We start from the raw sequence: 71,728 nt of genomic DNA on the forward strand, positions 1-71,728 counted from the left end.
GCCTTCTGCGTCGCAAGATAACAGGTACTGAGCGCTCCTGGCGGCGTCGGGCCTTTGCCCGCCGCACTCCCCTCCCCCGCAAGCCAGCCCCAGGCCCAGCCCGGGTTGAGCCAGGCGCTCAGGCTCTAGGAATTCCCAGGCACCGCGGAAATTTCAGCGGGGTTCCCAGCCTAGAAATATGCTCGGGAAGCGTCCTCATTTGCCCTGCGTCGCTCGAGGACGCCGGCGCCCAGGATGAGCCAGTGGCGTGATAATTAATGGAATACAATATTTATGGTCCGATGTATTGACTCTGAGGCAAGCGCGCCGTGTAGACAGTCCGTGGGGGTCTGACAAACAGGAGGTGAGTGAACAAACGTAATGACCAGAGTATTTATGTCTATCCGGTTTACTCACTTAAACCTGAGGTATGGAACATCATGATAAATATTAATATCCACCTAGACAGCTCCACCGTCCTCCTAAGCTCTCCCTTCCTGAATGCTGCCCTTTACAAAAAGGCCAGAGAAGAGGTTTTTAACATAAAATGCTGCAAATATGAAAAATAGGTCACCAATAAAATTGGTCTCAGCATGGAGCGTAATTGCAACAAAGTGCCACCGAGTAAAATCGAGGAGTGAGCTGGCTGGGGCGGCACAGTCGCGAACCATCTGGTGTGTATTAAAAGTGGTGCTGTAAATATTGCTGAGAGCTAATGCATTATCGGCTTCTATAAGTGCACAGGGCCTGCAAGCTTTCCATATGTTAGAATATGTAGATCGGGCGAGCGTAGAGAAAGGTGTCCTATCAATTATAGGCTTCTAAAGCATGGTTTTGCCCCCTCTTTGTGGGATTTTGGTCCAAAAGTGTAGAATATTCATTCTCAATTTCTCCTTCCCACCCCCTCCCTTTCCCTCTTCTCTCAGCTCGCTCTTTCTCTTTTTCTCCAGCTCTTTCTCCCAGCTCCCTCCTTCCATCCCCTCCTCCTCCTCCCTCCCTTCTCTCCAAGGGGATAGGACAGGCTTTGCTGACGTCACTTCACATCAGTAAAAGAGAGTAACTGTTTCAGAGAGAGGGAGGAAAAAAATTCATCTGTTTTTCATCAGTGCTAAAGTTTTGCCTTTTTAATAGAAATGAGCTGCCCAGCCTGAGTACTCCTTCTGTTTTGAAGCTTTTGGGGTGGGAGGGGGGTGGTCAAAGAGATTGGGAGGTGCTCTTCATCCTGTGAGCTGAATCATCCTATAAGTGGCTCTAATGCCAGAATCAGTTCAAATAGATGAAACTAATTAAAATAAGATGTAACGATGATGTCTTCAAGAAGCTGCACATCCACACCTACTAGGCACCTTTTGCCAAGGAGGGTGGAGGGCTTCTGGTTCCAAGGCTCTTCTGCTCTGAGTCCTGGAACTTCTTCCCTACTCTCCCGTTCCTCTCTTCATAATTCCACCCCCCACATACCGAAACCGCCACACGCAGCACAGCTAATAATTTTCCTGCTGTCACATTACTTTTCTAGGGAAATCAGAGTGCTCCTTTTCCTGACCACACCCCACATTTAAGAGTTTACTCTAACTACCCCCTCCTCTCCTCTGAGGTCCCTCCTCCCATGTCCCTCAGCTCCAGGTCTGTACGCAAATCCAGCACTCGGAAAGTGCTTCACATTGTCCCACAGAGATCATTTTCTGTCTCCCCAAACTGTCCTCACCTCTTTCATTCTCCCTGTTCCGTGTCATCCTCCCCTTCCCCTTCTTTCCTGCCCACCTCGCCCTCTGGTGCACACATAGGACAGACCGCCAGCACTTCCAGTGTGGATAAACCTGCTGCGAGTGACAACCCAAGTTCAATCAGCAAATAAATAAAACTCTTACTTTTTTTTTTTGGCTGCCGGCTGCATTCCCCCTCTGGCCGTTGCCTCCTTTAATTATAGGAGCTATATTTCTTCCCTGGGAGACATTCGAGGGGATTTTTAGTTGGAAACTCGTTTCTGCTGAGTTATTTTGGAGCCAGGACCAGTGAGTGAGTGGCCCGTACCCACAGGCTTTGAGTGAAGTGCAGATTGAGACATATCGAGTTCCCTCTAAAAGGATCATTTCATGTGGGAGGTTGGACACAAAGTTTGCACTCGTGACTGGCATTCCAGTGAGAGACATGCATATTTTAAAACAACAAAGCAAGCAAGAAAGAAGGCTTAGGGGAGGGGGGGGGACTTGGAAAGAAGTTACTAAGTGACAAACATCTGTCAACATGGGATAATTTGTACACGCCGATGTAAAACTATCTGCCTCATTTGATGGAGTTCAAGGCGCAGGATCTAGGAGAGCAGTAGATAAGTATTTATCCCTATGAGAGGTACTTAACTAAGACACTTTTCCCAAAATAGGTGTAAGGTGATTAAAACTGTACGAATGAGTATAATCTTAAAATGTTTCTTAGAATAGCGGAGGCCTCTCAAATTGCTCATTTCTGACAGTTCACACAAAATTAGACCCCATTTCATTTTGAAAGGTGTACTTTACTTCAACAGTGGACTGATGAAGTAATAAACAGAACACTTATTATAGAAAATCAAATGAATTTTGTCATAACAAAAACAAAACCGAGCAGAAAAAAGAAGAGAAACAAAAATCTCAAACCACCCCTGGTTGCTGTGTTCTAGAAATCTTTAAAAGTACCAGCTTTACATGTGTATGTGAGCCAAACACATAAACATCCACCTCTCTGCATGTCAACAAGGAGAAATGGCAAAATATTTTCAGAGAATTTTCTCTCTCATTTAAGCTTGGAGTTTCAACAAACATACTACACTTTAAGAGAAGAAAGCAAAAAAAAAAACAAAAAACAAAAAACAAAAAACCAACTTCCTTCTTTAGGAGGGAAGTTTTTAAAAGCAGAGTGAAAAGATCAGGCAAGATCCTGAAACGTCTCTTTATACCCTGAATCTCCATCAACCACATGGAAGTTCAGGCTCCAGCTTCCACCGAGAAATCTTTTTCTCCTCCAGATCTGAAGACAAAAGGAGAGGAGGCCTGGTGGTGAGCGGGATATCTCTGTTAGTTGTCAGCGCAGGTCCATGGGTTAGGAATGCTAATGAGCCTCTTGGCCAGCTGAAGACTTGGTTCTCTCTCGCACACCCTGACGCTCACACACACTCGGGCTCCTGCGTGCCGACTGACAAGCACACAGACAGAGCCTCGTGCTCGATCCTGTCTCTCTCCTTTTTCCTCTGAGCCCAGAGATCGATCGCTGACCCCACTGTTGGGCCCACGCTTTATTTATCTGGCTGCGCAATGATATTATCAGCCTTAAACGTTATATACAGCAAATGTCCTCCTAAATCAACACAATAGGATAGCTTGCAGAGCCCAGCCTGGTCTGTCTTAAAGAAATCCCTGGCTATCTCTCTTCTCGTTCTCCCTCTCCCCTTCCTCACAGACACCCCTTCTCCCTTCCACCTCCACGACTACTGATTTTTATACAATGGACTTGGGATTTGATCCCTCGCTTTCAGCTTGGTTGGAGGAGGCCTTAGCAGACTAGGAGATGGATAGACACCATTATCCACCCATCACTGTGATCTCCATCAGGGGTTCCCTTGTCAGCCGGATCCAACTGCCTAGACCCACTCTATTCACATGACCCGGATTTCTCAAAATTGGGGTAGAAGAGAAGGCGAGGGGTGGAGAATCGAGTGTGCAACCTTGCACCGTGTTAATTGTTTTCTTTCCTCTCAATTACATTCATAAACCTATTTTCTGCATTGCATGTTATTTCTTTGTGCTTCAAAATTGAAACCACGTGCAGCCTTCTTCCCTCCGCACACACAATAAATGCGCTGCCCCCTCCCCCAACCCCATCACACAACTATTTACATCTTGGTTACTCACTCCGCGCTCCGGCCCAGCCTGGGAGAAGAAATTGGCCCCATGGGATTAGGTGAGGCTTTGTAAAAGCATCTCTCAAATCCGTATCTCGGGGCCCCCATCTGGGAGAGAGGCTCCTGGACTCCCCTCCCGGGCCTCCTCCCACCCCTTCCTCGCACAGGTGGTTGCGGCTTACTCTGGGAGAGCTAGCAGGGAGGACATCCAGAGAGACAGGCAGCTTCGCAGTGTCCCGCCCGGCCCACCCGCTGAGCACCCCTCGCCCTGGCCCTTTCCGCCCGCCCGCGAGGGGTCAGCGGTGGCCGCCAGCGCGCTTCTGCTCCCCCTGGTCCGTGCGCCCCGCGCACCGCAGAAACCCCTGCAGTGACCGGCTGCTCCCTGGGGAGCATTCTAGACCCAGGTCCTCCCAGGCAAAGAAGTCCCACCAAAAATAAATAAATAAACCCCAAAGGGGGGAAGGGGGAGCTGGAAAATGGATTCGCTGACAAGGAGAGATAATAAATGAGAGGCGCTTTCAGATAGATATCTCAGACGTGAAATTGCGCCCAGCTGGTTGTGTAAGCAAACAAATAGTTTCATGTTAGGAACTCTCAACTTGTGGCCTGATGAATAGAACACGACAGAGGTAAATGGGTCTTTAACTCATTTAGGAATACAACTCTTTGGCTTTCCAAGTCAAAGGCCCGGTGACGCCGCGGATCCCGAGCAGGCCCTCTAACAAGAGTTTTATTAGTTTTCACTTGTGTCTCCCTGCCTACCCTCCCCACTCTCCTTCATGGTTTTCCATTTGAAGAGACATTCAGGTGATTTGTTCTGGAGAACCCAGCAGTTTATGGGAGGTGATTCCCACACTACAGGAGATAGAAGGTCTGCCTATAAGCTGGGGAGGAGGATTTTTTAAAAATAAACTTTTTGCACTCTCTAAGCAGAGGAGTTCAGGTGGGCTTGGAGGGAAGGAGGCTCCGTATTCCTAGTGTCCCTGACCTCCAGGCTGGGCGATGGGGCCTCCGGAAGCTCACCCAGGCCCTTGGCGGCTGCGGGAGAGACCGTGAGCCTGAACCAGCGTCAGGGGCAGAGTCCCGCCCGGAAGCCCAAGGCTATTCTGGGGGCCAGGAGGCACGCCCATCCCCAGCCCCCAGGGCTTCCCCCAGGCCTGGTCGCAGTTTGGGGTGTGCGTGTGGGGGCAGAGGCCACATTTTAACTCCCTCAGGCCACTCTTTGTCCCCAGGCTGCGGATGAGGCGCAGTCGTGCCCTAGAAATTCCCAGAGGAGAGCACGTCCTAAGATGGCTTTTTTTGATGTTTTCAGAAAAGCTTGTGGCTAAAGTAGTTTAAACTGACTTCAAAGCCCTTAAAGTTCTCAGTCGCCCAGCAAGTGTTTGGGTTAGAAAGGGGAGCGTTGACTTTCATATGTCACAGGTAATTTTGAGAGGGAAGTCACCTTGTGTGGGCCGCTCTCCAACAGTTATGGTGTATTTCCTCCGGCCTTGGGGACCTGTCAGTTCTATCCCACCCAGTTATCCCAGTCCTGTTTTCCCAACTCCTTAGGGCTGCTATGCCTCTGCAGGCCAAGGCAGGGCTGCACGCCCTAAGGTGAGCGTGGAGCCCACATCTGCCTGCAGCCTCACACCCGAGTTCCACGGCTCCCCCTGGTGCTTGGCTCTAAAGCGGGCTCATTGCTCAGGGCCCCCTGGGTGGCCACCCAGGCAGAGGAAACTTCCATCCATTCCATGTTGCCTTCTGTCCAGTGGCTTCCAGGGTCCGAGGGGAGGCAGGGCACTGAGCGGGGGGCAGCCTGGCCACTACTGGGGCTGCCCTTCTGCACAGCAAGGAGGCCATGGGACAGCTCCAGCCCTTAGCTCCTGGGCCTCGGACACGGGTCGGGCCAGCCAGGGAGCCTTGAGAATGCTCAGGGAGCAGAGGGGGCCCTTCCGGGCTGATGGAAGGCTTAACCCGTGGCTTATGTACTGCAGTCTCGGCTCGGAAAGCTGCTAATAGTGTGAGCAGATTTGTGGGTCCGACCTCACGCTCTGAGGGGGAAGAGCCACGGAACTCAGGCAACCTGTCTCGCCCTGCGGGAGCACCCACAGAACCACTGAGTCTCTGGGGAGCCTCTGTCCCTCTGCTTGAGACCCACAGAGACCTCCGAAGACGAGTGAATGTAATGCTACCAAGGACACGGCACAGGAAAAACCCAGTGCCTGCAGCCCCCAGCCAGGTCCGCTGAGCATGGGAGCGAACCCCCTTTTCCCTCTCTGTTCCGCTCAGCTCCAGGGCCTCCTGGTTCTCTCATGGAGCCTGCAAGGGAGTCCGTGAAGCCATACAGAAGGAAGGCCTGCTCTTCTCCCTACGTTGTGGGGGTCGGCTCCGGGCTTAGGCTCAGGCTTTGAAAGGTCGCAGGGTTCCTCAGGCCATGGGCAATGCCCCCGGCCCAGTCCCGCAAAAAACAAGTAACCACTGTCACCTCCCGACCCAGGAGCAAGTGCCTCGTACATCCCAGGCCTTGGCTTCTGGAAGGGTCCCCACATTGGGCACCTTGTGCTTGGGCCTCCATATTGAAATTAATTGAAAAATACGTTTCCGACCTACAAAAATGTTTATCTATTTTCATCAGAGGGATCACACTGTAATGAATATATTTACATCTCATTTCAAGAAAGACAGCAAAGATCGGTGAGCACTTGGAGGCAGCTCTTCTCCCCTCCCCCTCAGTGCCTGGCTGTAGCCTACCCCACCCCAAACCACACATTCCCTGATCCAGCAAACCTAGAGGGCTCTCCAGGACTTTCTGGGAGGTGGTCGGGAGTTAAATATGAACTCTTCCCTTGCCCTTCGGGCCTTGGGCGCTCACTCTTCAGGGAAGTCAGCCTAGGCCCAAAGACATTGCCCCTGGGTGTAGTGGAAAGGGTGAGGCCCAGGGTGGGATGGGACCCAGGTGAAGGCAGGAAGTCCCCTCAGTGCCCCACGCACCACGCCCTGTACCAGCCTGCCTCCCTAAGGCTCAGGCCGGTGGCAGGTGGATCTGCCGGGGTTTCTCCACAGAGAGTGTGGCATTGCCCCCCCCGCCGCAGTGCGCTGCACCTAGAATATTAAAACCTGAGGTGGCTTGGAGCTTGTTAATACATTTTTAAAGGAGTGGGGGAACCTGGAGATTTCTGGACAGCAAATGAAAGCAAAACTTTGTCAATGACTTCTGAAAGTGAAGCTCTTGCCTTATCCAAGGCCTGTTTGGGGATGAGGGGTGGGGGAAGTGGTAAGAGGTGTTATTTCAAAAGATCTGGCTTTATTAATACATTAGGAAAAAGCTCCCTTGGTAGTATGTGTTCTCATAGTGCTGACTAGAATCCTATAAAACATTCATGCTCCAAAAGCTGTAACAGAGAGCAGCCCCCTATGCACACCCAAAGTGAGGCCTCAGCGGCAGGTTTCTGCCCTGGAAGGGCCATGAGAACCCAAACACTGCTCCTGGAAAGAACCTGCTCTAGCCTTGCTCACCTACTCCCAAGTTCCGGGTCCACACACATAAGTGCCATGGGGGTGGGGTGGGGTTGGGGGGTGAGTTCCCTTCACCCAGCTGAGCTCCAGAGCCCTCCAGGGAACCCCTGTCACAGGGTCAGGAGGGAAGAGTAAACCCTAGCCAACTCTGCAGTGGGCCATAAGGGGGAGTAAAAGTAGGTTTGACAGCGTTGAGGTCCTAACTCTTTCGCAGGGGGTGGGGGTGGGGGTGGAGGTCTAAAGTCCACTTACAGGTACAAGAGATTTCTGAGCAGCCCTCCCCTGCCTTTGACCCCCACATCAGCTGTCCACACCTCTCTGCAGCCTTGCCAGTCAGGCAAGTTCCCACCTGCAGTCAATGAAGCAGGTGGTCCCCAGACCCAGCCCCACTTGCAACCAAGCCTACCCCAGTCCCCGCTTATGTCCGTGCAGGGCACCAACCATCCACAAGGTCATAAGAGCTGCTGGGAACGCCCAAGATGCCCTGTCCTCTCCCTGCCCACCCCACCCCACACAGAGCCTGACCCTCCACATTTACAGGACCAAGGCAGTGGCTTGGTTTTAGGAAATAAACCTAGACCGCTTAATAATGGACCTTAAAAGTTTCCACCTTCGCCTCCCCATTCTAATAATAATTGGAGTGGAAATTAATTGGCGGGTTCTCTTGCACTTATGACATCTGTCAAGTAACCAGACACGTGGGTTTTGCTAAATTCTTTTATTTTTTGTTTAAATTTTCACTTCAATTTTAATTCTTGAAGAACAGCCTCGACAACATATATCGCACTCATTATAAGAAGCAAAGGGTTATATCAAAAATTATTAGTATAGAATCACAGGAAATCTGGTTTGGAACCAGAAAAAAATACAAAACAGATATAGATACATAGACACAGGACAATTTTTTATAATTATTTGGAAAATGTTATTTTCCCCTAATTCTTGTTTCCTTTTTTATGTGCATACGATGTTTAAATTTTACAAAAAAATGAAAATAAAGACTAGTATTTTACAAAATGAATAACAATGTTTGGGGCGTGTGTGTGTGTGTTTCTACATAGAATTCAGTCCACTTCCATGTGTTGTTTTCTGTACAGAATATATCCACATCCGTCCACAATAAATCCTGGAAGGTCCATTAGTCTCCTTCTGTTTTATTAAAATTTTCATGGTCCTCTCTTCCAATTTTTTTTTTTTCCTTTTCTCACCAGACACAAGGTCCTTTTTCTTTCCTTTCCAACATGTTCACAGATCTGATCCTAAAGAGAGTCTCTTTTTCTCCTCGTTTGCAGCTCGGGTTGCATTTCTGCAGGGTGGGCTGCTCATGTCGGCCCGGCCCACCTCCCCCCTGCCTGGCTGCACCCTGCAACAGCCGCCTGATGTCCCCGCAGCTTTGGAGTCCATGGCCCCCGCCGTCCAGTGAGTCTCTAGGGGGGCGGGGGCAGGTGGGGAGCGCCCAAGGTCTAGGAGCACTGGATGGACATGTAAGGCCAGTTGAAGCTGCTCCCAGACAGTAACATATCCCGGATGAGAGTTTCGATGGGGGTTTTACCTACCAAACGGACGAAGAAGAGCTGCTCGATGACCGAGGAGGACACGGTGCGCAGGGAGGGCAGTCGCAGTAGGAGTTTGCCGAAGCGGCTGGGCTGGTTAGGGTACTGGCTCCGCACGTACTCCTCCAGTGCGCACTGAGACTTCTCCTGCAGGCTCTCGATGTGGGCGGCGTCCGACAGGCCACAGGCATCTGCCCGTGCGGCCACAAGAAGGGCAGAAGAGGGGAGGGGACACACAGGTTAGTGAACACCAAAGGCACAAACAAACCCTCAGAAATGTTTTTAAGTTGATAAGAGGGAGGAAAGGAAATCGAAGGGAAAAGGGAAAAAAAATCCTCTTCTCCATACCTCCCCATTCCTTCTTCACCATTCCCTCCTCTCTGCCCCCAACACCAATAAAAATAAATCACACCCCCACCAAGCCTAGGGGAGCAGGAGACGGAAGCACACACGGGCAGAGGCAGCAACCTCTCCAGTCCCTTTGTTTTTTCCTCTTTCACCTTTGGATTAAATAATGTACGATGTTGGAGCCATGTTTGCCGTGCGGAGCAACCTGTCCTCCGCCTGGAGGGGAGCATCATTCTGCTGTGCTCATTAAAGGGAGGACTTTTGCCCCCTTTGCCCCTGATTTTGGGGTGTTCAGAAGCCCTGAAGAAATACGTAGCTTGGGGGCAGTTTTTACAGGCTTCTTGGAGTCCTCCCTCTCAAACCCAAATGACCCCAACCAAAATCTTCAAGGAGAACTTAGACTGTCTAGTGAATAAACACCTGGGAGGGGTAAGGAATCATGGGCGGGCAGTGTGTGGACTCAGATGGAGCCCATGATTTAGCAATACAGGATTTGAGATCCGCTATCTATGCGACCAAGAACTCTGTAGCAAGCCTCGGTGAGGGTGTACACTTCTATCTGTGCTTTAGATCAAGTAATTGAAAATTGGTCACATCTCTGTAAAGCTGTATAATAATCAGAAGGAATATGGCTCAGTTACTCCAGGCTGTGGAAAGGAGACATCTTCAACGATCATACACAAAGCTGGGTGGAGGCAGCTGCTGTTGCTGCTTCCAAACTGGGAGGTGGGGAGTTGAGGGGGGAATTGGGGAGAGAGGCTTCCTGTCAGAGGACCAAGGGGGAAAAAGGCACTTACACACAATGACAGCATCTTAAAACCTGTGTGTTTATCTCATATCAACCAAGGCTCTTCATGGTCTCCTAAAAATATTTCAAGACAGTAGTTTATACTATATAAACTAACTAAAGGCAAAGAAATGGAAGAGAAGGTGGAATCAGAAGAATGAAGTGAAAGCTTCCTCTCTTAGTTCAAACACCCATGTTATTTCTTATATTAATAATAAATATTTAAAAAACAGAAAGATCACAGAGGAGCCCTTAGCCAGTCAGGAGGTTGACTAGAGATCAAAGGCAGAATTTGCTAATATATAGATCTGGGGAGAAATTCATGCATGGTGATGCCCCCGAAAGGACATTATATAATCGTGAGTGGGCAAGTGTGACCCCAAGAAGTCCTACCAAGTGATTCAAAGTGAAACCCGTGTCTGCTGAGTTTCTGAGCTTTATGTCTTTGTATTTCAAGAACTGGGATTTACAAAGCACTCTAATACCTTCATCTACAAGGCAATGGCCTTGAGCAAAAATACAAATAAAACTAGTGCTAATTCAAGGACTTCTAAGGGGGGGGGGTCTCCTTTGACCCTGGATCCAGAATGCGTTCCTCTCAGATGTCTAATTACTCCTGGCCAGCCACCCGGGTGCATCCACACTGGCCTGACCTGGGAAGCCAGTGAGATTTTATGGCTAGCAGGGCGAGGCAGGGGCACTTTAGGGCTCCACTACTCAGAGGGGGTGGGGTGCTGAGGTCTGCCCTTGGCCTTACTTGCTAACCTGGCCCTGCTGAATGGCCACCACGCACACTCATATTTACATATATCTTCCTTTACATGCATTATCTGCCCATTATGACACAGGATCCCTTTCAGCCTCAGACAATGTAGTATGAAAAGGACCCACTGATACCCCAGCAGATTTTTTTAAAGACCCATATGGCATCCCCTCAGGTCTGTAAAATATTTATCTGATGTGCACAATTAGGGCCCCCGGAGTGCAACGACACTACCCTTCTCCCAGCTAGGCCAGTCCAAGGGAGAGAAGCCCGGGAAGGGCTTGCCTGGGCCCTGGGCTGGCTGCTTGGATTTCTTTCCTCCTTTGAAGGCAGAATGCCTGTAGCGGGGGCCAGGCTGCCAGGTGCCAGCCGGACAGCTCTGTGGCCTCCCTCCAGCAGGAGTCCCACTTCAGGTCTGGATTCCCACTCTAGATATTCATCCCCACTCTGGATATTCCTGCAACAGGAGTCCCCCAACTATGGACAGAGAGTCTGAGCTCTCAGATCGACTGGGTGGCTGTGGCAGCAAAGCGAGGTGAGCAGGGGGGGCGTAGTGAAGTACATATTTACATTCCATGAGATATACCCGAGATCAGAAAAGGAGGGACAATATACAGAATCCATGCCTCACTTTTTATGTGGTGGTGTCAATGCGGGAAACTTCTATATTTCTTCTACAGTATATGGAAAAGAAATTATGTAAATAAATAACCATTACTGCTCAGGCCCTCCCGGCTTAGCCTTTGTAGTGCAGAGAATGTATTTCATGGTGTGCATTCAAAAGAGTTTAGTGTTCAGGAAATATAGATGTAATCAGGTGCCATAACTAGAAATCAAAGTTATTATTGTGCTGAAAATGGATTTATTGTATTTATGTTAACTAGATGGCTCCTTTCAGAGGAGGTCCCATTTATTTGAGGGAATATTTAGGTGTATGAATTAATGAATTTTTTAAGAAAGTAAGTTCAGGTCATGACCTAGTCCTTGGATGCTTTCCAGAATATTAAGGATTAAGCATACCATCCGGAGGCCAAATGTGAAAACCACCGCAGGGAACCCCCCGTGCCAGCTTCAAATACTTAGCCGGAGCAAACCTCGTTGGACAATATGTCTAAAACTGTCTTTTCCATCATTCAAAGTTTGCTTAAAAGTTGGATGACTTTGAGAAGGCTTCCCATGAATTCCCTTCTGGCTAGCAATCAAAACAAGTTTAGTCAAAAGTGGAAATGTGTTGTATGGAGAAGGGGGGTGAATTACTACTGACAGCTCCATTTCCATTTTCAAATATTCTGTTTGCAATTTTCTAACAAAATAATGTTATTGTTCACTTCTCAGCCTCCCCTGCACCTTGAAGACGTAGTTGGGAAACTTCTCCGGGAAAACTTTTTAAAAAGGAACACTTTTCACGGGGATGTTTTAGGATGGAAAGTTGAAAGAAAAGCATGAATAATTCCACCATCTTCCCTGCGGCCAGCACAGCCCACGCCTCTCTCTGGGAAAGGGCAGGAGATCAGAAAAGTCAAGGGAGTTCAAAGAACCTAAGTAGGGGACACGGAAAAGGGAGGAAAGACCTTTCCTGAGAAGACCTCTGTCCAGCTCCAAGTCACATTTCTGCTTCAAGACACCTCACTGGATGAGATTTTAAAACCCCAGCTTCCCCGACACTGGCTTGCTTCCTGATTAATTTGGCTAAAGAGCTGGGTAGTCGAGAGCCAGACAGGCCCCAGGCCTGCCAGAGCGAAAGCAGCCCGGTCGCTGCTTCCCAGGCTCTTTGTCACTTTTGAAAAACACGTTTCCATCAAGAAGACTTATTAAGATAAAATGCATTCAAACACTGAGGAGGCTATTCAATAAATCTTCCATTTGTTTTAAGGTTTGCACTTTATCCTCTTGCAAAGAATAACTCCCTCTCCCACTAGCAGACCTGCATTTGCACTGAAAGTAAAAGGGGGGCAGTCCAAGTCCACGGCTCTGGCCACCCTGCATACAAATGAGATGCTCTTGTCTAAATAAATTATCTGCTGTTCAGATCGATATTAATACTACATTTGCTACATTACAATATTGTGCAAATTTAAGAGTCATTTTAATACAATGTAAATACGATTCTTCACGCATGAAAGCCAGGAAATATTGATAGATTATACCATTGCTTACTGTTCAACAAGGCCTTGGGAAAAGGGTTTTGCCATCTCTGCTCGGGAATGGTTTTAATTTGGCCTTTGGAGGTCCTGGCTCTAGGATAGATTTATTAGGATGGTTTATTTGTTCTCTGAATGGAGGAATTAAAAACAATAGTGCCAATAATGGGAGTAAAACTGCAGCTAACCCTACTCACAGTGGGCAAGGCCCCGGGACCCAGTCTGAGCAGCTCGGTTCCCCCACCAGCCTCCTTTCTGGCTTTGTTTATATTTCCCCCCATTACCTGCTGTCCCGGGTGTTTATATGTTTCCCTCTTGCAGGTTACAATAATAAAAAGCGGGCACTGTTCTCAGAGGCTCTGACTAGAGCCTTCAAAGGCAACGTTAATGCACTTTCCTGGAAGTTAATTTGAACCATCTATCATAAGAGAAATTGTTAGCATGCATGTTACCACCACCTACATTTAATTTGATATTTTTAAGGCACTCTGTTAAATTTCCAATCTTCGTGTGTTTTGCGTGGATAGGAGATTTATCTCTGGGGCGGGAATCCTCCCATACTTGCGGGTTCTACCGTATCCCTTTTGTTTTTTATCTTTCTTGTTTAGATTGAATCCGTTTTTTACGACCCTCAATAACCTCAGCAACTGCAAACATGAATGGTTTCCGATAAGGGAAAATCAGGCAGCAATAAAGCGGGATTATTTATGATTTATTTGCGCGTATTCTTCTCTTTCCACCTCTGTGTGTGTCTCTCTGTGTCGGGAAACACATCCAGGGAGCGTGCCACACAGAGGAGAAAGCCACATTCCCACGTTCTCTTCCTTCCCTCTCCTCCCCCAGAAACTCTAAACGCTGGCGCACACCACACGCACACACATGCACACCGCACACACGCGCAGCCAGACCGTCCCCACGCCCCCCCGCAACCCCTGCCACACACACAAGACGCGCACCCGCCGCCGCCGCAGCCCCGCATGGGGGTCCGGGCCCCCAGGCCGGGCCGCCCGCCGCCCGCCTCCCAGCCGCCTCGGCTCCCGCACCGCCGCGCTCCCAAGATGGCAGCGGCGCCGCGGGCCGCGTCCGGGCGCTGGGGCCGCAAGTCCCGGCCAGGCCGAAGGTCGGGCTCAGGCCGGCGGGGCCCGCGCGGCGACACGGCGTAGGATGCCGGGCCGGGCGGAGCGCGGCCTGCTGTCGTCCCCGGAGCGGCCTGCCCTCCCGGCGACCACAGCCTCACCTGACGTGAACAGCACGATGGCTTTGAGGCAGCTGTACTCGGCCGAGTCGACGTGCAGCGCCTTGAGCTTCTCCACCTGCTCCTGGAAGATGCGGATGTGGTCCATGAAGGCCACGACGCGGTCGGCGGACATGGGCGAGGCGTGCAGGCCGGCGGCGGCCAGCAGCGGCGCCACGTGCAGCGGCATGGAGCACTGGGCCGCGTTGAGCACGAACAGCTCGCTCCAGGTGAGGCGCAGCAGCGACACTTGGTCGGTGATCTGCAGATCCGGGAAGAAGGGGATGTTTCGGGCCCACTCGACGGCGCTGAAGAGCAGGCGCGCGGCCAGCTCGCAGATGTTCTCGATGCCCATGATGTTGTTGGGCTGCATGCATTGGCTGCCGTAGCGCGACGTGGGGTAGGGTTCCGCGCGCAGCAGCAGCGAGATGTAGCCGGACAGGTAGCAGTGGCCGTTGAGGGGGTCCCCGTTGGTGAGTGCGTACTGGCCTGGATTGGGTTGGGTTGGAGGCATTCTTCCTCGCTGAACCGCTGACAAAAAGAAAGAGAGAAAAGAGGCAATGTGCATCCAGGGGGCTTGCGAACATCGGCGCGCCGCAGCGCACCCGACACAATGCGGAGGCTCTTCCTACAGCCACACGCGCCCGGCGCATCTTCTCTCGCGCTCGCTCTCACTCACAGCCCACACCGGGAGGAAATCAGGGGTGAGGGCCTCCAGCTCCGCGGCTCAATATGTCCAGCCATCGCCTGCGCCCCTGGCCACCCTAGCCCTGCCAGAACTAGGCCTGATCTCAGGGCCCCCAGCCCGGCATGGCCAAGAAAGTGCCACCCAACCCCTCCACCACCAAGGTGTAACACACCGGTTAATGAAATCCCACTCACCCCTCCAGAAGGAAACAAATCAGAGTAAAACAAAAACAAACAAAAAAGAACAGGCGAAACCAGAGGAAGGTTGTGGTTCTAGGCAAATGCCTAGCGCCTCTTCATTTGCAAGCAAGCAGTGTTTTGCTCAAAATGTTTCCATATTCTCTCAAAATGCTATAGAATTATCCTTAAAATAGATACAAGTTACATAACCATTTACAACTTTTGAATAGAAAACAAGTATCCTGCACCCCTCCCCTGCCCCCTCCTCCCCTTCGCCCCACACAAAGTTCACTGTTAAAAGCAACAGAAAATTGAAAAATTCCAAGAAAAAGTAGAACTTACAGTAGCCAAACATTATTGAAAAAAGTGGGAAATATAATTAATGTCTGTCCTGTGAGGTGCCACTGCAACCTGCAGCCAGCTTTTACCCAGTGAATGCACGAGCTTGCAACTGCAAAAACACTGGATTCATTAACCATCTGAATGCAAAACGTAAGCATGCTTTGAGTTCTTAAAGCTGACCAAAGTTTTTTTTTTTTTTTAATGTGTATGTTTTACTTCAACAGTGCCAGCGTTTTAAATTGCCATGTAAACAAAGACAACTTTAGGAAAAGTTAGGGCTACTGAACTCTCCCCCCAACAAATTAATATAGATATGTCCATGTACACATAGCTGTCTTATTTCAGGTTGTGCACTATTTTTTTAAATTTGCTTTGATTCTAATTTTAATGCAAGTCCCAATGCAATTTAAGCTCTTGAAACATAACAGCTAGAATACTTTTTTTTCTAATTATAGTTTTGAACTTGGCAGTTATTTTTCAATTAAATGAGAGCACAATTCAGTTTTTTTTTTTTCAGATGCCTACAAAAATCTCCCTGGAGCTAGAAATGAAGTCGTCATATTTGCCTGCTCCTTGAGATCTGAAGGAATTCAATTTCTTTTCTTGTGGCATATAAAATATAATTTTAAAGTCAATTACAAGAAGGAGTAATCTGCATTCTGCAAAATTGACTGGTTAGCTAATTTGACTATAAGACATCTTTAATGATTGTCAGGAGATAAACTTTAACTATAAACGGCTAAATATATTTATAAGAAAAGTGCTGCATCTCTTGCCACATGAACATGAAGCATATCTAAATACAACATCAAAAGTTGTGTTAAAAGAAACCAAACCCATACAACACAGGGATTAAATGAAGTGGAAGCTCATGCCAGCTGCAGTCTATGCATTATAGCCAAATCAGAAGGATCGGTAAATGCCGTTGTAAATTGTAATTTGTATGCAGTATTTAAGCAGAGGGTGGAGTTTGATGAAGAAATAAAACGAGTATCATGCTTTTAAAAAAATGACACAACTATGAAAGGACGGTTCAGTCACAAACTTTCCTTTCAAAGTAGAGGGGTGAAAACAAGGCCACAGCTCTGGAGGAGGCGGCCCCAGCTCGGTGAAGAGGAGAGGAAACCAGTGAACAGGCCAGAAGCCCCCCTTCCCCCCTAATTAGACCTACAAGTGCAATAAATCTCACTCCTCTTTTTCCAAGCTAAGCTTCCAAAAGGATGATGCAGCAATGAATCTATGGTTCAGGGTACTCCAGTCCCCAGCCCTCCCCAATTTTAAATAAAGGGTATGAAGAGGTGGAGGGGAAAGTGGAATGAAAAACACAGAAGAGTTTTCTGGGGGAAATCAGCACCCCTCCCCAAGTTCATGCCAGCACAGCCCCCAAGCATCCTCACGCACACGCGGGAAAGAGACACACACCGAGCACATCCAAGACAGAGGAAGTAAGGGATTTTAAGCCACAGCTCACGATCCCAGGGACACAATCCTGAGCAGGCAGCAGGAGGGGTGGAGGAGCCAGGGAGAGGAGCGCAGGCCGGGAGGGGGAGGCAGCGGCAGCGAGCTTGGTTGGGGGGGGGGGGACGCCGGGGGAGGAAGGCAGCGGGGACAGGGGAAGCTGGGACGGGGCCGGGACCGCAGGAGCTCCAGCCCCATACAGCAGCCACCCCCTCGAGAGAAAGAAAGAGGGTCGGGGAGGCGGGCGAAGCTCAGGGAAAGAAGCAGAGAAGAAATATTCACCTTCCCGCCTCATGCCCACTTTGAGGCACTTCTTGAGGCGGCAGTATTGGCACTGGTTGCGGTGGTGCTGGTCGATGGGACAGTTCCTGTTGGCACGGCATGTGTAAGTTAAGTTCCTGCGGACGCTCCTCTTGAAGAAACTTTTGCAGCCCTCGCAGGTGAATTGGCCGTAGTGCTTGCCGCTCGACTTGTCCCCGCACACCACGCACTCGATGTGCTGCTGGCTCTGGCCCGAGCCGGGCGGGCCCTGGCCCTTGTCCCCTGCCGTGCCGGGGGTGGCGGGCGCTCCGGGCTGGCCCGGGGTCTGCGGCGTGTGCGGCGCACCCGAGCCCGCCTGCTGCTGCTGCTCGCCGCCGCCGCCGCCGCCGCCGCGGGCCGCTTGCGCTGCGGGGTTGGGGCCGCCGGGGTTGCCCCCGGCCACGTCGTCCTGCGGATCTCGCCAGCTGCTAACTACCATTGCCATATCTTTGGGCCCGGGGAGCGCTGGGGGGAGCCGAGCTGCTCGCCGAGGGCCGCGGGGCGCGCGAGCGCGCTGGGAGGGGAAGGGGAAGGGGAAGGGGGGAGGGGGAGGGGGCGGGGGGCCCGCCGGGCGCCCCGGGGTCGCGGGAGCCGAGCCCGAGCCGGGCACCGGCCGCTGCCTCCGCCGCCGCCGCCGCTGCCGCCGCTACTGCCTCGGCCGCCCCGCTGCTGCTGCGCGCCCGCCCGCCCTGCTGGCGTTTTGTTGTGGTTCCTGCTGTTTTCTTTCTCTCTTTTTGCAGCCCCCCCAGGCTCTCTGGCTCCCCCCCCAACACCCCTGCTCCCCTCGCCCGCTCCCCCCGCTCTCCGATCCTGGGGGGGCCACGCTCTCCTTCCCCCCCCTCCCCACCCCCCCCCCACCGAGCAAGCTCCCTTCTCTCGCTTTTTTCTTCTTCCCCAAGTTGCAAAATCAGAAATGGCACAGGCGGCAGCCGGGAGCGGCGCGGGGCGCAGCGCCGGGGGCGGCGGGCATGGGCCACGGCGCGCGCACACACTCGCCCTCCGCCTCGCCCGCACCCCCGCGCACACACACACTCTCACACACACTCGCTCACCCGCGCCGGGCGCCCGCCCGCCCGCCGGCCGCTCCGGCTACACGCTGCGCGCCGGCTGAGCCGACATAGAGGAAGCCGGCGAGGGCGGCGGCGGCGGCGGCGGAGGCGGAGGAGGCGGAGGAGGAGGAGGAGGAGGAGGTCGCGGCTGCAGGCGCCGCTGGAGTCGCCGCCTCAGCTGCAGCGGCGAGCGCCGCTGGAGGAGCCGGGGCCCGGGCGGGAGTCCGAGCTGGAGTCGGGGCCGCAGCCGGAGCGCGAGCCCGAGTCGGGGCCGCCCGCGCCGCCGCTGCTGTCCCGGCGGGAGCCCTCGCTGGGCTCGGGATTGAGGGGAGCGCGGTGAGCCGAGCAGGGCGCGGGGCGAGGCTGCCGGCGGTGATCAGGGAGCGTTGGTGTCGGGGGGCCAGGTCCAGGGCTGGACGCAGCCAGCCATTCAGGAAGGCAGCGCTGGAGAGAGGGAGGCAGCCGGCGAGGAGGATCACACACTTTGCTCTTTTTGTTGTGCCGGTGGCGCCGGGCTCTCGCTGCCTTCTTCTTTCGGGAGGTGACGGAGAGGGAGAAAAATACGAGATAATTCACGCCGGCGACGAAATCACAGCGAAATCGAAAAAATAAAAATCAGAAGAAAAAGAATTGCAATAAAAAAAAAAGCGAGAGACATCCAAAGTAGGTCGAATAAATAATCCTCTTCTTTTCCTCTTTCTTGCTCCTTCTTCTGCTTCTTCTGCTATAACACACAGAGCTAGTTAAAAAAACCCTGGAGATCGCCCAAAAATGTTCTTTTTTTAGTATTTTAAATAAGTGCTCTTCAGCCGGGAACCAACACCCTCCCTCCAAAAAAAATCATATATGTATAAAATAACGATAAGAAGAATACGAAGGGGGTGCCTCCTCCTCCTCCTCCTTTTTTTTTTTTTTTAAGTTTAGCCCTCTCTCTTCTGCAGGAATGGAGTAAAAGACAAGGAGGAGGGAGAAAAAGAGAAAGAAGAGGAATACAAGGGAAACAACTAATAGAATATGTAAGAAAAGAAAAGGGAGAGAGGAGAGAAGGGAAGAGAAGAGAGAGAAAGAGATTGAGAGAGACTGAGAGAGAGAGGCGGAGGAGGAGAAGAGAGAGACAGAGAAGAGAGAGAGAGGAGAGAGAGAGAGAGAGAGAGACCCCAAAATTGAATGCGTTTAAACGGGAGGACTCGCAGAGCAATGTTTCCGAAAGGGGGATCTGCGCGAATGTCTGTATATAGTGAACTTTGACACTACTATTGAAACTGACACGTTTCTATGGAGATCGCTGCCTTATATGGAGCTCGTGTCAAGGAGCCAAGAGAAGGGCTGCTGGCAACTGATAATCAAAGGCGACTGACTGGTCAGAGCCCTGAATCGGGGGGGAGAGAAAATGGGAGTCTAAGGTTAGCCAAGCCTCCAGCACGCCATTGGTTGGAGAGCCCCTCCCCCCTCCTCTTTTCCTTTCTTTCTTTTTTTTCCCCCTCCCTCTTAGCTACCTACTGACGGGGATGGTGAGGGGAGGAGGAGGGAAAGTGAGGGAGGGGGGTGTGCTTCTGACAAGCGCAATTTACATTGAGATCGCCCTGCGCTGCTATTTACTCTGAGACCTGATTAGTATGGGTCGTCTATGGTCACACACACACACACACACACACACACGCACACGAACACTAGAGGGGGAAGGGATGGCGAGGGGGAGAATGCCTAGTAATGGGTGAAAGAATTAGAAGGAAATTATTTTGATTTCTTCTGAAAAGTTTTTAAAATTAGGTTTTATGAGCGTGAAGAGAGTGTCGTTGAAAATGTTAGGAAAAATTTTAATGAGAAATAAACTCTTATGATTTTAATGATTCACGAAATATGCTGGGTTTGAATTGTTTTCTTCGTTCACATATAAGCATAATCCAAGTGTGGATTCTGCTCTTTTTATATCCTTTAAGAAACAAGGTAAGGACTCCCCGTTTTGGCCCAAAGTATACATTGCTTTTAAAGGTTTAATTATGACAAAACACACTCCTGAAATATGCAGCTATTGCCACAAAATCAATCTGAATCAACGGCTCCTATTCATCCCATGATGATTTTAAAAATAAACTTTACAATCAATCCGATTTTTCCTTCTTTCTTTTTTCCTCTTTGGTATTCGCAGGCTGTTCCAAACTTCAACCAACGCTTAAATAATTACTGATAAAACAGTAGTAAGTCCTCATATGGGGGGGCAGTTAGTGCGGTCAAGTCGGAGTCCCAGGAAAAGAGGAAAGGGGCGAGCGACTGACAAGGGAAAATGGGAGATGGGGAGAGGTGGAGAGGGGGGAGTGGGGAGAGGAGGGTGGGGGGAGCGGCAGGGGAGAGGGAGGAGAGCTGGAGAGAGGGAGGGAGGGAGGCAGAGGGAAAGAGACGGAGAGACAGAAAGAAGAAGAAGGAGAGATTGAGAGAGGGAGAGACGGGGAGAAAGAGGGAGATGGGGAGGGAGGGAGAAAGGAAGGGAGGTTGGGAGAGAGAGAGAGAGAGAGAGAGAGAGAATGAGAGCGAGCGAGAGACCCCGATTCCCGAAGGCGATTGGTCGTGGGAGGAGGGGCGGGCAGGAGGAGCGGTCCTGCCGCGGGGCCTGCAGGAATCGCTGGCTCCGGCTGCCACCTAGCGGACGGGAGCCGCGCCCGGGAGGCGCACAGCCGGGTCTCTCCTCCCCTCCCCGCAGGCAGCCTGCGCCTTTTCTCCAAACCGAGACAGCACTTTGAAAATTCTTTCAATGGATTTTTTTCCTTGAAAGATCGTACTGGGGAAAATGATACTTCTATTAGTTACATATTCTCCAATAGCACACTCGCACCCCCCTCGTTTGAGATCGCTCCCTAGGCAGGCTCAGGCGGGCGCGGAGCTGTGCGGAGTGACAAAGCTGCCGCGGCAGCCGCTGGGGGTGGGAGCCCCGCTCGCCCGCCCGCCCCTCGACTCGGGAGAGCGTAAAAGTTTGTCTCTGCTCCAGCATCCCGATCCTCAACACGCCCTCAGGTAAAGGTGGGTGTAAATGGCCACGCTGTATTGACAGAGGTAGGGTTTGTTTTTTAATACTCGTTCTCACTTTAAATTTCGCCAGGGAGGGGTTTGGGAAGCGCTGCGTGTTTGGGGTGCGTTTTGCGCTTCCCCGGTCTCTCCAGCCTACAAGTCGGGAGTCAGCGACCGCTTAGTGACTAGCGATGATTTTAAAGAGCAGAATAAAGCCTTTTCCGTGCCTGCCCCACAGCCCCTCCAGCTCGAATAATGGAGAGACAGTCAATGCACTCTGCAAGCGGCGGCCCATTGTACGCAGCTGACGGAGAGGAGGCGACTGGGGCAGGCAGGGGCTCCTTGCCCTCGGCCCCCTCCCCAAATAAATGCTCTCACGTCTCCTGGTCAATTAAAATGGGGGAAATGAACACGATTAAAAGACAAAAAAAAAGGGGGGGGAGAAAGAAAGAAGGGAGAAAAGATTTAAAAGAGAAAGGAAAAAGAGAACAAGCTTTCTATATATAAATTCTAAATTTTACTCCCCATATAGTACAGAGGCAGGCAGTCGAGGGCAGAGGAAGCAGGCAGAGAGAGGGAGACAAGGAGAAGGAAAGAGAACGTGGAGAGAGACGGAGCGAGTGGAAGAGGAGGCGAAAGCGAGCGCCAGGGAACCGGAGGCCCGCCGGACGCCGGGTCTGCGGGCCCAGCCACCCTCGGACCCTGGACCGTGAGTCGTGGGCACCAGAAGCGAGACTTGGCTAAATCCTTCCCCACCAGGCAAGTAACGCAATGATTATCGTTTCTTTTGAACTCGGGGCTGGCAGCGCGGACAGGTAGGGAGGTTGGCTCTCTTGGCCTCTGTAGGCCAGGGCCGTAGTGCAGGCAACCAGGGCGGGATGAGGAGAACTTTCCGCGGGGCCTGCTCAGGGGCTACCCTCACCCAGCCTCTGTCCCGCACCGCGCGGAGGCAGGGACCGCGGCCACCGCGCCCTCCTAGAGCTGTGGATCGTGTCAGCCAAGCGTCAGTCCAAATTCAAAACAGGTCTCCCCACCCCCATCCTCTACCCTCTACCCCCCGCCCCCCGCCTCCAACCAGTGGGCGACTGATGCCGGGCCTCCAGCCCTGTGGCAGAGGAGGGGCGGGCGTTTAACAAGCGCTCAGCGGTCCCGCTGGTGCAGAGCCCGAACCGCGGTGGAACCGGCTGCTGAGTCTGGCTGGGCTGGCCCTGTTGCCCGCGCCTAGCCTGGCTCCGGCCAGAGCCTTACGAGCTCGGCTCCTGCCGCCCACCTGCGGGCGCCGTGTGTAACGGGATCCCCTAATGTAACGCGATCGATGGCTGCCTCTTTGATGTGGGCGATAATGTCAGCGGATTAAAAGGGACACCAAGACGCTCTCCCCAGTGGAGAACCCGGGGCGGCGGCGGCGACAGAGCATCAGATCTCCCGCCCCGCAGCCCAGGCATACTCCTCGCGCCGCTGCACGAGGGCTGGGGCGGGGAGGGGTCACCTCCCAGGGGTGGGCACGGAGGGGGTGTGTGTGAAAGGAAGAGCCTCAATTAAAACCTACAAGAGCGCTTTCCTCTGAGCTGGGCAGGGGCGCGCGTTTGCGTCAGAGGGCGCGCAGGGCTGGCGCAGGGGGCGGGGGTAGTCGACGCCCGGGGCCGCGCCCGGGGTCTAGAAGGTCTAGAGAGTCAGCCAGTCGGGCAAGGCTGGCCTTGGTCCGGCCACGCAGGCAAGAAGGAAGGCAGGGTGCGTGGATGAGCCGAGACTTCCCGGGAGCGGCGGAACCTATTCGCCCTCACTGTGGGCTCTTTCCTCTAGCCCCCACCCTGAGCTTCCAAATTTGAGAGAGACCCTGGGGGTGGGGACAGTTGGGGCCCTCGAGGCTTCAGGCGAAGCCACCCGCTCCTCCAGAAGGAAGGGAAGAAGGGATGCTGCACCCGGCCCTAGTCTAGAAGATGGGGGCTGTTGGTGGTGGCGCCCACAGCAGTGGAAACTCTCGGCTTTTCGGAGCAGGGGACAGATAGCCCCTCCGCCGGTCCTGTGTGCTACATTTCTGTCTCAAGAGGGGGCAGGCAGGAAGAAACTGAGTTTTTTCGAGGAAAAGTGCTGTCCTCCTCTGGGACTCCTCTAGCGCAGGCGGAGCTCAGGTTGCTGTTCTTCTTACGGACCTTGTGTTCCCTACCGCGTTTGCACACTCTGTGGGTGTGCCTCCACTTGTGCTCACAGCCTCAGTCCTAGCAAAATGGCTTCCATGGAGCGACGGGGGCGAGGGGTCAGCTCAGGTCCATGGGCAGCTCTGCTTTCTCTCTGTGAGGCTGTCCTTTGTTACTGGTTCAACTTGGCACACTGGTCCTGGGGCCTTATGCATCCCACACTCAACCAGGACATAAGATATCTGTTGTTGTTGGGTAGAACAGAAAAATGATCGTATTTTGTGGGAACATGTAGGTCCCCCAACTGATAGTCCACCCAAGTGTCTGGGCACACTCAGCTTCAGGAGAAGAAAACACAGTTGCAGCATCCACCCTTATTTCACTCCTCCAGATCTCTTTCCCTCCTTTCTCACCTCAGCCGTTAACCTTGGTTGCTAGGTCTAAGTATGTGCACGTGGCCCTTGCCTCAATACCCTACTTGAGACTGCCATCCCAGTGGCCATATATACTGGGTCCTCTCCAAGGTCTCTTTCTCCTGGTGAGGCCCATCCAGGTATGGGAAAAGACTCACCAGGTTCTAGGCTCCCCAACATCCTTTCTGAAGGCTTCCTCTGACAGTCTGGTCTCCACAAGCCTATTCAGTGCACACAATCTCCAGTGTTGTTCTGCTAAGAGATGAGAAGTTACCCCTCGGCTTGGGAAGGAGGATTTGGGCTGTAAGCTTACAATTTCCTTTGTGGTTTGCTAGCATTGTGGCTCAGCCTTAATTACTTTTTAAGAGATCTTCCACAAAACGCTTGATCTCTCCTAGCTGGATAGCCAGTAAACAGTTATGACCTGGGGGAGAAGGAGTGAAGCAGAGATTGGTGGCTGCATATACTTCATTGACTTGCATTCCTGGCCCAAGAATCTGGATCCAAGCAGACTTTCTAGCCGATTAACATCCTCCTACCCTAAATCTTTCTTTCCAGGAAGGCCAAATCATTCTTCATTAATCCTATGACCTTTTTGATCGGTATTTTACTCTTCCAAAACTCACCAAATCATTCATTTTGGCTTTTTGGTAAATCTCACTAAACAAAGGTGGCCTTGCGAGAACATTTTCTACATCTAGTTCAAGGGTGATGAGACCCTACAAATGACCAGAAATATGTAGAAAGTTATCTCCTATACCTTTCCCCTACCCCTTAAATTGTTAAAAGTGATATTTTTCTGTTTAGAGAGACGAGAGCACAGAAATAACCCTGTTTTATCACACCCATCTGGAGAGATGAACATGCCAGCACTCACTGGGAGAAAGGTCAGTTCTTCTGCTCTTACTGCAGACCTTTCCCAAAGAGCTTGTTTTAAAGGTGCCGAATCAATTAGTCTCCCTTGGCATGAGATTAAGCCCAGGAAGAACACAGTTGAAGAAGATATATTTAAAATGGTCGTTAGAATGGTACTCTGAAGAAGAGGGAGGAGAGAGGCACAGGAATGCCTGCCCAATGTTTCATGATTATTAAGAAGTCAAAATGAAAACCCAAACAAACAAACAAAGGCCCCTGCCTGTGTCAGAAATCCCTCCTCACAAGACTGAACTCAGTCTGTATTGTGGCTGCCCGGTTGTAAAAAGTTCTGCCTTTGTTAAAATGAAAACAAGGATGGAAAGGCCAAATCGGGAGCTGGGCTTCTGCAGGACTGTCTGCTATTAGCCTGCCCATGAGTTGAACCATGGATCAGGAGGCTTGGGTATTCACTATCCTTCTAGTAGGCATTTTTTCTTTGTCACCTTTGGGTCAAAACACCCAGTGATAAGTGCATTACCTTAGAAAACTGTTTAGTTTCCATCACAAACCAGCCATTTAAAGCACGTGTTTTGGAAGGAGAGATAAAGGAAGCAGTTTCCCCTTTCTGCTTGGGCCTCCAGTTAGAGGGCCCGGACTCGCCACGGGAGGATGGCAGGAGAGCAATTGCTGACCTTTGGATGCAAATCCAAGCCTTTTGTCAGAGGAAAAGTGACAATCATCCCTAGCACACTAGAGAAGCCAAGGCCAAATATTTACTTTTTGTAAAAATCAAGCCTTAGCTATCTAAATGCATTTATGCAAAAGAAGGAAAGAACTGGAGACGTTCATGCCGCAGAGTGTATTTCTTTATTTTAAATGCTGGGCTGGAGTGAAGAATAACTGCGTGGTTCTTTTTCCTGGGGGAAAATGGGTTGTGTTTGGATGAAAAGTTGGAATTTTGAAATGACTTGGAAGCTTGTTAAAGTTCCCTGACAATACAATCTGCTAAACCATATAATAATTTCTCTTCATAGTTACCTGTCAGGGCACCTATTTCTTTTACTGCAGAATTAGCCCATCAGAGTAGATCTGAGTTGTAACTGATTCAAGTCAGATTAAACATATTAATGTTTAATTCCTTGATGTCACTTTCTGAATGGCCTATAAAATAAACTAGTGAAAAAGTGTTGACTCACAAAGCCAGCAGATCTATTGGTAACTATGGTCATATTACAATAGTATTTACCTATTAGAAGTTTGGTCTAAATAATAAAGCTAACATTAACTTCTAAATTGTCAGTGGAAAGATATGTTTATTACAGTGTCCTCCATCAGTGAGGGAGGGTTAGGTAAAGTTTAAATGAAAAAGTATGAGCATAGTACACACCACTGATACAAACCACATGGGGCAGTAAATAATAATGCCCTCTGTTATGCTATGTATATTTTATTTACCTGTTTCAGAGGTGAATAATAAACCTAGCCCAACTATGGGAGGAGTTAATAAAGTATTCGGAAAGCATGATCTAACAAACTTGAGGATAGTTCTGTTTTATTGTTAACCCTTTGCAGGAAATCTTCTGAAGCTGAAAAGAAAAAGGAAAGGGCTTTTGTGTTAGTTGATCCTTGGCTATTCTAGGGCTCAGGTTGGTGTGAAAGGGACGAGGAGGTCTCTTGAAATCTCCTTTTATCTGCTCTTATTTTCTCTATGGATCAGCAACTTTGAATAGACACCATCTAATCGCTCTTAAATGGAAAGAAGCTATAGGGGCAGTGAAATGCCTTTACTCCAGAAGTGAATCTACGTGTGTGGATAGTTAGCCGAGGTTACATAGGATGACATTTCTGCACACTTGTGCTTAAAGATTTTTCTGAGTGCATAGATATATACATAAAATTTTCTTCTACACTCTGGAGGAAAGGTTTGGGTGGTTATTTTGCCTTCACACACCCACACCCACATGAGGATTCTCTACCAAGTCCTGGTGATTTTTTCAGCTGACTCTTCCTTCAGCTTTTTCTTGCCCCCGAACTCTGAGATGTCATATTGAAGTCCCCCCAAAGAAAGCAAATAGTTGAGAGCACGGTGGACAGCTTTTTAGTGAAAACATCTTATTTCCTTTCTGTTTTCAACTGGAAGTCACACTAATGGGAGGATTTCTTTTCAGAAGGTAGAGACTGTATGACAGGTGAGAGGAGATGGGGTAAAGCAAGACCATTGCTTTCAATTTCTCCCCAGAATTTTTTATTTTCAGTCTTTCTTGGAATTAAATTGGTTAAAACACAATAAATAAGTGGAAAACAAGAGCCTGACATTAGGCAATTTAAAAGTTTTTCTTGCTATAGATACATACCTCCAAACCTTTGAAACTGAACAAGTGATTGCAATTTGCTTTGAAATGAGAATTATTTTAGTTAAGTTTTATATGCTAACTAAAATACCACTTAATTTGTCTTCCTTAAGGATTACAGTTGCTTTAAAAAGGAGAAACAGTCCACAGCTGAAGTATAAATGACTACCCAGAAAAGGACATTTGATTTCTAAGACTGAAAACACTGGACTTTACCTCCTAAGAAGCTCTCCGCACTCCCCGCCTCCCCCCATGTTCTTTCAAGTAAAATTCGCATTTCTCCCAGAGCCTGGGTCACTTTGCTGTAAATTCCTGTAGAGGAATACATGGTTACCAGGGCTACAAGTTTCCATCTCAACCTGCCAGCCTCCCTTCCCCCTGTTACAGACTGCAGAGACCCTTCGCTGTCAGATCTGGGACCTTGAACCCCTCCTCTCTACCCTAGTCTACAGGAGATCGAAGTTCCAAAGTTCGAGGTTGGGAGGGAGAGGATTAATCCTCTTTAACTCCTCTCCTTTACCGTCCTCAGTTCTGAACCCCAACAGATCCGTTTCCTGGTGTTTCCTGGTGGATAGGAGGGTAGGAGCCGCCCTGTCTAATAAAGATTAAATTAAGTAGAAGAATCCCAGCCGCTGGATATTTGGAAGCTCCGGTGGGGCGTCAAACCGACGTTTAACACATTTTTTCCACTCACTGTGCACAAGTATTGGATTCACTGGGCTTAAGTTTAGAAAGGAAAGAAGAAAAAGGATAAGGAAAGAAAAGAAAAAAAGAAAGAAAGGAAAAAGTCAAGGAGAAAGCCCAGTATCGAGGGTGAAGTGACTTTGTGTTCAGAGATGCTGAAGGCAAGAGCAGGGCTTCCTGACTTTTCTAGTCTTTTCTTTCTCTGAATTACTCCAAGAACTGGAAGCTCCCTCTCCTCAGTGGGGGTGCAGAATTTTGCTCTTTTGGTGGATTTGAGTCCACATTTATCTATTGATGACAGTTTGGTAGCTCAGGGTCAGGACTGGCTGTGCGGGAGGAAAGGTGAGCTCAGGATCTAGTTGCCTCTTCCATGCTAACTTTTAACCAAGGTTTTGGTAACACACACTGAGCACTTTTTACTACCCAGTAGGAGAAACAATGGCCTTTTCTAATTGCCTTGTTCAGTGAACTGGACACTGACCTTGAAGCTGAAGCAGCCAGGCACTTCCTCCTCTGGGAATTATTCTGGCCCCCAAATATTGGCCTCTCACTCCCACCTGCTTCTCTAGTTCCAGGGTGCAGTCTGGAGGGGCAAAAGGCAAGTCCCTTCGTGCCAGTGCCTCGTTCCTGCAAATACAACACTGAATAAATTAACCTCAAACCAGCTAGTTGGGGTGTAGTAGTTTAGCAGGACTAATTGCAGACAATGGAGCTGAAATGACTTTTCCAATTAGCTGCTGGTTGGAGTTTAGTTGGAGGAACTGTCAGCTCCAACGATGGGTAATTGCTTTATTGCTCACAAAACTATCATCTATTTAGAACATATGTGCTAATTACTCTGGATGGGCGTCGAAAAAGAGACCATAAATCTAATAGCACTTAAAAAAGTCTATGGTTGTTGTAAGCAACCCCAGCCCAGGTTGGGGTGATGGATGGCTGTCTTTCAGAAAGGCGAGGGTTTGGACTGGCGGCACCAACGGGATGCTCTGGTCAAATCGCGTGCCTGAGAGCCAGGGACCAGCGCAGCTGTGCCGACGTTATAAATCACTGTCATCAGAACCAGTCCCCTCTTTCTCCGCGCACTTTTTTTTTTTCATTTTCGCAAAAGATTACTTTAGAAATCTTTTAATTGGATTATGCTGGGAAATTAATCTCCTTTAGCCTTGGCTAAATTTATTGTGGTCACTCTCGGGAGGAAAGCTCTGCAACTGCAGTGAGGGCCACGTCCCCTATTCCCTCCTAACTTCAGCCCTCGGGGCCTCCCAGCTGCGTGCGACAGCCTTGCCCCAAGTCCTGGGGAGTGATTGGGGCTGAGAAAGAGTGGAAAAACACGTCTGTGCGGAAGCCCGCGGCGGTCCCTAGTGAACCCCTTTGTCCTAAATGCGACGTTTCTGTCCCGGCTTCCCTATTTCCGTATCTAGCATCCCTATACAACACTGCGCCTTCCTCCACAAGGGGGTCTGCTACAAGGAGGAAGGAGGCTACAGTGGCGGGAAAAGGAGGTGAGGTTTGCCGGAGGACGGCTGCCAGCCAAACTCATTATTTTGTCCTCTTGTCTTCCACGCCCCTCTTCCGGCGGGGAGCTCCGGCTTTGCTAACATTCTCCACTTTACTTCTCTGCGCAAAAACGCAAGGCTCGTATTTCGGCGTTTTCCCTGGCACAACTCTGGACACACTTGCCCCTGACGTGCACAACGCTTTAGGTCCGAGAGCTAGGGCCCTCCCGGTTCTTGCAGGCTCCGCGCAGTAGCGCAACGTAGGTTGGGGACCCCGCTTCCAGTCCCGCAGCTGCGAGTGCTTAGCGTGGTCCAGCGCGGCTCGGGCAGCTGCTGAACCTGCGGGGCTGGCCCCGCCGGCCGTTTATCTATGCGGGCGATGACAACATCTGCCTGAAAGTGTATATCTACTTCTGCAGCTCAATTTAGTTCTTAAAAACAGCCCTCGGAGGTGTGGTTAATTGATGGGGATAAAGGCGTAATGTCTTGACAGGGAGACGCCAGTGATCCTTTAACATACTTTTAAAAGAACAACCACCACCCCAAACATCGGCGAGTCATTGCTAGGTGGGAGTTTAAGGCGCGGGTCTGGATGCAGGAAAAGCGGCGCTTGTGCCGTTCGTATTTAGAGGCTTCAGTTACGGGTGAGCCCTGGCTCTCAGGGTGGGGCACCTGGGAGCCACCAGGGCGCGGAGCTCGGGCTGTCAAGGGGTTGTCGCCTGGCCCCGGAGAGCGGGGCGTGACAAGGAGCCGGGGAGAGCTCAGGGTGAAAGGCGGGTGTGCGAGAGGAGCGCCTCGGCCGCTACTCCCTGGGCTCTGTCGCTCTACCAGCCCTTCCTCTGCGCGAGACTGGGTCCCCCCCATACGGCAAGCAGTTTGTTTTGCCCTCTCTAGAGTTACCCCTCGTTCAGCATGAGCCAAGTGGTCAAGTGGCCGAGCTCGGGGGTTACTCGTGGGGTTCCGCTGTCAGAACAACCTGAGAGGGACCCCAGGACCAAGAGAAAAAGACAAATGCCGCTGTGTGTGTGTGTGTGTGTGTGTGTGTGTGTGTGTGTGTGGCTCCAAACCGCAGAGCCAAAGCACGTGGCCATATTTTTTGCCGGGTTTGCTCAGAGCCCTGGGGTCGGGAGTCCCGGGATTTAGCAGCGCTGGGTCCCGCCGCCGGGTCAGAGCAGTTCTTTCTTAGCACCTTTACCAGACTTCTGCCCACCACTCTCTCCCCAGCACCTCGCTTTTCTCTTTGCTCAGTTCTAGTTTAATCTCCTGAGGGTCAAAGGATTGTACTACACAGAGACAGCCAACTTAGTTTCCCTCCAGGCGCTAGAATGGGAAAAAAAAAAAAAAATCAGATCGCTGTTTCCGTTTGCGAGGGGGAACGCCCTTCAGGTGCGGGCGGCTGTGTCCCTAGCAGATTTTGCGAGTATCTTGTTTTACTCTTTGGAGAAGGATAACCTTGATGCTGCAGGTTTGAGCTCCCTCTGGAATCGGAAGGAGAAACAACTCCAATTATTGTCCAGATTTCATTATATTGAGAGATCGCAGGTGTTTCGGCGACTGCTATTGTCTGCCTTCCTCCCTGAGCCCACATATGAGGGATGAAAGAGTCCCAGGAAAGTTAATTTCCCCAAACCCTCTTGCGGAGAAGGCGTACGTTGTCACCGGCGAAGCTTTGGGGTCAAAGATTTGAAGAAATGTAATTAAGAGTCCCAACTCCCAGAGTGTGCCTGTCTCGTTATGGTTCTGTCCTTCCACCGTGACTGTCTACTCTCATCCAGTGTAGTTCTGCCCTCTGTGATGTCTAGGAAATGAAGGCTCACTGTCGCTTGGCTGTGGACCCCCCACCCTCGCCCTTCTGTCTTCCCAGCAGGGGAGGATTCCAAGGCCGTGGTGTCCAAGATCCTTGGGCGCCTCAGAGCCAGGGACAGGGTCCCGGGTGCAGGTTCACGCCCCGGCCGGCCACCCTCGCTCAGGAGCTCCCTGCCCAGGATCAGGCGGCAGGTCCCTGAGGCTTTCCTGAAGGCCTGCTGCCTCTGCACTGCCAGGGTCGTGAATTGCCTGTGGCGGCCTCTTGTCGGCCCAAGCCCTAGGATCAGCGTGGGCCCTGAGCGGTGTGGGCCCTGAGGGCGGCCGGGAGGCTTACGGCCCAAGGCCGCGCCATGCACGTCTCAGTCAAGGGCCCTTACTCCCGTGTGTCTCCTCACACTTCTCACCCCACAAGGGCTCTCCCTTGCGAACGAATCCTGCCCTCTGCGAACCTGGCTCCCAAGTAGGGCCCCGGGGCCCCTCCCACTGCCTCCCTCGAAGCCCGGGATCCCAGGCCCTGACTACGAGCCCGGCCCGAGCAGTTCCCGGAAGCGAGGCCCACATCCGGGCACGAAGCCTCATTCGCAGGATTGGCTTCCGGTCGTTCGACGCAAGCGTGTCGCTCCGCGCGGCGAGGATCCGGGTTCGTGGGATCTGCGCGCCAGGACCTCGCGGTAGGGCAGGGGTCGCGCTCTCGCCGGTGCTGAAGGCCCTTACCCCCGGAGCTGGCCGGAGTGACAAAGTCCTGGGCCTGCGCGGGGTAAGATTTGATAAAGGAAACCAGGCTCGACCGGCGAGGCGCAGCCTTTGGAACCCCAGGCCCACGCCCTCGGTCGGCGCTGGCAGTTTGTATCCCGGGGTCGGTGCAGCCCACTTCTTGGTATGGGCCAGAGGGAGTGTGAGCCGGCTTTTGGCCCAATTTTGTGAAGTTTAGAGACTCACCGTCGAAAGAGACCGCCTTTGCAGTCGTCCCCATTACGCTTTTTTGCCCTTCCCTGCCTCGAGCGCCCTGAGCCTTTGCCGTGTTCCGGGGCTCCGCAGCTGTCTGACAGTTGGCCCTGCCTTGGGCACCTAGTCCTCTTCAGGTGTTGGGCTGAGGGGGGTAAGGAGCAAGGCTCGGGGCGCGGCTAGGAAACCTCAAACCCGGTTTTTTAGTTTAAGGAGGAGCTCGGCCTTAAAAAGCTGAAAAGTCAGTAGGAGTTAACTTTGTGGCCTTTGGTATTTTTGAAAACATCTACTACTACAAGGCGGGAACTGTACGGAAAAACCATTGTGTAGTTCATTAAAAAAAAAAAAACTTTGGGGGAACCGTATCTGGAGAGCTTTCCTAGGGATTGTTTTATAATCTCGCAAATTAGAGAGTTGGTATGTATCTTGCCATCAGTACGCTGAATAGTATGTTCCTTCAGACAGGGATTGAGAAACGGAAATACCACCACCGTCCAGCCAAACTTGTGAGGACTGATTGCAGGGGAACCGGTACTCCAGATGTTGCACTAGAGGCGCTGCGAGTGTGAGCAGGTAATGTGGAGAAGAGTGACATTGTTAACAGAAAGTATCTAATTAACAGTGACTTCATTTGATTGGAAGGATGAAAAAGCCTTTTTAAATCAATCCAGATTCACTGGCCTAAGCTCAGCCAATTTATGAATATGGAGCCTGACTGGGCTCTGCTTTCTTTCAAAGATGTCATCTTAGGGGTAATAGCATAGGTGAAGTCATTTGGTTACACTGTGGAAACTTTTATAGTGCCTTCCTTGGGAATTTAATTCAGTGCTTCTTCATTTTATTAGGAACAGACTGACTCCATCAACTCTGTTCTCCCTGTTTAGAGGCAGGACTGCTTGAAGCAATTAGGTTCACCAATTAGCATAGTTTTACTGACCCCAGCAGCAGCACCACTCCTTAGATTATCCATTTCTTCAAAGTCAGGGAAAAGCTGGAGGACAACATGCTTCCCAGGTGTCTACGTTGGGAAAATAAGCCCACAAGCAGGGTAGCACAGTGGTGCAAAAAGCTTTCTAATAGTCCCCAAGTGTTTCAGCAACTCTGGTGGATTTTTCTCCTCTTTTCTGATTCTGGATCTTGTAATACCTCCTTACTTCCACATAGCCTTTAAAGTCTGTCTCCTTTGGTTGTATTTTGGCAGAGCTGCTTTTGAGAAAGTGAGTTTTCTCCCTTCTTTTATGTACACCTGCCTTCTAATGTAGCTGTAGACAGTGTTAGGGTCCAGAGAGAGAAATCACTGAAGGCTCCTTTAAGGTCTGTTAGGTGACAAGGTAAGGGCTCAGGTCTTTGGGTGTGTGTGTGTGTGCATGTGTATGTTCTTGCATGTGTACATGCCTCAGAACCTATGAAGAGAGGCCAGAGGGTGGAAACTGGGAGATAAATCATCACTTTCCCTAATTTTGAAGGTGTACCTGCAAGGCTTTGCTGCAGTCTCTTCACTGTAACGACAATCAGTTGGCGGCCAACATCTTTAGTAAAAGCAAATGTCTGGAGCTCAAAGCAGACTGGGAAAGAAAGGGGCTTTGCTCTTGCCACTACCATATGTAGTGCAGGGATTACATTTACATAGCTATTGTCTCTCTCTCCCCTAAAATATATATTCCTCTGTAAGATTTTACTTGATTGAATTGCTGACAGTTCATCAGTAGCAGCAACAATGTAGTACCCTAACCTTATTAAATCAATAAATACTAGATCCATGTATTGAATTAAAAATGTATCAGCATGGCCAGGAATTGCAATCACATGGCCGTGGACTGCAGAATCGAAGATGCCACTCAAAAACTGACGAGGTAGCATTTATTTAACCTTTTTCTATTTTGCATCTGTGTTTAGGTATTCTGGGTTCTAACATTTCAGGGACCATTGTGACAGGTTTTTTGGTTTTGTTTTGTATATTTCTTGGAAATTCTTTTCTTTTACATCTCACATTTAACCACAAAAATGATACATGTTTGACAATAGTAATATATTGTGGCTTTATCGTTTTTTGTCCTTAGTTTTCATCTAGGTAGTATAATTCCACTCAGAATGCATTACTCTAGTAAGACATACTCAGGTGTGTAAGTTTCTACATAGGCATGAGTGAATTTAGATGTTCTTTTGTATGTGTAAATAAATATACTCTGTGTGAATGTATTGTACATTGATATAAGTTTATTTTTTAAAAAGAAACCACTTTTGATTTTATCTTTCAGCATTGTCGATGATATTAAAAGCTAAAGAACTGTTTATTATTTCAAAACAAGTTATTTATAGTCTGATTTACTGTTGGAACTTCTGTGGCTGGAGATGAAATTAAAATTTGCAAGTCTTTAAACTTAACAGAATACTTAGAAAATTACGTATATTGTGAATGGTTCCATGTTATGTGTGAAAAAAATACTTCACATGCGGTTTACTAGGAATTGGGTCAATTAAGTTGTAGATTAGTGGCTGAATTTTAGAGTTAGTCCCTACTGAAAACAAGGAATGTGTTTAACACCTGGAATTTTAAATGGAAAAGGTAATATTACTCTAGCCAGGTATTTGTTTATGCTGATTAATGATGCTAATTATTTAAAAACATCCATCCCCTTTTGATGTCAGCTAGCATATTTGTGGTACTGAATTCTGAAGATAAAGTCATTGGGCCTTGGGTTCACTATGCTGTGAAAGAAAAAATCGTTATGTGACAAAATACGCAATCAACTGAAATCTATCCTCTTTAAATAAACTGATTCCTCAGTATTTTCCCAGTGTTGGTGTAAGTTGTTGTCTGTGATGTCCCCCAGGGCTCTTTCCTCTGCTCTCTGATTTGGTATATAAAAGGAGCTCTGAATGATGGATTACTGTGTCATTGCAGCCTGCAAAGGATTAATTTGTTTCATTGATTTCTCTTTAGGCAGATTGCCAGAATTTGCTGCTTCCCACCTTTCCTCAAGACTTCTAGAAGTAATAGACAGTAATAGCCTAAGACAAATCAGCTCTTTTTTGTAAAAAATAGAATCATGAAACCAGGAATCCTAATAAGAACTTTGGCAAACTTTTTATTGGCATATTGGGAAGAGCAATTAATAGGCTACTTTATCTGGTTTAGAAATAGTTTTAATTGAAAAATTTCTTTGACTTGGTGACTTAAAACACATCATTATTAATAGTTTCTAAGTAAGTACTTATAATATTTGTACCATAAAAATTTTCTCAAATTTGTAAGTATCTTATTTAACTCAGAAAAAAATGTGTTTATGAGATTGACAGACACTTTTCTTTGTATGTCAGATTTTAGGATCAAATAATATGGCAACATAACTTTAAATCAATTTATTTGTAAATATGTATAGGATTATTTGATGCAAAGATTTTTAGAAACCTTGGAGAAGGACATAGAGTATTAGAGAAAGAGAATTGTTTAATTGTTTGATGAAAATATAGCTTTGTGATTAAAAGACTGGTATTTGCTCATAATAACTTATAAAAGTTAAAAATGACATTTGTACATATTTCTGCTTTTTCCTCCAAGCATTTACATGTTTTGCTTATACATATATAGATGGATGCCACTTTGTATCCTGCTTTTTTCAGTTGGCATTATACAGTGAAATTTTTCCTGTATAATTAAAATTATTATTGAAGTCATTTATTTTGACTGTTTAATGTTTTAACATGTGTATTTTAGTTAATCATTGTTCTACCATTGGAGAGTTAGATTTCTAATTTTCCATTATTATAAATAAAGTTATGATGAATGACATTTTAAATAAATCTTACTCGTCCCTCTGGTTATTTCCTTATAATATATTATTACAAAAGAATTTACTTGGATGAGGGTATAGACTTTTTTTAAGGTTCTTGATATTGATTGCCAGATTGTTTTCCAGAAAGGTTCTTCCAGTTTATCCTGGTACTGTTTAAAAAATTTCTGTGTAGAGGCAGCAGCATTCTAATTTATGTTACACGAGCAAAGAAAACAGAACAACACTCTTTCCTTGTCTTCTGAAAGCAGTGGCAGCATTTTGCATGTACTTAGTCTCTCAGAAGTATTTTCTCATCTGCAGATGTGAAATAGGCTGGTTATACAAATCTATTTGTTTCCCTTCTGTAGTGCTGAAAATTATATTGATTTAATGATCTCAAGTTATACTTTTTATGCAATTAGTTGTGTAGTAAAAACTAATATTGTCATGTGCTAATGTCTTTTTTCCTCTATTGTGCTATGATAGTAGTCCATGCAATATCAGCAAGTTTATGCTTTTCCTGTGCTTTGCTGAAAGGAAAAAGGAACATCTGTTTCCATTATATATCTGCATCATAATGATAACAATTAAATAGCTTTTATGGTAGTATACAGTAAATATATTTTGCTGAATGACCTATACTTTCTTGTTGGAAAATTTCAGAGATTTCAGAGGCACTTAGTTTTTACAGGTAGGTTCTGTGTAGAAGTTTACAAAGGCCTCTGGTTACTTTAGGTAAATCACTGCAGTCTCAGTATAAACAAACAAAGAACCCTGAGGATTATACTCTAGGCTATCAGATGTGACTCTTGAAAGTAGTTTTCTTAGGCAGATGTTTAGAGTACAAATTATTAGGTACCTCAGTATTCTTAAGTGGCTTAATCATGCTGCTAATAATAGAGTTCATTTTGTTTTTTGTGCTGTTTGTGTACTTTTAATGTTTTACCAAGCTGGAAATTGGAAATAGTTTTATATGTATGTGTGTGTGTGTGTGTGTGTGTGTGTGTGTGTATGTTATGCTAACACCTATATAAACGTATTTACAGCCTACCATTCTTTTTTTTCCCATATATTGGGGGATCATAGTGATATTAACCTTTTAAACTCATCAGGAGAATGTTTGAAACCCATGCACTATTTCCATTGACCTTTAACATTCCAAAGAAGTGTTTTCATTTATTTCATTCAGTTTTTGGTTAAAGATGTTTTAGTGGTTACTTAAAAAAATGATTAGAAGGTATTTCAGACAAAATGTGCTATATAAAGAAAAACAAACAGTTTTGTACTCTGGACTCAGTTTGAGAAATAAAATGTTACCAGTGCAACTGAACCTCTTCTTGATCATATTCCCTTAAGACGATAACTTCTTCTTTCTCTTCTTCTTCTTCTTCTTTTTCTGTTTTTAAGATTTTACTTATTTATTTGACAGAGAGATAAAGCCGCAGAGTGCAAGTGAGGTGGGGGGGGGATGGCAGAGGGAGAAGGGGAAGCAGGCTCTCCACTAAGCAGGCTCTCCACTAAGCAGGGAGTCCAGGCTTGACATGGAGCTGTATCCCAGCAGGCCTCCCAGGATCATGACCTGAGCGGAAGACGGATGCTTGACTGACCCAGCCACACAGGCACCCACCCTTAAGGCTTTTTGAAGAGATAATCAGCATCCTAAATTTGGTGATTATCTTTTTTGCCTTTTATGTATTTTCTCTAACATGTCAAAAAGCTTGACATAGTGATTTGTCCTTTTAGATAAATTTTTAAGTGTTGGACCTGAAGACTGTTGGAAACTTTTTTATCTAATCACCGGTCAGTGGTCATGTTTCTCTGCTTTACTGTCCTCATCTGTGAAGTTGTGTATAGATCCACATGTTCTTTGATGTCCTTTAGCCGTAATTAAAGTTTTTTGATAACCTCTTATTTTCCATATGAAATAAAATAGAACAAAAAGAAGACAAAGGCTCAGAAAAGTTTAAGTAACTTACCCAAGACCATATAGTAAATCCAGAGCTAAGAATAAAGCTCAGTTCTCCTGTCTTTGATTCAAAGCACTCTTTTCTTCAGTCCACATTGTCATCTTTGGGTACTGGCTGAGTGACCACTATGGTAGCTTGTAATTAAAGACCCATCTGCAGGCTTGTATAACTTTGTGATTGTGTATGCCAGAGAGACTTTTCTCTTAGAATATTTTTTTTTTCTGTAGGGAAAAACATTGAAGGCTTATCAGCCTGAAAGCTACTTATAGAATGAGAAGACTGTATGTGTCCTGCAGAGCCTGTAATTTTCTTCTTTATTTTCTGGACTTTCCTGGGAAAAATGGTAGTTTGGTACAATGACGCTTTCTATAGGTTTCTTACCATGCGATCAGTTTTCTGATCTCTCATGGTAACTGGAACAGGACAATAGGGATGGAAACAAATTTGAGTGTCTCTTCACATGTACATGTATCTATTTTTCAATATATTTTGGCAGTCAAGATTTTGACAAAAAAAATTTTTTTGTAACTTATAGTATGGTCAAATCACATGTGACTTTCTATTTGAGAATGAGTTTGTTTCTTGTTTCTATTTAGCAACCAACTTACCAGAGCACTAAAGTGAGAATAGCACAAATAGAATAATGTGGAAACATGTTTTTAAAATCTCTTTGGAGAAAAACCCTATTCTAAAAATGGCAACCTAGAATTACATGCATGTACGTTCTCTTTCAGGTTTTTACTCTAACAAATTTAATTCATTCTTAGTTGAGATGAGTAAGCTTGAGTCATAATATTCACACAGTGCCATGCCTCTCCAATGAAAAAATACCAATATAACTAGAGATGGAGTTAATGTATCCTATTGTAAAACTATCTTTTCCCAAGTTTGTTGCCTCAAAACCAAAACTTGGTTTAATAAATTATTTGCTTCCTTCTATAAATATATACTAGGAAACTTGTGATAGTAGTAATCATTCTTTTAAGGGAAGATGAAGCTACTAATAGTAGCTTTGTCAGTGCTATAAATATTCTCAGGATAGTTGTGTTTTAACAAGCAACCCAGGTAACACATTTTTCTCTATTTTAGGTCAGTTATCTTACGTATTCAGCAGCTTCTGGTAGGAAATTTTCCCTAGCATATTAGTGTGGGGAGGAGACACCCAGTGTAATCAGATATCAACACTCAGTACACCTTTTATTTAACATTGCTTTATTTGCTAACACTCACTAGATATGATTTCTTTCATTTCTGTAACATTTCTGTCTGGAGACAAAGCTCTGTGTGTGTGTCTCTTTGTGTCTCTGTGTCTGTGTGTTTGTCTGCCTGCCCGCCTATGTGTAAATATTTCAAAGGCATTTCTTGTCTAGTTGAAAGTTCTGATGAACATCTGTAATGTGTAATATGAGGAATTTTAAATTTCCCCTTGTTGCTTTAGCAAGTAGGTGAAACTCAATAGGAAAGTTGTGGGTAGGGGAAATTAGCCCCTGACTAACTTATTTTCTCTATGTCTGTAATATGAATTTGGACTGTATTGGTGAGAATATGGAATCTTAACCACCAAACCAGCAATGTTAAAAGTAGAGAGACCTCAATGAGAGACAACAATCTATAGCCCATATATATTCTTTTACTCTCTTAGTTATATATCATATCTTTTAAGAAAGGTGATGTGTTACTTACAGCAACATCTGAATATGGTTAAAAAAGTGTGTGTGTGTTTGTTTGTGTAGTGTATTTTTTTGCCATATATACTACCAGGATTATAGGTGCTTAAATACCTGTACTGTTTCTACTCAGTCCCTAATGACTTCACTTCATACCAAGTGGAGATTATTTCAAAACTAGTGTTGACTATGTATTTTCTGTTGACACAGCCAATACATAATTTCATGATGTATTTTTCAGTGGGTAAAAGGGTAGAATTTTCTTCTACTAATGTTAGATTTGCATGTTGTAAAACTTTTTTCATGGCCTGTTTTGAAATCCCAGCTGTTTAGGATTTTCTCATTATTTGATTCTTATGAGAATTTTGTTACTGTTGTGCTTATTGTTCTTGAGGTATAGATAGTTAACATCTATTTATTGAGTTCTTGTCATGCTTACTGCATATGAGGTAGGTAAAAGGATAGTCATTGGCCTTCAGGGAAATAATTATTCATATGGTCTTTTGCCCATAATTTAACAGATTATATTTTCCTAATATAATATATTTGTGATTTTTAAAATACTCCTACATGAAGACTTTAAGAGGAAAAGAAAATATATTTAGTTTTCCATTGCTGTTATTTACCTTTTGAAAAAATTCTTAGAATTGTAATTTGGGATTGGGGTGCCTGGGTGGCTTAGCCAGTTAAGTGTCTGCCTTTGGCTCAGGTCATGATCCTAGGGTTCTGGGACAGAGCCCCATGTCAGGTTCCCTGCTCAGTGGGGAATCTGCTTCTCCCTCTGCCACTCTCTCTGCCATTCCCCTTGGTTGTGCTTTCTCACTCTCTTTCTCTCAAATAAATAAATAAAATCTTTAAAAAAGTTGTAACTTAGGGTCAGCCAAAATAATATTAATGTAGTATCTTGAATAAATTGGATGTGGCATTTACTAACTTTAGATCAGTTTTTTTTTTTTTTTTAAGATTTTGTTTATTTAAGAGAGAGGGAGTGAGAGAGCTAGAGCTTTGGGGGCTGGGCAGGGACAGTGGGAGAGGGAAAAGCAGACTCCCTTTTGAGCAGGAAGCCTGATGCAGGGCTCCATCCTAGGACCCTGGAATCATGACCTGAGCCAGAGGTAGACGCCTAATGGATCAAGCTACCCAGGTGCCCCTAAATTGTTTTTTTTTTTTTTAAGTATAAGATCTACGAATTTTTCCTAGTACTCTATCTTATTTAAGTATGCCAATCTAATTATCTCTCTCTAAATAAAAAAATAATTGCCTGTTTCTGAAAAGCAGCCTTTGTGCTGCCCCCTTTTTTTTTTTAAGATTTTATTTATTTATTAGAGAGAATGAGAGAGAGAGAGAAAGAGAGAACATGAGAAGCGGGAGGGTCAGAAGGAGACACAGACTCCCTGCTGAGCAGGGAGCCTGATGGCAGGATTCCATCCGGGGACTACAGGATTATGACCTGAGCCTTAACCAACTGAGCCACCCAGGTGCCCCTTTGTGCTGCTTTTTAGCAAGAAACAGGTTCATTTTTTAAAAATGTAACTAACAAAGTACATTTAACTTAAAGTTAGGAATTAGACTAAGTATGAAGGCAAACATGTTTTCAAAAATATTTAGAAAAATACTCGTGTTTGGTCTTGACTCCCCTTTAGCTTTGATGGTAATATCATTGAATTTTAGCACTGAACCTTTTTTACACATGAACATGTTTTATAGCTCACCAAAGCTTATTAAAAGATGCTGAGAATAATTACTATTTGCCTGTCAAACAAGGAGAAGTGGGTTGTTGATATATTTGCTAACACATTTGACCAAGGTAGATAGCTGTTTTTGAAAAAGGATGAACAAAAATACCCCTATTCTCCATATAATATTTGTAGTCTTTTTGGACTTAGTTATGTAGCTTCTTTTATCTCACTATATATAGATGCAGATGTAAGTTTCAGTTTATTATTATTGCAATAAAAGTCAAAGTATAATTTATATTTGTGTAGAGTGTTCACATGAGGTAACAAGGTCCTTTTGAATTTTGGAGATTGATTGGGTTTTGCATTATTTATACATTTCTCAAAACAAATACACAAATTCCAAAATTTATTCAGTTATTTTTATTTAGTTACATTTTTGAGATGTGTATTTTATAAGATTTATATTTTAAAAAAGACAAAAACATCAGTAATACCTGGTAGAAAATTACATTGCATTATGCTATACTATTAGACTCAGTCTCATGTCAGTCTAAGTTGTAAAGGTAGTTGTTTTGGACTAGCTGGAACTTAGTGATCTGAAAGAATAAAGGAGTGATATTATAGAGCTTTGAAAGCAACATACCGACTGATATTTGTGACAGAGCCAAAAGTCACCAAGATCCTATTTATATTACAGTTCCAATACTAACACGTTTAAATGTGTTTTGGATTTTTTTATTTTTTAATGATTTTATTTATTTATTTGCCAGGGAGAGAGAGAGAGAGAGAGAGAGCGCGCACAAGCAGGGGAGTGGCAGGCAGAGGGAGAAACAGGCTGTCTGCTGAGCAGGGAGGCCGGGTGCAGGGCTCAGTCCCGGGACACGGCGATCATGACCTGAGCTGAAGGCAGATGCTTAGCCAATTGAGCCACCTAGACATCCCTGTGTTCTGAATTTTGACAAATAGTTTTAAAATTCTGAAAATTCTGCATCTTAAGGAACTAGCGAAAGGCTATATTTTTATATAAAGTGTGTATGATGGAGAGTTTTGTTCTTATATAAACTTGCCTAATCGTTATCCTACCCTAGAGAATTGTAAAAAATCCTTAATTTATGAATTTTACTTTTTATATAGATAGTAAAACCTTCTTATTGTATGCTAAGCATATTATATATAGTATTTAATCAGTTTATGTAAGATGTAAAATTCTCATTTTACTGGTGAATTTGAGGCTCAATTGTGGTTAAGTAACTTGCACTGTCAAGTCACATAGAAGATGAGTAACACAGCAAGGATTTGAAGTGAAGTATGTGTCACTTCAGAGCCCATGGCTGATCTATGCTGATTTCACTGCTTCTTATCGAGTAACTGATTATATTACCTTTTGATTATAAGGGTCAAATTATATTCTCACAGGCACATAAAAAAGCACAGAGCAACTCTTTTACAAAACAAAGGAAATCTATATAAATTTCATGGTATTTTCATGTCCCAGTAGCTATAGAATAATATTCTCTCAGTTTGATTATGTGCTGTTTTATGATGAAACTCTGTCCTTAGAATTTTTTGGCATTAGGATGGCTTAGGTATAAATACCACCCTTGCAGGCAGATTGAAAAAGGAATAGCAAGAAAGTTTATTATTTCTTTTTTGTAGTCTTTCTTCGGAATGTTTTTGTCTTTAGTGACTTCCAGGGGAAAAAAAAAATCATGGTTACCCTTAGTAGGTGTATTATTTTGCTAGGGCTGCTGTACCAAAGTACCACAAAAGGGGTAGTGTAAGCAATAGACATTTATTGTTGTCTAGTTCTGGAGCCTTGAAGTCCAATATCAGGGTGTCATCAGCATTGGTTCTTCCAGTGGCCGTGAGGAAGATACTCTGTTTCATGCCTCTCTCCTAGCTTGTGGTTTATTGGAATCTTTGGTGTACCTTTTCTTGTAGCAGCATCATCCTGATACCTGCCTTCATCTTCATGTGGTGACCTCCGTGTGTGTGTTTCTGTCTCCATGTCCAGATTTTCCTTTATAAACACAACAGTCGTACTGGATTAGAGCCTACCCTTATGACCTCATCTTAGTTTGAACATCTGCAATGACTGTCTTTCCAAATAAGGTCACATTCAGAGATACTGAGAGTTAGGACTTCAGTATATTTTTGAGGGGACATAATTCAACTCGTTAATAGTAGGCAAATTTTTTCTGAGATGATTTGAAAACTCTCTAATAGTAGTTATATATGTAAATTTGCAGTTGATCAATTCATTGGTGTAATTATATGCATGGATACCCATAAATGAGTCATGTCTGAATATTTGTTTTGGAATAGGACTGATTTTGCTCTAATATTCTTGTAAAAAAACCACATGAAGAACAGACTGGAGAACGATTTAGAAAGGCTTTCAATAACTGATGTGATTGAGTGTCACAATGTGTGGGGCAGATAATGAGCTTTTGATAATTCATTTACAAAATCAGCATAGCTTGTGGTATGAAGTTGGAATTTAGAAAGACATTCAGAACAAGAGGGTGTTACAGAAACAGAGGATATGGGTTTAGGTTCTAATGTAGGAGCGAATATTTTATGTATAATGTGCCATGGTGGTGAAGGAAGGCTTTGGGTCACTTATGTGGTGAAGGAATCTCTGGCTCTTTAGGGTTAACGCCAGGTCTAGCTTTTAAGTTTCAAAGAATTGCTCTAGGATTTATTTATTTATTTTTAAGATTTTATTTATTTATTTGACAGAAAGGGAGAGAGAGATCACAAGTAGCTCTGCCAAGCAGAGATCCCGATGTGGGGCTCGATCCCAGGACCCTGAGACCATGACCTGAGCCGAAGGCAGAGGCTTAACCCACTGAGCCACCCAGGCGCCCCTAGGATTTATTTTTAATTTTGCCCTGTAGAAAATTTGAAATATATGATGAACAAGAAGAGAACGTGACTTGTATCCCCACTACCCAGAACTACTTGTTATTAACATTTTGACATCTTGATAGAATTCTTATGAATTTCCTGCCATGATTTTTGATTGAGATTGTACTAGGTAACAGTTTTCTAAAATAAATCAGCACCTGGAGTCTCTAAATATCTATCTGAATTTGAGACCCATTGGGTAATAGACCTAATGACCATTGATGATGAATTGGGTCACCATAATTCCATAAACCATTAGGTCAAGACAGTTTTGTCTCATGTGATTTAGTCCTGTGCCTCAGTCTTGTCCTTCCTCCTGTCTTTCACACTACTGCCAGGATCTTTTTAAGGATTACATCACTCTCCTGGCTAACCTCCTTCAGTCAGACATAGGTCCAGCTATTTAGCATTATAGGCATCTTTGTGACCTTTCTCATGCCTCTTTCTTCTCATTTGCTGCTCTCCAAAAAGCTTCCTGAAGTTCGCAGAATATTGTGTATCCTTTTGTACCTCTATAACTTTTACTTCCCTCCATTGAGAATATCCTTTTTCTTTTTGTCCATCTGTCCATCAGCTGCTAATTTCCCTAATATTTCACATGATGTTTCTTCTCTAAAGCCTTTATTCTAAGCCAGTTTTCCCTTTCTTTCACTACCTGTAGCACTTTTTGGAAAACTTGCTATAAACTGATTATAGGGTATCCTAGTGATTGATTTCTATCTTTATCTTTCTTATTTTTTTCTATTTTAAAAAGTTTGTATTTAAATTATAGTTGTTAACATAGAGTGTAATATTACCATCAGGAGTAGAATTTAGTAATTCATCACTTACCTATAACACCCAGCGCTCATCACAAGTGCCCTCCTTAATACCCATCACCCATTTAACTTATCCTCCCTCCCCCACCTTCCCTCCAGCAACTCTCAATTTATTCCCTATGGTTGAGAGTCTGTTTTATGATTTACCTCTCTTTTTCCCTTATCTTCATCTATTCCATTTCTTAAATTCCACATGAGTAAAGTCATACTGTATTTGTCTTCTCTGACTTATTTTACTTAGCATAACACGTTCTAGCTCCATCCACATTGTTGCAAATGGTAAGATTTCATTCTTTTTAATGGCAGATAATACTCCATTGTATACATATGCCACAACTTTTTTATCCATTTATCAGTCAGTGGACAGTTGGGCTCTTTCCCTAATTTAGCTATCGTTGATAATGCTGCTGTGAACATTGGGGTAGACTTGCCCCTTCAAATCAGTATTTTTGTATTCTTTGGGTAAATACCTAGTAATGCAATTGCTGGGTCATACAATAGTTATATTTTTAACTTTGAGGAACCTCTATACTGTTTTCCAGAGTGGGTGCACCAGTTTGTATTCCCACTGACTAAGACGAGTCCTCGTGAATGTCTGTTATTTCCTATGTTTTTCATTTTAGCCATTCAGACATGTGTGAGGTGGTATCTCATCATAGTTTTGATTTGTATTTCCCTGATGATGAGTGATGTTGAGTGTCTGTTCAACGTGTCTGTTAGTCATCTGTATGTCTTCTTTGGAGAAATATCTGTTCATGTCTTCTGCCCATTTCTTAACTGGATTATTTTTTCTTTGAGTATTGAGTTTGATAAGTTGTTTTTTTTCTTTTAGGATATTATTTACTTATTTGACAGAGAGAGAGAGAGAGAGAGAGATGTGGCAGGCAGAGGGAGAAGCATACTGCTCCTTGAGTAGGGAACCTGATGCGGGGCTTGATCCCAGGACCCTGAGATCGTGACCTAAGCGGAAGGCAGATGCTTAACCAACTGAGCCACCTTTTGGTTACTAAGCCTTTATCAGATACGTTATTTGCAAATATCTTCTCCCATTCCACAGGTTGCCTTTTGGTTCTGTTGGTTGTTTCCTTCTCTGTGCAGAAGTTTTTTTTTTTTATCTTAATGAAGTCCTAATAGTTCACTTTTGCTTTTGTTTCCCTTGCCTCAGGAGATGTATTTCCTAAGAAGTTGCTAGAGCCAATGTCAAAGAGGTTGCTACCTGTGTTTCTATAGGATTCTGATGGTTTCCTTTCTCATATTTAGATCTTTAATCCATATATGGTATAAGAAAGTGGTCCAGTTTCATTCTTCTGCATGTTGCTGTCCAACCATTTGTTGAAGAGACTGTCTTTTTCCCATTGGATATTCTTTCCAGCTTTGTTGAAGATTAGTTGACTGTAGAGTTGAGGGTCCATTTCTGGGTTCTCTGTTCTGTTCCATTGATCAGTCTGTTTTTGTGCCAGCATCAAAGTGTCTTGATCACTGCAGCTTTGTGATATAACTTGAATTATGATGCCTCCAACTTTGCTTTTCTTTTTCAAGATTGCTTTGGGTATCTGGTGTCTTTTTTGATTCCTAACAAATTTTAGGAATGTTTGTTCAAGCTCGGTAAAAAATGACGGTGGTGTTTTGATAGGGATTGCATTAAATGTGTAGATTGCTTTGGATAATATGGACATTTTAGCAATATTTATTCTTCCAATCCATGACCATAGAATGTCTTTCTATTTCTTTGTGTCACCTTCAATTACTTTTTAAAAAATTTTTTTAAAGATTTTATTTATTTATTTGACAGATAGAGATCACAAGTAGGCAGAGAGACAGGCAGAGAGGGGGCAGGAGCAGGCTCCCCGCTGAGCAGAGAGCCCAATGTGGGGCTCGATCCCAGGACCCTGAGATCATGACCTGAGCCAAAGGCTTTAACCACCGAGCTTTAACCCACCGGGCCACACAGGCGCCCCGCCTTCAATTACTTTAATCAATGTTTTATAATTTTCAGAGTACACCACCTTTATCTTTCATAATAGATTGAGTTACTTAAGGGCAAGGATCATGTGCTATTTATGCTAGTATCTGTAGTACTTAGCATGGTACCTAGGTAGATGTTTGAGGAAAATGTTTGCTAAATAAATAATCTTGTCTTTTCATCTATGACTGTTCTGCCAATAATAGTGAATATAGCTATAATAAGTGATAATTTTTGGAGTGACAGGTAAGGGAGTAAGTTGACTAGTTCATATCAACTTATCAGTTACTAAGTATTTACAATTTGTAAGTTATTCTGCTGAGCATTGTGGAAATGGGAAACTAAAATGAAGAGGAACTTCACAAGTTTGCAACCTAGGGGAGGACTTCCAGTTTTGGTGAGTTGGTAGGGAATTATGGTAAGAAATAGAATGAAAAGTTGTTAAGGGGAATAACCCATTGAAACAGAATTGTGACTGGAAACATTTGTATAGTGCCTTTAAATTAACAAAGTTTATTTGTTTACAGGTGACAGTCGGCCTCCATTATGAGTTGTAGCAGATGTTCTCAACATTTCTTTTGAAACTTCCTTATATTTTCTTGAATGAGGAGCCCCAGAGCCTCATCCCTGTGGTAGCTACCATGCTTTGGTATGATGTTGTGCTTTTCTACTTCATCATTCCTGTTTTAACAGAGGTCTAAGTTAGAATTTAACTGTTTCTTATTGCAAACGATTATGTAGAAATGGAAGTGGAATGTTTCAATTATACTGATACTGTGATTTCTTTGAGATTATTGATGATGCCTTGTTATTCTTATACCTGTTCACAGAACCCCCAAATAGTTGGTGCCTTACTCATCATAGATACTTAATTGTGATTTTGTTTGAATTGTATCTAGTTATAAATAGTTCCTTGCTGATTTTTAATAGATGTTAATCCAATTTTTATTCCCTTAAATGATAAAGAAGCACATAGCATCAACTTTACTTCTACTTAAAAACTGTGTCTTCAGGTAATGTTTAACAGCTTCTCAACACTTATGGAGGAGATTCAACTGGCATTTGATAAAATTCCACATCAGGAATATTGAACTACAAAGCTCTGTCTGTATTAACATGAATAAACACTGTAGCTAATAATTATTTTTCTCCATAAAAAAATAGAAGTATTTTTCAGAATTCTGGAAAATGTCAAAGTAATTTTGGCTGTAGTCATACTGCATTTAATGTTATTGAGAATGTTGCTAACATTAACAAAAAATATTCCGTAATTTCCTCAGTTATTGCTACTTGTGATGAGGGATGTAAAGTTGGCATGCTTTCGTGTTCTGAGCATTTTCACTATACACTTTTGATTTTACCTTTGTTTTAGGTAAGATAGCTGAGAACATTTTTACTTAGGGATAGAGGTCAGGCTCTATTTGTGTTTTTTTAGGTCAGTGATATATAGAATTAGTGAATGTATTAGAGTAAATACATGTACAGTTTTGTATGTAAGTATTATAGCATTTTTATGTTTCTTTGACCTTATTTTTAGTTGACTAAAACATAGTGATTTGGGACCAAGGCGTAGGTTTCATTTATACATTAACAATTTTATTTTGTTATTTTCTGTGACCACTGGTATCACTCATCTTGCAGATGTAAGCTGTTGTTCACCAGGGAGGTTTGGCAAGAGAATTGGCCAGATGAGCAAGTTCATCTCCATTGTGGAAAAACAACTTGAATCTCATCTCTGTTGAAGGTGAGTTAGTGTCATCTTCACACAGGAAGGATCATGCTAGAGTTCTTTGGCGTTTTCAGGGTTATCAAACAATGGTTTGGTTTGAACTTTGTTTTATGGGATGTTGAGCCATCATGCTTTATTATTTGAGTGTAAATATTCACACAGAAATCAACCTGACAATGAAAAGGGGTGGAAGTAATAATTTGGTGTTTATGAATATACCTGAAAGTAGTTTGGGTACCCTTCCTTCCTCCCTCCCTTGTTCCCTTCCTTTCTTTTAAATGTTTATTTATGGGGCACCTGGGTAGCTCAATAGTTAAGTGTCTGCCTTCAGCTCAGTCATGACCCCAAGGTCCTGGGAACTAGTCCTGCATCAGACTGCCTGCTCAGTGGGTGGCCTGCTTCTCCCTCTCCCACTCCCCCTGCTTGTGTTCCTTCTCTTGCTGGCTCTCTGACAAATAAATAAATAAAATCTTTTAAAAAATAATTTTTAAAAAATTTTAAGTGATCACTACACCCAGTATGGGGCTTGAACTCATGATCCTGAGATCAAAAGTCACATGCTCTTCCAAGTGAGCCAGCCATGCACCCCAATTTGGGGATTCTTTCTCACCTCTGTTCTTATTTACATATAATACATTGCTAGCGGGCACCTGGGTGGCTCAGTGGGTTAAGCCTCTGCCTTCAGCTCAAGTCATGATCTCAGGGTCCTGGGTTCTAGCCCCACATTGGGCTCTCTGCTCAGCAGGGAGCCTGCTTCCCCCTCTTTCTGCCTGCCTCTCTGTCTACTTGTGATCTCTCTGTCAAATAAATAAATAAGTAAATTAAAAAAAATAATACATTGCTATCAAGTTATAATTCATGACTTTTATTTGAATGTTGATTACAGCAGAATCACTTATGAAATACATTTATTTTAAAATATATTATGAACTTCAGGAAATTCAAAGACCAAATAATGTATCTGAAAACAGAAAGTATCTTTACATTGATACTGCAGTTATATGAAATTTCCTGAACTAAACTACAGATTGCTTTTAGATACCCTACTACTTCCTATAATAATATTAAACGTGTAGCCATCCATTATATTTCTGGTACAGCAAACCTGTGGCAAGCATTGCTGTTTAATATATAAGTTTGCTAGAGGCTGAGACCCTTGTTCTGGGGGATTATTTACATATGTTTATAAAACAGGTAGGCTAGAATGCTGGTATTAGCTCTCTAACAGATGTGTAATAAAGTGTGAAATGTTACTTTGATCATCATTGAGGAAAGCCAGATCCATAACTTGTGTAGACATTATGGATTTTTGTTGTTGTTGTTACAAACAGAAACCATTGAAGGACTTTAGGATGCAGATTGTGTTGTCTTTAGCATACATGCAAGGTCTTTTTTAGTGGGCCATTGCATATTGCTTGAGTCTGCTTGAGACTCCCCCGTCCTACTCCTGTGCTCTCATGCTCTCTCTTTCTCTCTCTAAAATAAATAAATAAATCTTACCCCCTCCCCCACCAAAAAAAAAAAACCCACCCCTGAATAGCTTGTAGTTAACATTACCATGATTAGGTATTTAGCACTTTTGCCTGCATTAATATTTTCCTTCTTACCATTATGATTTTTTTTCTCTTTGTTCCTATTTAGTACCAACTTTTCATTCAACATTCAGGTTCATTACTGTTTGAAGGCTTTCCTAACTACTGACCTCTATCATTGAACCTTATCTTCTTTGAACTTTTCTTGTATGTACTTCTATTCTAGAAGCTTATATTTTGTATTTATATACCTTTATATTTTATTGTACTTATGTACTTACATGCCTTTTTCTAACTAGACTGAGGTTTCTTTTCTTTTTTTTTTTTAAGATTTTATTTATTTGTTTGACAGAGAGAGAGAAAGAGACAGTGAGAGAGGGAACACAAGCAGGGGGAGTGGGAGAGGGAGAAACAGGCTTTCCCCTGAGCAGGGAGCCCAGTGTGGGGCCTGCTCCTAGAATCCTGGATTCATGACCTGAGTGGAAGGCAGATGCTGAATGACTGAACCACCCAGGCACCCCTAGGCTGTAGATTTCTTAATGGCAAGTACAAAGGCTATGTGTCTAATTCATTTTTATGTCCTCAGTTTCTAGCACAATACCTGGTACATATAGATGCTTATAAGCATTTGTTAAAGGGATGAATAAACAAATGGTTAAACTATAAAGGAAAGAAAAGATTATCCTCACAGTTGGTGTGATAATGGTAATAAAGTGCATTCCAAGGTGGAGTGCTATTACACTTATCAGGGAATATTCAGTGTTAAAAACAGTATCTTTCCTGAGGCCTCAGTTTTGTGTACATCTGGAGTTTGGTTATCTTGAACAACTAACTATTCATTATTGAAAATTTACCCACAAAATTTCAATAGTTGAATTTCTTCATGAATTATATGTATCTATTTTTAAAGATTTTATTGATTTATTTGAGAGAGAGAGAGAGAGAGCATGAGGGGGGAGAGTTCAGAGGGAGAAGCAACACCTTGCCCAGTAGGGAGCCTGATGTGGGACTTGATCCCAGGACTCCAGGATCATGAACTGAGCTGAAGGCAGTTGCTTAACCAACTGAGCCACCCAGGCTCCCCCATGAATAATATATATATATATATTGATTTATTTATTTGACAGGCAGAGATCACAAGTAGGCAGAGAGGCAGGCAGAGAGAGAGGAGGAAACAGGCTCCCTGCTGAGCAGAGAACCCGATGTGGGGCTTGATCCCAGGACCCTGAGATCCTGACCCGAGCCGAAGGCAGAGGCTTTAACCCACTGAGCCACCTGAATAATATATTTTAATAGTAAGTATTTTAGGTCTTGACTTAAGGATTCTATCACTTCCTTTAAGGAGATCCACATGTGTTTTGCTATTATAATCAGTATAAAGTTTGAAAAGGACCCTTCTACTTGAAAATGATGAAAAATATGTCAAGGAATGACCCTACTTGTTATCACATCTAAAGTTACGTTTGCAGTGTGCCTGGGTGGCTCAGTTGGTTAAGCAGCTGCCTTCAGCTCAGATCATGATCCCAGGGTCCTGGCTTGAGCCCCGCATTGGGCTCCTTGCATGGCGGGAGGCCTGCTTCTCCCTCTCCCTCTGCCTGCTGCTCTGCCTACTTGTGGTCTATCTCTCTGTCAAATAAATGAATAAAATCTTTAAAAAAAAATGAAGTTCCATTTGCTTTGCAACTGTAACTCTTATGTTATGGAATCCTGATTTAAAAGGTTATAATGGCCAGTATTATCAGAATGACAAATTCTAACATAGGTTAGTAGTTTTGCGTTTAGGAAAACACTAATGTGGATGCCTGGGTGGCTCAGTCTGTCAAGCATCTGCGTTTGGGTTGGGTCATGATCCTAGAGTCCAGGGATCATGTCCTGTGTTGGGCTCCCTGGTCATTGGGGAGCCGGCTTCTCCCTCTGCCTACTCTACCTGCCACTACCCCTGCCTGTACTCGCTGTCTGACAATTAAATCAATAAAATCTTAAAAAAAAAAAAAAAAAAGAAAAACACTGAAGTGTATCATATTAGTCCTTTAGTAATATGCCAAACTTTAAGTTGGTTTATATTTTGTTTATTTATAATTTAATATGATTAGTTAGAGGTTGAATGTTCTTTGGTTATCAGCTTACATTAGTTTTAACAAGGAAATACTGTACTATGAAGATATTAAACGGAAGCTTAAGGCTTCTGTTATTAACTATATTCTGTTAAGTGAGTTTCTTTGTTTTAGTCTATATAAAACAACTTAAGGAAATATACTGAATTAAAATTTGCTATGCTGAAATAGCATATTCACTAAATAATTGAAATAAAATGAGGGGAATTCCAAGGGGTTTGAACAGAATGAAAATTTCTTTGCTCAAGCTCTAAACCGTAAGACTTTCAATTTTGTGGGAAGACATTTAATACTCTGGTCATTCAACTTGTATATCCTTTAGCCTATTTAATAGTCAAAAACTTGTAAGTAAATATGTGTGCTACTGAGAAGCAGTGATCAAAAATGGCAATAAAAGTCACATAATGAAATAAGAATACTAAAAAAATCCAGGGATTTTACTGTAGCTCATTATTCACTACCTTTCTGGCAGTCTTCATGATTACAAATCACTTGATTGACTAACTAGACATTCTCAAAGTGAATTATGAATCAGGTTCATTTTTTCTGTTTGATAGTTGGCACATGCTGTAACTCTTACGCTTTGTGATATATCAAATTCTTAGAACAGTTATAAGAGATCTAATCAATTCTTTATTTTGGGAAAACTATATTGCCTTTTCAAAAAATGAAATGCAGTTGCTAACATTTTAACAACACAATGTAATCCCTGCTTTTGTATCTCAAGGTATAACTCACAGTGATGACATTATTTTTCAGATTAAGATAAATCTGTAGACTGATTTTCCATCTGGCATAAAACTCCCATTGATATCAGTTCTATAGGCTTCTTGAGCAGTTGCCTGTGCCTAGGTTACAAAAATGGTTGCATATTTTTTCCTTAATATTTAAAAATGTATGATGAAGGCATTGTACACTTTTAAGATTTTTCTTTGAAGGAAATACAGTTTTTCCTAAATACCTAATTTGTAATGAGGCCATGATTGCATACTTTAAAATGTGGAACATCTTAAAAAAAAGATTTTATTTATTTATTTATTTGTCAGAGAGAGAGAGAGAGAGAGAGCAAGAGCACAAGCAGGCAGAGGCAGAGAAGCAGACTCCCTGCTGAGCAAGGAGTCCAATGCAGGATTTGATCCCAGGACCCTGGGATCATGACCTGAGCCGAAGGCAGAGGCTTAACCCACTGAGCCACCCAGGTGTTCCTAAAATGTGGAACATTTTAATGGTTAGTAATAGAAAGGGTCTCTTTTTGAGTTGGGAAAATGGTCCATAGTGAACTGAATCTTGATCTTTCCATTCTTTAAACTTAATCAGGGAGGTAAATTCTGCTTTCAAATGCATTCTCTTCTCTTTTGACTTAATAAAAATTCTTTATGCATTACTTCACTGGCATTTGAGTGGCAGAAAATTCCTGTAGTACAACTGCATTTGTTCCAATTCTGTCTGCTCAAGCAACTGAAAATAAAGTGTGTTCTTTAATGTGATATATTCAAAATTTGAGAATCTTGCACAAAATTCAGTCATTTCCTTAGCAAAAGTGAGGTTCCTTCACTGAAAATTTTTAGGCATGGGAATGTAGAGCCCCATTTGTTTAACAGTGTTGTTATGAGGTCCTCTTACTAATAAAAAGATTACATATGTAATTTTTTACATAGGTAAAAAATAATTCTTTGTTGTGAAGGCAAAGCCATCAAAGTTAGTGGAAGCTTTGCATATGTAACAGTCACAGAATTCTACTGCCATACTTCTTCCCTATGTCAGCATTCCAGTACCTTTAACTTACTTTCTTTGTTTTCTTTTATGAATAAAATTTGTTTATATTATAACTAAAAATTGTTTTGTGGCTCTTCAGTTGTAAAAATAGTTTTATTGTCCTTCCATTGTCTTTAAAAATATTTTACAAAAGTTTTTTTGAATGATACCCATCTACTATATTAATTTATATGAAAAATGTAGAATAGCAATATGTAATCACATAATTCTAGAAACACAATTATAAGCTTTTATTTTAATGTTTTGTTCTCTTTAAAATTGTCTAAAGTTTTTGAATTTATGCTTTAGCTACCTTGAAATTTAATTTTTAATCCCCTAACCATTAATTATGTGCTTAGTAGTTAAAATTGCTATTTTTATGGAATTAAAATTTTATTTCTGATTAGGCAGTGAATTATATATATAATCAATTATTACATCCATTTAAAAATTATGACCAAAAGATTAATCCTCCATAGATGTTTTTAGCAATATTAATCATGCTGGTAGAATTGGAATTAAGGAATAAGAAATGGAGAGACAGAGGATCAATTTATTAATTACAGAAAAAACTTTAAGTCTTTTGTAACTTCAGTAGATTTTGTGAAATGAACATAAACTAAACTGTGGTCATAAAATGCTGCCATTTTCCAGGCCAGCTCTATGCTTTTTACTTCTTTGACATAGCTATACATTTGGAATCTAGCAGCATTATTTCTTCACATGGTTTGAGGTGGCAATGTATGATAAAATGGGCTTTTGTTGCTGTGACTGGGCAATAGGACTTGGGAATAGAAGATGAGGGTAGAAAGGAGGAGACAAAAATAGGTTTTCAGAAATGTACTGAATTTTTAAAATCATTTTTTACGTTTAAATAGAAGAAATTGCTAGGTTGTCTCCATTTTGTGATGTACGACCTGATTGCGTCCCTTAATTGCTTCCTTTGAACAATTTAACTTTAGGACAGTCATTGTGAGAGGGAATGGGAATGTCTGGAGGTTATGGAAAAACTGAAGGAAAATATTCAAGAAGGAATTTCTGGTATATATCTTTCTCAGTAAGTGTATAAAGGGGTTAAGATGTCCAGTATAAATAAAATCAGCCAAAAGCTTGTGTTCCACGATTTATATTTTAACCCTTGATATTTATTCTCCCTCCCTTACCCCACAAAATGTACATGACAATAAAATGAGCACTTTTGTAGCTTGGTTCATGTGTCTCAGGTTACATAAATATATTGTATTTCTCAATGTCAACATTACATTGTTGTACCTATGCTAGTTTTTATGTTAAAAATGACATTTTCTATTTTGGTGCTATAAAGTGAGTTTTTAAATAGGATTGGAGGGGCACCTGGGTGGCTCAGTTGATAGAGCCTGCAACTCTTGATCTCAGTACTGTGAGTTTGAGACCCATGTTGGGTGTAGATATTATTTAAAAATAAAATCTTTAAAGATAAATAACTACTGTTGGGTATTTTTGGCTAAATCCTTCATTTGCCTGGATTAGATAAGCTATTTCTCTTAGGCATATGCTAAAGTGTGGAACTATAGATTTATAGGTACGGAGTACACAATTATCATATCTTAGTTTTTATTGCATGAACACAATTACGATATCTTAGTTTTCACTACTAGTGTGATATAAGTACATTCTATATGATTTCAGTTGTCTGTGTTATTGATGTTATGGATAATCTTTAAAGAATTCTGTTTTAGAGTCTTTTTAATTGAATTTAATGATACATAGTTTTGATTCTGAGAAATCTTTATATTCTTATACACAAGGCTCAAAGGACATGAATATTAAATGTGATATATGTTGGTTGGGATCTGTAATCTGGGAGTGAAATCAAAGAAAAGGCATTTTGTTTTAGTTAAAACTAAAGGTTGAAAGCTATAGTATCACTTGGTGTGTTCTACTTTTGATGTCTTTTTAGTACTTTAAAGACTCAAAAAACATCATTCACTTTTGTTGGCATATCAGTCAGGGTTCACCAGATAAACAGAACCAATAAGATACATGTACCATATACATATACACAGGTATATTCATGATTTAATAAAGTGGCCACCCACTTGTGCAGACTGGCAAGTCTAAATTCTGCAGGGCAGGCTGGAAACCTAGGAGGAAATGCTGCAGGCTGGAGGCCAAATATCTTCTTGTCCATGGCCATCTGGTTTTGCTCTTAAAACCTTCAACTTAAGGGGCTGCCTGGGTGGCTCAGTGGGTTAAGCCTCTGCCTTCAGCTCAGGTCCTGATTTCAGGGTTCTGGGATCAAGTCCCACCTTTCTCTCTCTCTCTCTCTACTTGTGATCTCTCTCTCACTGTCAAATAAATAAAATCTTAAAAAAAAAAAAAAGCCTTCAACTTAAGAGATGAGCCCCACCCATATTTTTGAGGATAATGTCTATTCTTTAAAGTCAACTGATGGTAGATAGTAGCAACATCTACAGAATACTTTCGTAACTACACATGAATTAGTGTTTCATTAAATAACTGGGTACCATATAAAGTATAAACAAGTTGACATATAAAATTAAACATCACAATTGGCCTTTAAAAAAAATATTTATGTCATAAGTCACAAAAATGCCTGGGGTCACACTATCAAACTATTACCACAGAACACATTAGGCAACATCCCTGAAGTGAAAAATTTTCAATTCTAGAGATAGTAGCTGATAGCCATTTGCTTATTAAAATTATTAATCGAGTGTTCTTTAAGTGCTAGTATTGGAAAAGAACAGTATGCAAAACTACAAATGGACTCTGCTTTCATGAATACTGATTATTGTCAATGCTTAAGAAAGAGAAAAAAATGGTTGTTAACCCAAAGACAAACCCATTTATTAAAAGCCCATTTTACTGGCTTGCCTTATGTAAACTTTTTTTTTTTTTAACATAAATCTTCTTTTTCAAGGTCTAAAATTGTCAACTTTCTCTTTAATTAAATAATTTATATTACTTTGAAACTGTTCTTTAGAGATTTACAAGAACAGTTTTGGAAATTTTTCTTATTTTAGTTCATTGGTACTGTGGAATTGTCTATTTTTAAGGCACTGTGTCCTGCTGGGCTACCAGGGTTGATGAAGGATCTCAAGATGGCTGGGCGAAAACTTGCTTTAAAGGCCATTGATTGGGTAGCTTTTGGGGAGATCATACCCCACAACCTAAAGGTCCTTGTTAACTCCCTGAAATCCCATAATGAGACCTTTACCTCCATGTTGGCTGCTGTCCCTGAGAATCCACCTGCTACTGACTGGACTTACTACAAAGCCAGTTTAGTAAAGGCTGCCTTGGTAGATGACTTTGAGAAAAAGGTTTAATGCCTGGAAGGTTCCTGTGCCAGAGGACAAATAGACTGTTCAGGTGGATGCTGAACAAAAAGAAGATGTGAAAAGTTGTATTGAGTTTTTGTCTCTCTCAAAGGCTAGGACTGAGGTATATGAAAAAAGAGCTGGAGAAGATGGAGAACATAGTTCCATTTGATCATCTAGTTCCATTTGATCAGATGATCATTGAGGACCTGAATGAAGTCTTTCCAGAAACCAAATTAGACAAGAAGAAATATCTCTATTGGCCTCACAAGCCAATTCAAAATTTATAAACTTGAGTTGGTGAGAAAGCTGTGGCCTTGTATCACAGACACTGGACATTAAAAATAATTATATGGTAATAAAAAAAATAAAGCAGCATGTCCTTTGATCTAGAAGTAGAAACTCTAGTCTGTATCAGTTTTCACTGACCTTATGTTTACTGATTGTGTGCCATAATAATAATAAAAATTCTTTTAAAGTTAACTAATTTATGAAATGTCTAATTCCTTCAGTCATAGCTGTGTTTTAGAGATCAGGAAACCGATGTACAGAGAGGTAAGTGACTTGCCCATGGTATTACAAGCAATAAGTGATGGAACAGGATTCAAACTTTATTCAGATGCTTTTTGAATCTGTAGCCTGTAGTATTTTCCTACCTTACTCAGCTTGTCTTTGTATGAAACTTAGTAAGGTTATTGGATCTTTTGGGACAACCTGTATAATTATGTATTCCTTAATATATAAGGATCCATGTTAGTTTTCATTGTAATTTAGGGCTTATTTAATAAAGGTTTCTGTCTTCCATAGCGTGTATAACTTTTGCCATATGATTAAAATATGTCATTTCCCCTTTTGTCTTGGTTGCCCATAAATTCACAGTTAATATTAATACTCACTTGTAGTAGTTTTCTCATTTGTGGTTTCTCATGTAATTATGTCCTGTGTTTCTTCATATAGTTGCTAAGCTCTTCCCTTAGTTTTAAATTAACCTGCCTTATAACAATATTTTAAATTATAAATCACCACAGTCTTTTAAAGATTCTAGATAGACAAAAATGAATGTAAAATATTTATTATTTTATAATCTGATTGCTTTGTTTTGTTCATTGATGTGTCCTAGTACCTAAAACAGCAGATAACACAGAGTAAATATTAGTGAATGAGTGGCTTGAATTAATCTCTTTCTCTTAGACATCTAGCTGATTCCAAGTAGAATTTAAATTTATTCTTACTTAATGTATTTACTGACATGGTGTACTTTGCTGTTTTACTTTACATCTTCTATTTGACATGTTTTTCCATTTTACTCTCCTTTCTTTCTTTCTGTGGATTGATATCATGATTAATTTTATGTGTCTACTTCACTGGGCTAGAAGGGTACCCAGATACTTGGTTAAACATTCTTTGGTCAGACATCCCAAGTGTGTCCGTAAGGGTGTTTCTGGATGTGAGATTACCATTTGAATTGGTAGACTGAGTAAAGCAGATTGCCCTCCCAATATGGGTGAGCCTCATCTAATCTGTTGAAGATTTGCATAAAACTGAAACATTTAACTTTTCCTGGGTCTCATGCCAGTTGGCTTTCAAACAAGAAATAGACTTGGCTCTCCTGGTTCTCAGGTCTTTGGGTTTGGATTAGGACTACACCATCAGTTCTCTCCTGAGTCTCCAGTTAACTGACTGCAGCTCTTGGGACTTTCAGCCTCCATAATTTCATGAATCAACATATACATCCATCCTATTGGTTTTAGTTCTGTTTCTCTGGATATCCCTGAGTAATACGATTGATAATTTAACAGTTTTCCATTTTCCCTCTAATTTAGGAGTTCTACAGTCTGTTTCTGTTCATTTATTAGTTCTAGAAATAATAATAAACATAATGATCATAGCCTAAAGTTAATCACTACGTTTAACCTCCTTTTGGATAGTATTTTAACCCCATTTCTTCTGCTCCTGACACATTGTTATTGTGCTTTGTATAGTTTTTAACCCCTGAGATTTTATTGTTACTATTTTTTATATTTTATATTTATATACAAATACATATTTGGCACTGTATTTGCTGTTGTTTCTTGCATGTTGAATCTTGTATCTGGAATACATTCCTGCTCCTACTAGTATATTCTTGAGCATTTCTTCTAGAGACTTTCTGCTGATGACCCACTCTGTTTTATTGTTTTGAGAAAGTTGTTTTGTTAATTCTTTAACCATATTTTGCTGGGTATAAAATTCAGGATTAGGAATAATTTTTGTCATTATGTTTAAGGTTTCATTCTGCTGTTTTCTGGGTTTCACTGTTTTAGTGATGTTATTTATTGATCTGATCCTCATATGTACACACATGATTATATGTATATATGTATATATTAGCTGTGGGGCATATTTTGTATATCATGTAATTCATCCATTTCAATTATATAATTCAGTGATTTTTTTTTTTTTAGTAAATTTAGCAGTTTTTTGTAGCCATCACCATTGATTAATTTTAGAACATTTCTGTCACTCTGATAAGAAACCTCATGTCAGGGGCACCTGGGGGGCTCAGTGGGTTAAGGCCTCTGCCTTCGGCTCAGGTCACGATCCCAGGGTCCTGTGATCGAACCCTGCATTGGGCTCTCCGCTCAGCAGTGAGCCTGCTTCCTCCCTCTCTCTCTGCCTGCCTCTCTGCCTACTTGTGATCTCTGTCTGTCAAATAAATAAATAAAATCTTAAAAAAAAAAAGAAACCTCATGTCCATTAACTGTTAATCCCCATCCCCCCCTTATCCTAGATAGCACTAATCTATTTTTTTTTTCTTTAGATTTTCCTATTCTGGAAATTTCATATAAATCAAGTCATAGAATACGTGATTTTACTACTAGTAGGAATATAAAATGATGCAAAAACTTTGGACAACAATCTAGAAGTCTCGTAAAAAGTAAAAAACAAGTTTGTCAGGTGACTGGCAATTCTTTTCTTAGGTATCTACACAAAAGAAATGAAAACATATGCAAAGATTTACACATGATTTCTTTTAGCAGCGTTATTCATATTCATAGTCAAAACTTGAAAAAATTTAATTGTCCAACAGCTGATGAATGGAGAGACAAAATGTGGTATATCCATATAGTAGAATACTACTCATCAATAGAAAGAACAAATTACTAATACATGCTTTAACATACATGAACCTCAAAAATATTATGCTAAATGAAAGAATGCTGTCTTTGGCTCAGGTCATGATCCCAGGGTCCTGGGATTGAGCCCCATGTTGGACTCCCTGCTCAGCAGGGAGCCTGCTTCTTCTTCTCCCTTTGCCTGCTGCTCTGCCTGCTTGTGCTTTTTCTCTGTCAAGTAAATAAATAAAATCTCAGAAAAAAACAAAAGGTTTAGGTCTAACATTTAGCTCTGATCTATTTTTTTAAATATTTATTCATTCAAGAGAGATATGGAGACAGAGCACAAGCAGGGGGAGAGGCAGAAGGAGAGGGAGAAGCAGACTCCCGCTGAGCTGGGAACCCGAAATGGGGCTCAATTCCAGGATGTGGAGATCATGACGAGCTGAAGGCAGACACCCAGTCGTCTGAGCCACCCAGGTGCTCTGTGCTCTGATCTATTTTCTGTTAATTTTTATATATATAGTATGAGATAAAGGTCTAACTTCATCTTTTGGCTTATGGATAACTAGTTTTCCCAGTACCATTCATTAAAAAGACTGTCCCTTCCCTTTGAATTTCCTTTACACCTTTGTTGAAAATCATTTCACCATAAGTATAATTTATTTCTGTACTCACTTCTATTCTAGTGATTTCCATGTCTGTCTGTTGCTAGTACCATATAGTATTGATAGCAACTAAAGTAGTTTTATATTAAATTTTGAAATTAGAAAGTATAAGTTGTCCAGCTTTTCTTTGTCAAAATTGTTTTGGTATTCTCTGTGAATTCTTTTTTTTTTTTTTAAGGTTTTATTGATTTATTTGTCAGAGAGAGAGCACACAAGCAGGGGGAACAGCAGGCAGAGGGAGAAGCAGGGTCCTTGCTGAGCAAGGGATCTGATGCGGAACTTGATCCTGGGACCCTGGGATCATGACCTGAGCCGAAGGCAGACGTTAACCAAGTGAGCCACCTGGTGTCCCTCTCTATGAATTCTATACAAATTTTGCAATTTTATATAATTTGCAATTCTATATAAATTTTAGGATTATTTTACCAATTTCTGCCAAAAGGCTGCTGAAGTTTTGGTAGGGATTGTGTTGAATATATGAATCAGTCTGGGGAGTATTGCTATTGTAACACTCTCGAACTTTCTATTTCACAAACTTGACACGAGACCTTCTTTTGATGGTAACCTTCGTTTTTCTTCCTTCCACTGTGGTTGCTTTTATGGTCTCGCTCCTTCCTTTTAGATCTAAGTAATTTCATGTGATGTCTTTAAGTGTGGATTTCTTTTTATTTATACTGCTTGGGAAGTTTTGGATTCTTGATTATGTGAATTGGTGTCTTTGATCAGTTCTGGAAATTTTGTTGATCTCTTCAAGTATAGTTTTTATAAATCTGAAATAGTGTCAATTCAAACATGCACCATTTATGCACCACCAAAAGAGAAAAAAATGTTACTAATGCCTTAATAGTAGTATTAAGTGGGAACACCTGGGTGGTTCAGTTGTTTCAGCATCTGACTCTTGGTTTGGTAAGATGGAGTCCCATGTCAGGCTGTGTGCTCAGCAGGGAGTGTGTTTGAGATCCTCTCCCTCTGCCCCTCCCCCTGATCTCTCGCTCTCTTGCTTGCATGCTCTCTCTCTTGCACTCTCTCTCTCTCTCTCTTTTTTAAGGATTTTACTTTTTTATTTGATAGAGAGAGTGAGAGAGCGAGCACACAAGCAAAGGGAGTGACAAGGGAGAGAGAGAAGCAGGCTCCCTACTGAGCAAGGAGCCCGATGCGGGGCTTGAACCTGAGCCACCCATGCACCCCTTTCTCTCTCTTAAATAAATAAATCTTAAAAAAATATATGATGTATGAATTGGTCATACTGACCCTCATTGCTTAGAAATTTGTCTTTTTCCCAAAGGACTGGCAAACATTTTTTCATTTGCATTAATTTGTGCCTAGCTTTTTTTTTTTTTAAACTGTATCTTTGTTAGAAAGCATAGCAGTTTCATATATTTGTATCTTACTTCCTGTAAGTAATTAGTTACTGCTTTTTCAAGATGTTCAGGTCAGTTCTGACTTCTGTAACAGAATCCCATAAACTGGGTGACTTAAATGACCAACATTTATTTCACAGTTCTGAAGTCTGGGAAGACCTAGATGAAGGTGCTGACAGATTCAGTGTCTGGTGAGGATCTTGTTCCTGATTTGCAGATGGTTACCTTCTTGCTATATTCTCACATGGTGGGGAGAGAGATCATCTCTCTCATGTCTTTTCTTGAAAGGGCACTAATCCCATTCTTCAGTTTCACTCCCAAGACCTAAAGGCTCTACCTCTAAATACCTTCAAACTGGGATTAGGACTTAAACTTATGAACTTTGAAGGGACACAAGTATTTAGCCCATAGTACAAAAATATAATGATTACTCATTTATGGCCATTGTTTGAGTTACAAATACTTGCTTCACTAAGGTCAGGTTGTATGTCTTTGTATACACATTAGCTTCTAAATAATTTTCCTGAAGTATATTATACATCGCAATAATTTTTAAAAAATATTTATTTATTTATTTGACAGACAGAGATCACAAGTAGGCAGAGAGGCAGGCAGGGGGGGAGGTGGGGAAGCAGGCTCCCTGCTGAGTAGAGAACCTGATGCCGTGCTTGATCCCAGGACCCTGAGATCACGACCTGAACCGAAGGCAGAAGCTTTAACCTACTGAGCTCGGGTCATAATCCCAAGGTCCTGGGACTGAGTCCCGCATCAGGCTTGTTGTTCAGTGGGGAGCCTCCTCATCTCTCTGCCTGTACCACCTCCTGCTTGTGTGCTCTCTGTCTCTCTGCCAAATAAATAAAATCTTACAAAAATCCATTTGTCTGCTGAAGGGCATCTTGGCTCTTTCCACAGTTTGGTGATTGTGGGCTTTGCTTTTATGAACATTGAGGTACATATGGCCCTTCTTTTCACTACATCTGTATCTTGGGGTAAATGTACCCAGCAGTGCAATTGCAGGGTCATAGGGTAACTCTGTTTTCAATTTCTTAAGGAATCTCCACACTGTTTTCCAAAGTGGCTATACCAACTTGCCTTCCCACCAATAGTGTAAGAGGGTTCCCCTTTCTCCGCATCTGCTCCACTACTTGTTGTTTACTGTCTTGTTAATTTTGGCAATTCTAACTGTTGTCAGGTGATATCTCAATGTGGTTTTGATTTGAATCTCCCTGATGGCTAATGATGATGAACATTTTTTTCATGTATCTGTTAGCCATTTGTATGTCTTCTTTGGGGAAGGTCTGTTCATGTCTTCTGTCCATTTTTTGACATGATTATCTGTTTTTTGAGTGTTGTGTTTAAGGAGTTCTTTATAGATCTTGGACATTAGCCCTTTGTCTGTAGTGTGTCATTTGTGAATATCTTTTCCCATTCCGTGGGTTGCCTCTTTGTTTTGTTGACTGTTTCCTTTACTGTGCAGAAGCTTTTGATCTTGATGAAGTCCCAAACATTCATTTTTGCTTTTGTTTCTTTGCCTTTGGAGACATGTCTTGAAAGAAGTTGCTGTGGCCGATGTCGAAGAGGTTACTGCCTATGTTCTCCTCTACGATTTTGATAGATTCCTGCCTCACATTGAGGTCTTTTATCCATTTCGAGTAATCTTTGTGTATGGTGTAAAAGAATGGTTGAGTTTCATGCTTCTACACATAGATGTCCGATTTTCACAGCACCGTGTATTGAAGAGATTGTCTTTTCTCCACTGGATATTTTTTCTTTCTTTGTTGAAGATTATTTGACCATAGAGTTCTGGGTCCATATCTGGACTCTCTACTCTGTTCTACTGGTCTATGTGTCTGTTTTTGTGCCAGTACCATGCTGTTTGGTGATCACAGCTTTGTAGTAAAGCTTGAAATCAGGCAACGTGATGCCCCCAGTTTTGTTTTTTTCAACATTTCCTTAGCAATTCGGGGTCTTTTCTGGTTCCATACAAATTTTAGGATTGTTTGTTCCAGAACTTTGAAAAATGTTGGTGGAATTTTGATCGGGATGGCATTGAAAGTATAGATTGCTCTGGGCAGTATAGACATTTTAACAGTGTTTATAATGGAATATTACACCTCCATCAGAAAGGATGAATACCCAACTTTTGCATCAACATGGAGGGTACTGGAAGAGATTATGCTGAGTGAAATAAGTCAAGCAGAGAGAGAGTCAACTATCTTATGGTTTCACTTACTTGTGGAGCATAAGGAATAACATGGAGGACATTAGGAGAAGGAAAAGAAAAGTGAATTGGGGGAAACCAGATGGGGAGATGAAGCGTGAGAGACTGTGGACTCTGAGAAACAAACTGGGGGTTTTGGAGGGGGTGTTGCAGGGATGGGTGAGCCTGGTGGTGGGTATTAAGGAGGGTCCGTATTGCATGGAGCACTGGGTGTGGTGCAAAAACAATGAATCTTGGAACACTAATAAAATAAAATAAAATAAAATAAAAATAAAATAAACCCTCTACTTTCTTAGCATAGCAGATCTCATGTATACAATACAGTATTATTATTTTTTATATTTATTTCAGTTCAATTAGACAGCACATCATTAGTTTTTGATATAGTGTTCAGTGATTCATTAGTTGCATATAATATCCAGTACTCAACACATCACATGCACTCCTTAATACCCATCACCCTGTTACCCCATGCCCCCACCCATCTCCCATTCTGCAGCCCTCAGTTTGTTTCCCAGAGTCAGGAGTCTGTCATGGTTTGTCTCCTTCTCTGATTCCTTCCCATTCACTTTTCCCTCCCTTCCCCTATGATCCTTTGTGCTATTTCTTATGTTCCACGTATGAGTGAAACCATATGTTAATTTCGTTTCTCTGATTGACTTATTTCATTTAGCATAATCCCTTCCAGTTCCATCCATGTCAATGTAAATGGTAGGTATTCATCCTTTCTGATGGCTGAGTAATATTCCATTGTGTATATGAACCACATCTTTATCTATAAATTAATCTGTTGAAGGACATCTTGGCTCCTTCCACAGTTTGACTATTGTGGAAATACAGTACAGTATCATTAACTATAATGGTGTACGTTAGATTTTCAGAATTTATTAATCTTATAACTGAAAGTTCATACCCTGTGATCAACATCTCCCTATTTCCCCACCCTCACCCCTGGCAACCATAGTTCTACTCTCTAGTCTATGAGTTGGACATTTTAGAGTCCATGTAAAAATGAGATTATATAGTGTTTGTCTTTGTCTGACTTATTTTACTTAGCACAGTGTCCTCTAGGTTTATCCATATTTGCAAATGATAGAAGTTCCTTTTTGATGGCTAAATAATATTTCATGGTAGATACATAGCACACTTCTTTTAAAAAAAGATTTTATTTATTTATTTGACAGAGCTCACAAGTAGGCAGAGAGGCAGGCAGAGAGAGAGGAAGGGAAGCACGCTCCCTGCTGAGCAGAGAGTCTGATGTGGGGCTCGATCCCAGGACCCTGAGATCATGACCTGAGCCGAAGGCAGAGGCTTAACCCACTGAGCCACCCAGGTGCCCCTGTAGCACACTTTTTAATCCATTTATATTTGATGGACTCTTGGATTGTTTCCATATCTTGACTTTTGTAATTATGCTGCAGTGAAGATGGGGGTGCAGATATCTCTTTATAATGATTAAATGATATAAAATAATGATTTTATTTCCTTTGGGTATATACCCAGATGTAGGATTGCTGGATCGATGGCAGTTTGTGTGTGTGTGTGTGTGTGTGTGTGTTTAAGTAAACCCTACCCCTAATACCAAGAGTTATGTGCTTTACCATCTAAGATAGTCAGGTACCCCACATGTGGTAGTTCTGTTTTTGATTCTTGAGGAACCTCCATACTTTTTCCACAATACCTGTATCAATTTATATTTCAATATATATTCTCTTTTCTCCATACCCTTGCCAAAACTTATTTGTCATCTTTTTGATAATAACCATCCTGACAGGTATGAGATGCCATTTCCTTATGATTTTGATTTGCTTTTCCCAGTTAGTGATAATGAGTATTTTTATATACTTGTTGGCTATTTCAAAGAATGTGCATTTAAACCCTTTGCTCATGTTTTTAAAAGATTTTATTTATTCGTTAGAGAGAGAGAGAGAGAGAGAGAGAGTATGAACAGGGGAGAAAGGCAGAGGCAGAGGAGAAAGCAGACTCCCCACCGAGCGGGAAGCCTGATGTGGGACTCAATACGAGGACCCTGGGATCATGACCTGAGTTGAAGGCAGATGCCTAACCATCTAAGCCACCTAGATGCCCCCCACCTTTGCCCATTTTTAAACCAGGTTATTTGTTTTTATGCTGTGTGTTATTTACTTATTTTTTTTATACTAATCTCATCAGATACATGATTTGCAAATATTGAATTTTAACACTCATTTTCCTTTTGAAATTCCATTTGATTTTTTTCCCTAATCTGCTTTTTTACTTCTTGTCATTTCCTTGACCTGTGGATATTCTTAGGCATGCCATTCATTTACTATTAAATGTAGTAAGTGTACTTTTATAATTTGTATCTGATAATTCTAATATTTAAAGTCTTAATGGTCTCTTGCTGTTGTTTTTCATTTATGTAGGCTTTTGTCCTCTGCTGCTTTGTTTCCTTGTATTCTTGGTTATCTTTCTCATTGCCCTTGCAAAATTATTTGGAGAGTCCTGGTGGCTTAGAGTAAAGCTGCCTTTCTATAGAGAGGACTTGCATTTACTTTTACCAAAGAACCTAGGACCATTTCAACAAAAACCACAGCTTGAGTTGTTCTCATCGTCATTCAAGGTAAGGAGAACCTGGTCAGGAAATCCCCATAAAGTTCAGCCTATGGCCAAAGATTTTCAGTAATGGTAGAGTGGGAGTTTTATGGTTTCAGGCCTTATATTAAGTCTTTAATCCATTTCAACCTAATTTTTGTGGGTGATGTAAGATAGTAGTCTAGTTTTATAATTTTACATGTGGCTGTCCAGTTTTCCCAGCACCATTTACTGAAGGGTGTAGCTTTTCTCCTTTGTATATTCTTGGTTCCTTTGTTACAGATTGTCCATGTGTGTGTGGATTTATTTCTGGATTCTTTATTCTGTTCTGTTCATCTATGTGTCTTTTTTTTTTTTAAGATTTTATTTATTTGTCAGAGAGACAGCACAAGCAGGGGGAGTGACAGGCAGAGGGAGAAGCAGGCTTCATGCTGAGCAAGGAGCCAATGTGGGACTCCATCCCAGGGCCCTGGGATCATGACCAGAGCCAAAGGCAGACGCTTAACCAATTGAGCCACCTAAGTGTCCCTATGTGTCTGTTTTTGTGCTGTTATCATACTGGTCTGATTTCTATAATGTTGTAATATAATTTGGAATCAGGGATTGTGATGCCTGCAGCTCTGTTCTTTCTCTCAATTGCTTTGGTTATTTGGGGTCTTTTATGGTTTTATACAAATTTTAGGATTGTTTGTGGATTGATTATTTACCATTGGGATTTTTATAGGAATTGCATTGAATCTGTTGATTGTTTTGGGGCAATATGGACATTTTAACAGTATTAACTCTTTCAGTCCATAATGATGAATATCTTTCCACTTATTTGTGTCTTCTTTTATTCCTTTCATCAGTGTTTTAAAGTTTTCAGTGTATAGGGCTTTCACTTGCTTGGTTAAATTTATTCCCAGATATTATTCTTTTTAATGCAATTGTAAAGTGATTGTTTTCTTAATTTCTTTTTCTGAGAGTTTGTTATTAGTATCTGCAACAGATATTTGTATATTGATTTTTATATCCTGTAGCTTTACTGAATTTGCTGATTAGTTCCAACAATTTTTTGGTGGAGTCTTTAGGGTTTTCCTATTTTTTTTTTTTAAAGATTTTATTTATTTATTTGACAGAGAGAGGGAGATCACAAGTAGACAGAGAGGCAGGCAGAGAGAGAGAGGTGGAGGAAGCAGAATCCCTGCTGAGCAGAGAGTCCGATGCGGGGCTCGATCCCAGGACCCTGAGACCATGACCTGAGCCGAAGGCAGAGGCTTAACCCACTGAGCCACCCAGGCACCCCAGGGTTTTCCTATGTTTAAAATCATGTTTTCCTCGGGGCCTGGGTGGCTCAGTTGGTTAAGCATCTGCCTTCAGCTTGGGATGTAAACCCTGGGTCCTGAGCTTGAGCCCTGCATTGGGCTCCCTTCTTGGAGTGAATCTGCTTTTCTGCTTTTCCCTCTCCCTCTGCCTGCTGCTTCCCCTGCTATGCTTTCTCTCTGTGTCATGTAAAGAAATAAAATCTTTTTTTTTTTTAAATTTTTAAATTTATTTTCAGCGTAACAGTATTCATTGTTTTTGCACCACACCCAGTGCTCCATGCAATCCGTGCCCTCTCCAATACCCACCACCGGGTTCCCCCAACCTCCCACCCCCTGCCCCTTCAAACTCCGCAAATTGTTTTTCAGAGTCCATAGACTCTCATGGTTCACCTCCCCTTCCAATTTCCCTCAACTCCCTTCTCCTCTCTAACTCCCCTTGTCCTCCATGCTATTTGTTATGCTCCACAAATAAGTGAAACCATATGATAATTGACTCTCTCTGCTTGACTTATTTCACTCAGCATAATCTCTTCCAGTCCCGTCCATGTTGCTACAAAAGTTGGGTATTCATCCTTTCTGATGGAGGCATAATACTCCATAGTGTATATGGACCACATCTTCCTTATCCATTCGTCTGTTGAAGGGCATCTTGGTTCTTTCCACAGTTTGGCGACCGTGGCCACTGCTGCTATAAACATTGGGGTACAGATGGCCCTTCTTTTCACTACATCTGTATCTTTGGGGTAAATTCCCAGTAGTGCAATTGCAGGGTCATAGGGAAGCTCTATTTTTAATTTCTTGAGGAATCTCCACACTGTTCTCCAAAGGGGCTGCACCAACTTGCATTCCCACCAACAGTTTAAGAGCATTCCCCTTTCACTACATCCCCTCCAACACATGTTGTTTCCTGTCTTGCTAATTTTGACCATTCTAACTGGTGTAAGGTGGTATCTCAATGTGGTTTTAATTTGAATCTCCCTGATGGCTAGTGATGATGAACATTTTTTCACATCAAGAACCATAAGATATCTGGGAATAAACCTAACCAAAGAGATAAAGGATCTGTACTCGAGGAACTACAGAACACTCATGAAAGAAATTGAAGAAGACACAAAAAGATGGAAGACCATTCCATGCTCTTAGATTGGAAGAATAAACATTGTTAAAATGTCTATACTGCCAAGAGCAATCTATACTTTTAATGCCATTCTGATCAAAATTCCACCGGTATTTTTCAAAGAGCTGGAGCAAATAATCCAAAAATTTGTATGGAATCAGAAGAGACCCCGAATCGCTAAGGAAATGTTGAAAAAGAAATAAAATCTTAAAAAAAAAAATCATGCTTTCTATGAATAGTGACAGTTTTACTTCTTCTTTTCCAATTTGGATGCTTCTTATTTGTTTTTCTTGCCTTATTGCTGTGGCTAGGTTTTCCAATATTATCTTGACTAAAAGTGGGGAGAGTGGGTATCCTTGTCTTGTTCTTGATCTCAGGATAAAGTATATAATGTTAGCTGTGGACTTTAAATGTATGGCCTTTATTATGTTGAGGTACATTTACTCTATACTCACTTTGTTGAGAATTTTTTTTAAATCATAAATGGATGTTGAATTTTGTTAAATTTTTTTTTCTGCACCTCTTGGGTTGATCATGTGATTTTTGTCTTTCAATTTGTTAATGTGGTGTATCGTGCTGATTGATTTGCAGATGTTGATATATCCTTGCATCCCTGCAATAAATTCTAGTTGATCATGGTGTATTATTCTTTTAATGTATTTTTCAACTTGGTTTGTTAATATTTCATTCAAAATTTTTGCATCTGTCTTGATCAGGGATATTAGCCTGCAATTTTTTGGGGTGTCCTTGTCAGGTTTTGTTACCAGGGTAATGCTAGCCTTAAGAAATGAGTTTGGAAATGCCCTCCCCTTTAGTTTTTTGGAAGAGTTTGAAAAGTGTAGGTATTAAATCTTTAAGTGTTTCCTAGAATTCACCAGTGAAGCTCTCTGGTCCTGGACTTTTGTTTTTTGGGAAGTTATGATTATTCAGTATGCTTAGTAGTAGTGATTGGTCTATTTACATTTTTATTTCTAAATCATTAAATCTTGGAAGATTGTGTTTCTTGAAATTTATGCATTTCAGTTGTACAGTTTGTTGGCATGTAACTATTTATAGTAGGTTTCTTATGACCTTTTGTATTTCTGTGGTATCATTGTAATTTCTCTTTCATGTCTGATTTTACTTATTTGAGCCATTTCTCTTTTTTTCTTGGTGAATCTGCTAAAGATTTGTCATTTTCTTTATCATTTTGAAGAAACAACTCAATTTCACTGATCTCTTCTATTGTCTTTTCAGTCTCTATTGCATTTATTTCATTTCTGATGCTTGTTATTTATATTCTTCCAACTTTGGGCATCATTCATCCTTTTTCTAGTTCCTTTAGGTGTAAAGTTAGATTGTTTGTATGAGATCATGTGATCTAGCCTGGAGAATATTTATGTGCATTTGAGAAGAATGTGTATTCTGTGGTTTTTAGATGGCATATAATATATATATTAAGTCCATCTGATCTGATGTGTTGATGTTTCCTTACAAATTTTCTGTTTCAGTGAGCAATCTATTGATGTAAGTGAGGTATTAAAGTCCCTTGCTATTATTGTATTGCTGTCATTATGTCCCTTTGGGTGTGTTAAATTTTGCTTTATATATTTAGGTACTCCTTTTATAGGTGCATATTTACAAATATTATATCCTCTTGTGTGATTAACCCCTTTATCATTATATAATGCTCTTCTTTTTCCTTTTATATAGTCTTTGTTTTAAAGACTATTTTATTTGATATAACTACTCCAGCTTTTTTTTTTTTTTTTTTTGATTTCTGTTTGTGTGGAACTTTTTTCATCCCTTCACTTTCACTCTGTGTGTGTCCTTATATTGGAAGTGAGTCTGTTGTAGGCAGTGTACAGTTTGGTCTTTTTTATTCATTCAACCACTCTGTGTCTTTTAAAATTTTATTTATTTATTTATTTAATATTTAAAGTAACATATAGTGTATTATTTGCCCCAGGGGTACAGATCTGTGAATCATCAGGCTTACACATTTCACAGCATTCACCATAGCACATACCCTCCCCAATGTCCATAACCCAGCCACCCTATCCCTACCCTCCCACCCCCAGCAGCCCTCAGTTTGTTTTGTGAGATTAAGAGTCTCTTATGGTTTGCCTTTTCCCAATCCCATCTTGTTTCATTTTTTCCTTCCTTACCCCCCATGAAACCTCGCCCTGCCTCTCAAATTCCTCATATCAGAGAGATCATATGATAATTGTCTTTCCTGATTAACTTATTTCGCTAAGCACAATACCCTCTAGTTCCATCCACGTCATTGCAAAT

General features: G+C 42.9%; 1 protein-coding gene, 1 long non-coding RNA gene and 1 pseudogene across 2 annotated transcripts in view; 1 reads left to right on the top strand and 2 right to left on the bottom strand.

The window, feature by feature from the left end:
• LOC116858828 overlaps positions 1–2,042 on the bottom strand; it is a 13,996-nt gene extending 11,954 nt beyond the window's left edge. The window contains exon 1 of the long non-coding RNA XR_004381022.1: positions 1,848–2,042. This is a non-coding gene — a long non-coding RNA (uncharacterized LOC116858828). The remainder of the gene's footprint in view (positions 1–1,847) is intronic.
• Positions 2,043–8,054: 6,012 nt separating this feature from the next.
• On the bottom strand, positions 8,055–17,914 carry NR2F1 (nuclear receptor subfamily 2 group F member 1). Its single transcript, XM_032846469.1, has 3 exons — positions 17,127–17,914; positions 14,181–14,708; positions 8,055–9,095 (listed from the first exon to the last, which is right to left on the bottom strand). Exons 1-3 carry the CDS (start codon positions 17,587–17,589, stop codon positions 8,815–8,817), a joined length of 1,272 nt encoding a protein of 423 aa, XP_032702360.1. The 5' UTR covers positions 17,590–17,914; the 3' UTR covers positions 8,055–8,814.
• A 6,638-nt stretch (positions 17,915–24,552) lies between these two features.
• Positions 24,553–57,457, top strand: LOC116860424 (annotated as a pseudogene).
• The last annotated feature ends 14,271 nt before the right edge of the window (positions 57,458–71,728 follow it).

Source organism: Lontra canadensis, unplaced genomic scaffold (genome assembly GCF_010015895.1).
Source record: "Lontra canadensis isolate GAN:19392208 unplaced genomic scaffold, GSC_riverotter_1.0 scaffold4, whole genome shotgun sequence".
NCBI classification, from domain to species: domain Eukaryota; kingdom Metazoa; phylum Chordata; class Mammalia; order Carnivora; family Mustelidae; genus Lontra; species Lontra canadensis.

Excerpts from the sequence above, each read along its gene's own strand:
- NR2F1 (XM_032846469.1), bottom strand. The coding sequence starts at position 17,589 with ATGGCAATGGTAGTTAGCAGCTGGCGAGATCCGCAGGACGACGTGGCC. Across the intron at positions 14,709-17,126 it reads AGTGGGCATGAGGCGGGAAG|CGGTTCAGCGAGGAAGAATG; the intron begins GTGAATATTTCT and ends TCTTTTTGTCAG. Across the intron at positions 9,096-14,180 it reads CATCGTGCTGTTCACGTCAG|ATGCCTGTGGCCTGTCGGAC; the intron begins GTGAGGCTGTGG and ends CCGCACGGGCAG.